Consider the following 72089-nt stretch of genomic DNA (forward strand, 5'->3'; position numbering starts at 1 on the left):
CCAGCTGAGTCCATCCCATAGAACCATGAGTTCACTCAGAACCCTTGACATTTGTGAGGATGAGAAGAAAATTCAGCATGATACTTTAGTGCTTTTAGTCCTTATTGAAAGATGAGCTAGGTTTAAACGGCTAAAATTGAAGAATGTTATTTAATGAGAAAATAAGCGTTGTAAATTCAGCGATTTTTTTCTACCCACTGGTACTGGTACCGGTACCCATTCAATTGGGAAAAATAGCGTCAAAATTGAACAAATTGGGAATTTTCTACCAATGTATCGGCAAATAATTTCAACTAAAAGAAAAGAAAAAAGAGAACAAAACAAGAAGTAGTCATCCCTTTATAAACCTTTTTACGGTAATATTTGCTGTTGTGATACATAAGGAATCGTCGTAGCTTCATTTTAGAATCGTCGTAGCTCTACAAAACATGCGCACTGCCATGATCTGTACTTTCGATTTAACTTGTACAACGTTTTAGACTAAGTAAATTACGATGTCGGCGATCTATTTTTCGGCAAGTAAATTGGGAATTTTAGTCTCAAAATTGGGAAAAATCAATGTTTTTTGGCATTGGGAATGGTACCGTTTATCGGTACCAGTTATGTAAGGAAAAAAATCGCTGAAATTATACTACCTTAAAATGAGGGGGGGGGGATGCACAAACTGCAACTGTACATCTGTTGTTGGAAATTGGAGTAGATCTAGATATATTTGAGAATTCATATACTGTATTCAGCTCAATAAGTCATTTTTTAAGCGCTAAGCGTAGCTTAGGCGCTTATTGTCGCCAGTTGGGTTTTGCTTTCGTCATCATGTTTCCGGTTTATCGCCACCTATAGGCGAATTTATGCATCGCTGTAGTCAAGTGTTTAAAGTAGTCGTAATTTTGCAACCGATCTAGCACAGGGATAACATTCATATCTGACATGTTCCATGAAAAATGCTTGTATTGACTCCCATTGGGAATGTCTTTTCAAAGTGCCAAACTGTGGTAATTTTTTGTGGTAACTAAAAATATTAACACTCAGGATCAAGAAAATGTAAAAAATAAAATTATAAAAGTATTCTTTCACTTTTAATTTCATTTTTTTAAAAACGGTTGCTAACATCACATTTTTATGACGGAACACTTGACGGAAAATGACATTAGCAATTAATAAATCTTCTGTTTACTAAACAAGTTATGAAATTATTTAACTACATGGCTCTCTTAATGAAAGGTTAAATGTAATCTATATACATTACATCGAGACCAATGTTTGTTGTGCTTTAATAATGACCCAGAATCTTTTATTTTCTGTCAATGCTAATGTCAGTTCTTGACGGAACTTTTTTATGCTAATGTTATTGTTTGACGGAACAAAACCTTGTGGAACTTTTTCACAGTGATGTAAATCATGATAAGACTATAAATAGTTTCCCATGATGAGTTTTTATTGCAATAAAATAGTCTTTGAATTCATAAACCGGTAGTTTGACGTACGATTTAGTACAAATAGAACGATTTCTTATGCTAACGTCACATGTTGCTAACGTCAGCAATTTTGACAGAAAGTCTATCGCTTGAAGTTTTACACAAGTCTAGATACTTCATTCACTCAACATGCCATGCAATTGGAAAATCCCATTACAACGCCCCTTGCAGGGAGAGTTGTAATAATAACAAAGAACCACAACTCTTGCAAGGGTTTGGTAAAGAAGTGTGCTAATGTCACATTGTGCCGAGTAGAATTTGACAGAATGATGTTAGACCAAATATCAATGTAATTTCTTAAGTCAGATATTTTGTTTAAAGAAGATAAAATCTGTTCCACAATTAGATTATGACTTTTAATACTTAATTCCAGAAAAATAATCAAAGCAAATTGTTTTGCAGTACATCTCTATGTACATATGTCCATTAGTGCTAACGTCAGTATGTTTGACAGAACGAAAGTTACAAAAACTGTTTACTTTGAATTTACTTTTGTATAATTTGTTTTCATAAATAGTTTGCAATTTTTTTTATAAAGATTAAGTAAAAGTACATACATTTTATGTTACATTTTTTTCACCCCTTGTTTTCTTATATAAGTTGAAATAAAGTATCCGAGAAGTTGGGTACCACTTCTCACGGGAGTTAATTCTGTCAATTTTTCTCATATTTTGAACATTCATATACCAAAATAATTTTAACAATTTATGTGTGGCAAAATATTTTTGATTTTATAATTAACTCTAGTCCATTCAAGTTTGTAATTAACAACATTCTTTACTTTTTAAGCATATTTATCTTTAAATACGGAGGGGAAAAAATTGACGGACATTTATGCTAATTTGGTGGAATTTGTCATCTGCAGTTGCATTTCCCCCCGGAAATATAGTTCGTTGAACAGTGAACAAAATATGTATAAAAAGGGTGATATTTTTGTCATCATTCTTGGGGAAAGTGAGACATAGATGCAGGTCATTCTTCAGTTAAAATTCCCATTTGAATCTGCGTCTGTAATAATTAAAGTGATTCAAAATCTAAAATTGAATAAGAATATGTATATGAAACTGTTTTAGCTAGGGTGCCTTTGCATTGTTACCTTCACATGGCGCTTAGAGGCCAGGAAAATCAATTTGCATGGTGCAATCTATAATTAGAAGCCACGTCATTAAGCTATACACGAAACAGGAGGGTTTTCCACGTGTGTTTTGGCTGCTGTTCCGACTCAGTAAAATTTTTGTCCGACGCAGCAAAAATGTGTTCAACACAGTAAAAAATTTACTGATCCGCGTCCATTGTGAACGAGAAAGAATTTGTGCACGATTATGCTTTGACAGCGAAGGACAGAGATCGGTGTCTCAGAAGGATGATATTGCGTAACTGCATACACCTTCCCCGATCATATATGTAAGTCGGTCATGCAGAAATTTAGAGGATGCAACGGTGTAACTTAAGCTTACTTTATTATTTCTAAACAACCAAGATATTCTTCAGAATCATCGTCAACACAATCAAATTTGATTTCGTGATTTATTTGTTTCAAAAATGGGACTAAAAATAATAGTCTTGGGGCAAGGAAAAGATAAAAGGTACAACATTATATTATATTATGGAAGACAATACCCCGGTTTCAAGTATTCAAAACACCGCGTGGAATTTTACGAGGGCTGTATACTGTTAGATGAACATTGCCATTGTGTCAAGCATGAATGTGAAATGGTTTGCGGTCCACAGCACGCTACATACAACGAAAAGTAATCGTGTTTTCAATGTCTTTGTACTTCAAACAAACAATTGACAATGACATGCATATGCTACATGTATTTCCGAACGTACAAATGGGGGGGGGGGATGGATGTACTGTCGTTGTTCCCTGTCCCCACATTTTGTTTTCGCTGAACGATCTTTTCGTATAAAAAGATGCATTTAGTTTTTTGGTGAGATGCCTCTTCATTATTTCTAACAGCGGTTTGAAAATTACTTTTGTAACTTTTCAGTGCCTAGTTCATGTAGTTTGGGATTCTCATTTAGCTACATTTACATGTTGTAAATTTTGCATATTTATTGCGAGTCACTTCTGTTACATTTTTTTTTTTTCATATTAGAACTCCTACACAAGCTTATTAGCATTTTCATATAAAGAACTGTTTTATAAAATTAAAACAATAGCAATGTGTATTATGTCTCATTCAGACTTAATATACCTGTGTACAAACTCTTGGTTTTTGTTTTTGTTTTTGTTTTTAGATTTACGTATAACAAACAATCACTACAATTGCTAAATGTAAATCCATGCTTATATGTTAATCTAATTCATCATCATATTTGAATTAGTATATCCTCTTGCACTAACTTTTATGTTAAAAATGAGCTATCTCCACTCTTGTTGATGACGCAGTATTCAGTTTCAAAGTAATATTGCACATGTATGATGAACATCTTTTCTAAATAACTTCCTAAATTTTGTTTTCAGTTATACATGTATTTATCGGACTTATTTGGATTCAGATTCTCTCCAACCTGATTTTGAATTGAAAATAACTTCATTATTGATTACAAAAAATAATCCACTTTCATGGTTTGATTGCTATTTACAGATAATTATGCACTGGATTCTGTAGTACAAGTCATACAGATGCATGTTTATGTGTGTATTTAAATGATTTCTGGTAAGGTAATGAAATGGATGTAAAGTGTTTCATAATCCTGCATTATTGGTGTGTTTTGACATGTGACATTTGTTAGTGTATGTGGTTATGTGTAATTTTCTTTTTTGTCCAGTTTGCTTGTTCCTTTCTATTATAAGTGACTTACATATATATATGTATCAAACTATTGATTTGTTTCATTTCAGTTGTATTCTAAAAATATTTCATACACTATTTAACTGGAACACAACAGTAAGTTAGTTGCGTAATAACAATTGAACACTTTATACCGAAAATTACCATTACAACTGTTTTTACATTTTCTACCAAAAATGTTCTTCTCTATAACATCACATCTGTAAGAGAAAAAAAATGCATAGTCATGTAGAGCATTTAATGATCCAGGGACCGGAGCAGAGTGGATCAGAAACCCTTGCCTTGGGAAGATGGGTGGGAGCTAAACAGGGTATAAAGTGTTCACTTGTCAAATATTTGAATAACATAGCCTTAAATGCTATTGATTGATAGCCTTAAATGCTATTGATTGATTGCATCTTGTTTAACGTTCTTCTCAATAATTTTTAATTCATATGGAGACGTCACCAAGACCGGTGAAGGACTTCAAATTTAGGCCTATGCTCGGCGCTTACGGCCATTGAGCAGTGAGGGTTCTTTAGCGTGCCACACGTACTGTGACACGGGACATCCGTTTTAAAGGTCATCTCTGAGGACCTGTGACATTCACACCTGATGCCGAGAGTTTGGTGATGGAACTGTCACTACCTGTTTAACGAACTAGGTCTGTCGCGGCCGGGATTCTAACCCCGACCGTCCGCATACAGGGCGAACACTTTACTTCTGGACCACCGCAGCGGTGGTAATGCTATTGATACTAAATTCTGATTATAGATATTTAAAAAGAACAGGTGTCCTTTACCAAAATTGTAAATTTCATGATCCAAGGACAAGGTTTTAGTTTAGTGTGGGATCAAAATTATCATAGTGACCATTGTTTTAACAACATCAAATAAAATTTATATTTACGTGTTGAAAAGTTTCAGGACATTGCTTCCAATCCATATTTGTTATTTTCTTACGGAAAATGTACTACTTATTTATGCGAAAATAAAGAATAATGCATAAACCTTTTTTTTAATGTTGTTCCTGCTCATTAACATTACATACAGAATTCATGAAGTCAGCTTAGCGCTTTTCAGTACTTTGATTTCCTGTTGGGTTTGAAAACTTTGTGTCTCCACCCCCAACACGATGATGGGCTCCATTCGAAGTGTGATATCAAACACAATATATATAAGTTGTTGGCAGTGCTCGAGCTGGGCTTCGCCATTTTCGCCAATGGAGAATTTTTTTCAAAAATGGCGGGGGGAAAATTGAAAGTGGCGAAAATCCCTTTTTGCAATAAATTGTATTTTAAATCCTTTGTCAGTGACACATTATCGCCTGTTTGTTTATGCAGTCAAAATCTCTTTATTCAGTCAATGCGTGCGACCGGAAATCTCGCGTCGCTCCAGTGCACACAGCTGGTCACAGCCTCAGGTAATTTATGGCTGCAAAAAAGTCGGTGATTATGTAATAAAGTACATCAGACAGCTGTTTACCCTGCTGTGGTCAATTGTTTAACATTTTCAAAAGGTCTTATTCATTATCGTGTTATCATCTCCACATTAATGTCAATTCTTAACCAGAGAACCGACCGGTAATTAAATTCCGTATTATTGTGTATAATGTATATCATGTATATTAGGGGTGTGTATTGCTCAAGATTTTCCGATATGATACGATACAATATTTTCTGATGCGATATCCGATATATTGGATATACAATGTAGTTAAGCATTTTCTGAAGTAAAATATCAAAATTAAAAAAAAAAAATGAAGTGGTTTTTAATATCTTTTATTTCATAACAAAACAATGACAATTAAAGTCTGAGGAAACTCCAATGTCACAATGTAAAAGCGGGGATTAAAGTCTGAGAAATCTCCGATGTGTCACAATGTAAAAGCGGGTATTAAAGTCTGAGGAATCTCTGATGTCACAATGTAAAAGCGGGTATTAAAGTCTGAGGAATCGTGTTCCTGTTAGAAACCATTTTTAAATTATGAACTTCGATCCCGACTATTAAAAGGGCTATTTTTAAACCCGACATTATATCGTATCGTCGAAACACCGTATCTTATATCGCTGGACAGGCGTATACTGGTACATTTCGATATATCGATATATTGATTCACCCCTAATGTATATGGGTCGTTCTTAGGCCAAAAATAAAAATTGATTTCTTTGATGTACTCCGACCGACCCGTAGGGGCACCCAATCATTTTTTTCAGTACTTTTAATTTTTAATTTTTTTTTTATTTGGATTCCAGGGAAATAGACATTGTTTCATTTTAAAGGTTTATATTCTCTGTTTCATTTTAAAGGTTTATATTCTCTAAGAAACTTTTTTGATGAATGTTTTATAGCAATAATTATTAAATCTGTCTTGTCCAATGTTTAATGAAAACATCAATAAATTTCTAAGTCTGCGTTTTTATGACAATAATCAATTTTTTCGATACTGCAAAAAAAAAAAAAATTAACATACCTACCTACCCACCTTAAAAAATGTGGGTCGGAGTACATCAAACAAAAATATTTTTAATGATGGCCTCAGATAGGAAACTTTATTTGGAATTTTAAATGGTCATGGAATTACTTCATTTTTAGCTCACCTGAGCCAAAGGCTCAAGTGAGCTTTTCTGATCACATTTTGTCCGGCGTCCATCTGTCTGTCCGTCTGTCTGTAAACTTTTCACATTTTCATCTTCTCATGAACCACCGGGTTAAATTTCAACCAAACTCGCCAAAAAGCATCCTTAGGTGTAGGGGATTCAAGTTTGTTCAAATGAAGGGCCACACTCTTTTCCAAGGGGGGATAATCAAGAATTAGTGAAAATTTGTTGGCATCTTTTAAAAATCTTCTTCTCAAGAACCACTGGGCCAGAAGAGCTGAAATTTACCTGAAAGCTTCCTGACATATTGCAGATTCAAGTTTGTTCAAATCATGGCCCCTGGTGGTAGGATGGGGCCACAAGGAGGGATCAAACTTTTGCACACAAATATATAGGAAAAATCTTTAAAAGTCTTCTCAAGAACCACTGAGCCAGAAAAGCTGATTTTTACATGAAAACTTTCTGACATAGTGCAGATTCAAGTTTGTTCAAATCATGGCCCCCGGGGCGTAGGATGGGGCCACAAGGGGGGGGGTCAAAGTTTTACATACAAATATAGGAAAAAACTTTAAAAATCTTCTTCTCAAGAACCATTAGGCCAAAAAAGTTGACATTTACATGAAGGCTTTCTGACATAGTGTAGATTCAAGTTTGCAAAGGGTAATATGGGTCATAATAGGGACTAAGGTTTTGCATGCAAATTTATATGGAAAGTCTTCAGATATGGGCCAAGGTGACACAGGTGAGCGATGTGGCCCATGGGCCTCTTGTTATTGTAAACACTTCAAGAAAGCCTAACTTTTCAGAGGATAAAAAGGAAAAGATAGTTGAAAGCATATTTTTTTTAATTATTCACATTTTAAATCAAGTGCCCAAAAAGTGATGCCTATTGCATTGACATACAATATATTCCATTTTTGTTTAATTGGTGAGTTTTTAACAGTCATAATTATGTTTTCACAAAACAAATTTCTTTCTCAAACAATAAACTAAAAATTCTAGAGTAAAGAAATGGCCAAATGGTTTCTATTGTTCGTTTAAAAAGGTGATGGATATTACTGATAAAGAGGACAATATTTTTTTTATCAAAAATGTTTCACATTTAATCATGATGATACAAAGATTCATAACAAAACTTAAGTAATATTTGCAGGGTCTTTAAAAAGATTCTGTTCTCTATACATAGTTGAAATAATAGATATTATGCATTAATCTTTACTTTGCGTGTTTGGATATTACTATTGACACTTTGACAATTATCATTTTTCGTGATGTCTATTACTTAAAACACTTTGACAACTACCATGTTGTGATACCTATCCCAGGGTTCCAACTTTGACTGAATATCTTAGGGGCCAAGTGGGCACCTAAATAAGAAATCATTTTAGCCCACATGAAATTTTAGTAGTCCACACTAGAGGTGCGTGGTATAACCGGTGTACCGGTATTTTTCTGGTAGCAGTATGTACCACTGTACACGAGGCGATATACCGGTATATTCAAGTCTGATAACTCCACAGGAACTCCACGTTTTAAATATCTATAATAAAAAAAAAATGTCTTCCTGTAAACATAATATTGACAAGGTATACCACGTCACCATCTTGGTTTTCGTTTTTCCCAGCTGCATTGATTGAAAATTTCGGTGAAAAGTTCAATATAATAGATATTCCTTGACAGATAAATTAACTCGAGATATCAGCTGATAGCTGCTTACCTGTTTCAACACTTTTATTTAAGAATTTACCTGTAAATCCGTGATATATGTAAGCTGGATTGAGATCAGAAAATATACTGATAAATTACTTTTTAATAAATAAAGAACACACAAACACAACGACTAAATAAAGTTGAAATGTAAATGAAATTAGAAAAATTGAACAAACGCGTGTTTACAATTGAAACTTCCGGTATTCGCAATGATCGGAATATCGAGCTCGATCGGAAATCGAAAATGACTGAAAGAAACCGAACACGATGAATTTAACGGGGAAAAAATCCGGAAACCTATCGATTTCGTGAAAACGAGAAAAGGGAATATAAATATGTAATGAGCAAATCTGAAATGAAATCAAATGATGATACTGAGATAGACTTCAGGGGATTTTAAATGTGCTACTTAATTAAAATAACAAATTAAACCAATGAAACAACCAAGAATAATTTTCTGGCCAACAACTTCAACCAACCAACTTTAAATACACACTAATACTGTAATATAAATCACTGTCTGGTCTGTCTTACTGTCCTGTATCAGTCAAAAGAGTTTAGTTACTATTCACAATGTTATATGTATTAGTATAATATATAAACCTGCAATAGGGACGGGTAGGGATATTGTGCAGAAAGGAACACTTTTACTCTGCGCTCTCTGACCACCTACTAGTAATACAGATTCTCTACTAATTACAATAACATTACGTTTCTAAAGTAAACAACTTTGCAACCTAATTAATCTAACAGCTAGCGTATGGGTACCCAAAAAACAGACAATTTTGATTCTGCAGATCTCCATCAAAATACACAATGGAAAAAGAAAAAAAAAAACTCACCGATCAGCTGATCTTTAGTTCTACTAATCCATATTGGATACTATGTACACATATAAAGCACAATAATCACAAATTAAATGATTAGTTTCACTTGAGCTCACTCAGGCCGCTCCGGGGTACCCCACTCCGGAACCGGTTGTCTGTAGATGGATCCAAATGTTTATAGAACGACAAGTCAAATTTGCACCTCTTCTTCAGAATCGTCTTGTCCCTACGTGGGCGCCAATTTGTAACAGGTTTCTCTTTCCCTTAAGTAATAACAGGAACACCTGTTTGGGTTCTCGACAAGACGTTTATTCATGAGTTACCATGCAATGCACGAATTGTCCAATGATGAAACCCTATAACAACAATGTTTAACAATTTTAAGTAATATGCTATATAAAACATGAATACTATAATTTCACATAATTACTGATGTACAACCAATATACGATTATAGCATTACATGGGTGATCTATATCAAGGGAGATAACTCTATACCTCTATACATCACATATTAAATCTCCCAAGTCCTATAGACTTTAACTTCATCATAAAACTTTACAATAATTATCATTATAATATGTATTAACATTATTAATTATTGAATTAAATAAAAACCATATGGTGAGCATACCATTCTATGGGTATAGGATCGAGTGAACAATATTTACAGATGACACCAAACTGGTCTGATCTATAAATTATGATATCTACAATATCTTGTAAGTCATAAAACATACTTTTACTTTAAAATAATATCACAGTGAGACGAATCATATACATTACTATCACAGATATTTACATTATATAAGTCTCACTCTCACTGATCATTTATTCCAGGAATGTGGCAACAAAAGGAATTTTATGCAAAATTACAGATTTAACATTTAGTAAAGGAATTATAGAATAGATTAGCATTAGTAATAAATTATTAACTTACCATTCAAGAGGAAAAATATCGGTCTATGTCTAATTGTCAAAATATGTCAGATCTACTGAAATCAACTCTCTTCTTCAAAAACTGAATAAAGACTGACCACAAAGAACAGAACTCTTGGAGGGAAAATATCCAAGACCAATCCAATGACATAAGACAAACTAAAACACCAATGAAATTAAAAGACACAAGGGACATTTGGCCAAAATATAATTATATACCCCAGGCCATTACACTGGGAAAGTGACCAAATTTATATGCTTGACTGCATGTTTAAATTACATTACCTTGCCTAAGCATTTTATTCAATGAACCGATTCTTCATACATATACCCATCATATTATACAATATACATGTATAATATGAGTCTGTCACATTACGAAACAACTAGAGATGTACTCTGGCGAGTGTCCAGTGTCTGTCATGTATTACGAAAGTAGTAGACATATATTCTGGCGAATGTCCAATGTTTGTGAGGTTGTTAGGGGGAACAATTGAGCTACATCTTGTCAGAGACGTCTGGTCAGTCTGTATAGATAATCATATAATTTTGATAACCAATTGAATCTGTCAACATAATAACCCCATACATTGTTGATTTAAACATACATTATAACCTTATAATAACCGTTAAAGCTCCTCAATCTAGGGACACAGACGGGTGTGTATTTCATAGTGTTACACGTTTGTGATACTTAAATCTGCTCTTTGTTCATGAGGTATAGGATCCGCCGCTCTCGTCTTCTCATCAACGTCTATTTATTAACGGAATATTTAATTCTCTCTAGAGATATGTTGTAGCATGTAGTTTGTATTTTATCTCATATCATATTTGATACAAGTGGGTTACAATCGTGTAGTGAAAAACAATACAGCGTAGATATGCAAATGTCATGTAGCTGGTGTGTTTAGCAATAGGACGATTTTTTTTTACCATTAATCAGTTTAATGTGATTTAAAGACATTTGATAAAACACAGAATATTTACCCCTTCCCCGACTGTATTCATGCACTCTAAAGTTAGAAAAGGCATGTGTGCTGTCAATATGATACGCTTTAGTGAATAACTATGCAGGTTGAAGTGCCCCGGTTTTCAACACCAGTTCATAGTAATGTAAAATCGAGTGTACTCCGTCAGGGCGAAGTAAACCACTTAATATTAACCGTGTGGTATATTTGTTATACATACCAATTGCAGATCTTGTTATACATACCAGTGGCGCGTCTAAAGGGGAATTACCGTCACTGCGTAATGCTAATCTATGTAGACATACAGGTATTTAGGAGATATATTCTCTTCCCTACATTTCTATCACGTGAAATGAGATGTCAAGTAATCAAGTTCATTTGAGAAAAAAGTGATTCATTATCATTATTTTCATTTTAACATTGATTTTTCTGTCTTTTCCTTTTTTTTTATACAAATCTTTCACCTTCATTTCACCCATCTATTCAAAAAACTTACAAAGATATTGTGGGTATGTCTTTAATTTTTTATGCAGGGCCTTAAGATATGGTAAAACTATTTTTAGCACTTCGAGAAAAATGATTGTAATGGATCGCCCTGTGGAATAGTGATCAGAGATAGGGATATATTTACTGAGATAAAGAGGATGTCACGTGATAATTAGTTCATTATTCAGGTCTTGCTTGTTCTAATCCTTTACTGCCCATCATGATCCTTCTGGAGAAAATTGTTAGTACTGTCAGTCAATGTCTTAAAATTTACAAATATAGTTCTGTCAGTCAATGTCTTAAAATTTACAAATATAGTACTGTCAGTCAATGTCTTAAAATTTACAAATATAGTACTGTCAATCAATGTAGTAAAATTTATAAATATAGTACTGTTAGTCAATGTCTTAAAATTTACAAATACAGTGCTGTCAATCAATGTCTTAAAATTTACAAATACAGTGCTATCAGTCAATGTATTAAAATTTGCAAATATAGTACTGTTAGTCGTTGTGTTAAAATCTACAAATATATTACTGTTAGTCATTGTGTTAAAATCTACAAATATAGTACTGTTAGTCGTTTTGTTAAAACGTAAAGTATATTATTGTGAGTCATTGCGTTAAAACCTACAAATATATTACTGTTAGTCATTGTGTTAAAATCTACAAATATAGCACTGTCAGTCATTGTGTTAAAATCTACAAATATAGTACTGTTAGTCATTGTGTTAAAATCTACAAATATATTACTGTTAGTCATTGTGTTAAAATCTACAAATATAGTACTGTTAGTCATTGTGTTAAAATCTACAAATATATTACTGGTAGTCATTGTGTTAAAATCTACACATATAGTACTGTTAGTCATTGTGTTAAAACACACAGGTATAGTATTGTTAGTCATTGTACAAATATAGTACTGTTACTCATTGTTATAAACGCAAACCGCCGACCCCAAACGAGACCATCAACCCGCCTGCCGACAGCCCGTAGAGATCCAAAGACCGATCATAAGCAGAACAAGCGCCCACATATCGAATCAACTGAGATACAAAACACCACAATGGAACTTTGTCACACAAACACAAGAAGCTGACGACGGAGAAGCTGAAACCACCATATAAATCATTGATATATATTTGCACCCACAATGTTGTACATTTTAAGTGTCACAATTTGAGTTTGTTTTACTATGCCTCTTATGGTGTTCCATAGTTTGTTCTCATCATATAGTCGTTACGAATAGCTGGTCACGGCTGTCAGACCGGTTTGTAAATGCTTACGTGTTAGTTCTGACCAGGCCGTGGAAGTAGGAAGGTGTGTCCGCCCAATGTGTGAAAATGATAGACCTGTGTGGTCTCGAGTTTTACCTGTGTCGTTTACTGGGCCTGCATTATATGTACATTTAGTACGAGTGTTCGAATGATGTTCCTGTGTGGAAAGTGAGAACACAATTTTGAGCATTTCGACAGCGGTGAGTGTGAACTGTTTATTTTTGTTTGCGTTAGGCAATTCTGTTACTTTTTTGAAATTTATGTAACCAGTTTATTTTTATTACACAATATACCCGACATATGCAAGTTTTCAGTATATAATGTATATGTAAAAACCCGACTGTTACTGTGTAATTATAGGTGACCAGCTGTGTGTGTTATTGTATGGCTCGAGCAGGTGCTCGCAACATGTATATCATGGCGTTCTAAGATATTTGATGAACAGCGTTGGAGAACGACCTATAGAAAAACGTTTATGGCTATAGAAACGTTGAGCGAGTGATGTACAAAGTGTCACCACGTGTCTGAAGACAACCAACTACTGATGTGTAAAGTGTGGTAACTCTTTAGTCAACGTATTTTGTTTCGCCATCCTGTGTAACCTATTTCGAATTCAAGAGACAAGTCTCCTGGTTTTCTTACATAAGGCAACATAACGTAACATTTAGCTTTAGTCGGGTACACGTGTAATCGTCTGTTAATTCATATTTTTTGTTTTGTTATATTTTTGTTTTGTTTTTGTTTGTATGAGTGTAGATGTTACTTGCTATATGTGAGCACGATAATAAACTTATTTGCACATACTCTTGATCTTCTTCAAAGAACGGTTTGCAGCGAGGGGTTATTTCCATGCCATTATCCCAAATTGTGACGTTAAGCACGATTTAAATCATTATTATCTGCATTCTTGTTTGTATAGATAAGCACTGTATAAAATATTAGTGATTGTTTGTTTGTTTACCTAAGCACTGTACAAAATATTGGTATTTGTTTGTGTATTTAAGCACTGTATAAAATATTAGTAATTGTTTGTGTATTTAAACACTGTATAAAATATTAGCAATTGTTTTTTGTGTATATAAGGACTGTATAAAATATTAGTTATTGATTGTTTTTGTATATAAGGACTGTATAAAATATTAGTTATTGATTGTTTGTGTATATAAACACCGTAAAAGGTTTGCTATCATTTTGCTGGTATATATAAGCACTATTCAAAACATTGATATTGAATTAACTGTTTGTGTATACACACATTCTGTACAATAGTGATAACTGTTCCCCTGTTTGTATATTGTTAGTTACGTTTCAAAATGTCCCCCTAATGTAGAGACGTCAGTCACAAGCTTCAAGTTGAATGCTTCAAAATGTGTTTTGTGAGTGGTATTTACAGTGGCAGGAAATCAGTCCTTGTCAACCCCTACAGTGACACTTCACTTGAGTTCTAGAGGGCGGGTTTCTGTACACACAACTGTTGATCTATACGTCGTGTTTACAGATTCTTTGTCTTGTCCAACCCCACTGTGACACTTCACTTGAGATTCAAAGACCGGATTTTTGTTGACACAGAATGATGACACGTGAGGTGTTATAAATGAGGACGGTATACATGGTGGGGTGTTCAGCTTCACTCACCAGATCTCCAAGCTTCACGGACGTAATCTTACACCTAGCCTGTCGAATTGTACATCAATGTAGTTCTTGAATAGCTACATTCAACTCTACAGAGGACAGAATGACAGTTCAGTGATAGTGAAGTGGGCAATTTAAGGTAAATATTTACATCTCTACACATTTCTAAATGGAAGTGTGATAGAGACGAACTAAAACTGTCAATTAAAATATCGGGCTCATTGGGGTGTTGCCATATCATTTGAGAAATGCTGACTTTGAACGAGACTGTTGCAACTCATGTACCATTCAATCTCTCATGACTGCCAATGACTATTGCTATAACCGTACACCTAGCCGGCGGAATGTACATCAATATAGTTATTGAATAGCTGAGCTTAACGTTGCAGAGCTGGAACTTTACTGATAGTGGAGTGGATATTTTAAAAATAGTGAGATGGACAGTTTAACGATAGTGGACAATGTGGGGTAAATCCACATTCCTACGAAGTTTTCAATCTCCATAACTACCGCTTCAATTTTGTAGCGAAGCACTCATCTTCATCTTATTCAATCACGTGACTCCATGTTAAAGACAACATTTAAGTCCGTGTTACTTTGTATTTGTGAACCAGATCGTCATAACAAACATAAAATGTTTGAAATAGACTTTTAAACCCGCGTATTTGTCGATGCTATGATTCAGTCTTTATTATATAATCTGAAAATAAGTAAAAAGATGAAAGTCTCTTTTGAGATATACCGTGTACTCAGTGACACTATTGAGACAAAATGCGTATCCAGCGACCCGATTCCGTCTTTATTTAGATAATCTGATTTGTCTATTTTGACATAAGTGTGAAAAAATATTCCGTAGCCTGCTCTTGGAAGATTTGACCCTTCAAATATTTCATTTTTCTTCTTTTGTGAGAAATTGGCAATATGCCAATTTGTAAAGTTGTCTGTCCTTTCATTTGTTGTATGTTTAATTGTGACTTCTAACAATTTTAGAAGGCTATTATCTGCTGTTAGTACGTAATTCATTCCATGATGTTTAGCTTAGGAATGTGTAACCTGATTTCGCCCCGGTGTTGTGTAGGTACAGTATGATGATACCCACGTGACGTTTGATGTAGTAGTCTGCTGTCGTCCCGGTGTTGTGTAGGTACAGAATGATGATACCCACGTGACGTTTGATGTAGTAGTCTGATGTCCCCCGATGTTGTGTAGGTACAGTATGACGATACCCACGTGACGTTTGATGTAGTAGTCTGATGTCGCCCGGTGTTGTGTAGGTACAGTATGATGATACTCACGTGACGTTTGATGTAGTAGTCTGTTGTCGCCCCGATGTTGTGTAGGTACAGTATGATGATATCCACGTGACGTTTAATGTAGTAGTCTGATGTCTCCCCGGTGTTGTGTAGGTACAGTATGATGATACCCACGTGACGTTTGATGTAGTAGCCTGATGTTGTTCCGGTGTTGTGAAGGTACAGTATGATGATACCCACGTGACGTTTGATGTAGTGTCTGATGTCGCCCCGATGTTGTGTAGGTACAGTATGATGATACCCACGTGACATTTGATATAATAGTCGGGTGGATTTAGTTTAGAATATCTTCTCATTAATATGTCGGTGATTATTTTTCTCTGGTTTCATGAACATTTTTAGAAGACTTCTTATGTCTAAAGTATTCATTTTAACTATTGTATTTTAAATCATTTATCAGTATGATGTGGACCTTTCCTACAAGCACAGTCTGAATCAGTTTTAATGATTTTAATATTACAATATCACCTGCATATGATTTTTTTTATCTTTCAACTGACTCATACGCAAAAGCATCTTGAGATCGAGACAGCCAACTGACAAACGAATTAATGTTACAGGGGTTTCAACAATCTCGTTTAAAGTCAGCATTTCGCAAATTCTAGTGTCGCTATAATAATCTAGTTTACCAATAAAACATATCATTTGGGTCAAATGTTGTCTACGTGTTTCATACTTATTGTTAACATTCGTTTTGACTACGAATGATTATGTTTACCTAATCAAGATGTGAGGCTCATGGCGGTTATCACGGGTTGACAGGGGATGCTTATTCCTCCTATGCTCATGATCTCACCTCTCGTGTATCCAGAGGTCCGTGTTTGTCCAAATCTCCAATTTGCAATGCTTTTAGAAGTTATAGGATTGATCACTTCGTTATCTTCACCTTTCAATCAACAAAATCACAGGCTATTGTTTCATTTCATTCCACAAAATCACGGGTTATTATTTCATTCCATTCTACGACATCACGTGTAATTGTTTCATTCTATTCCACAAATATTCCGGGGGTTATCCTGTCATGCAAAGTGAAGATAACGAACAGTGATCAATCTCATAACTCCTATAAACAAAATAAAATAGATAGTTGGGCAAACACGGACCCCTGGACACACCAGAGGTGGGATCAGGTGCCTAGGAGGAGTAAGCATCCCCTGTTGACCGGTCACACCCGCCGTGAGCCCCGTATCCTGATCAGGTAAACGGAGTTAGCCGCAGTCAAAATCAGTGTGCCACGAACGACTTAACAATCGGTATGAAACACGTCAGACAGTATTTGACCCAATGCGAGGTTGTATTGACGAACTAGATCGTTATAACGACCATAAAATTTGCAAAATGTTGACTCCAATCGAGACTGTTGAAATCCCTGTACCATCAACTTGTTTGTCAGTAGCTTACCTCGATTTAAACACTGACTATACGCAGAACAAACTCTTGCATATCGAATCAGTTGAGATATATAGACACCATATGCAGGTGATAATGTTCATCCCATTACATTTCCAACTATGTATATGCGGTTATTGTCACATTTTGAATTCAGATCACTGCAGAATACCCAACATCCATGTAAATACTTGAAATTAGGAAAATATATACATAGACATATATACTGCATTTATTATATAAATGCTGCCTTCACAGTGACTTGTTTAATCTTTGTCACCTTGTACTGAGCTGTATGCTCTTGACTGTTTCTACTTTCCTTATTTCTACTTTCAATCTTTCAACAGACATGTATACAACAGGGGATGCTTACTCCTCCTAGGTACCTGATCTCTGGTGTGTCCAGGGGTCTGTGTTTGCCGAATTATCTATTTTGTGTTGCTTATAGGAGTTATGAGATTGATCACTGTTTGTTATTTTCACCTTGCATTGGTCAAGTAATGGTCTGGTAACTGTTACTTATTACATAAAGTTATACGTCACGTGTTGATTGGTCTAACACTGGTCTGGTAAATGTTATTCATAGCATAAAGTTATACCTGACATGATGATTAGTCAAATATTATTTCTTACAAACAGTTATAGCTGATGTGCTGATTGGTTAAGTGCTGGTCTGGTAAATATTATTTCTTACAAACAGTTATAACTGATGTGCTGATTAGTTAAGTGTTGGTCTGGTAAATATTATTTCTTACAAACAGTTATAGCTGATGTGTTGCTTGGTTAAGTGCTGGTCTGGTACCGTGTATCTGATGTGCTGATTGGTTAAGTGCTGGTCTGGTATCGTGTATCTGATGTGTTGATTGGTTAAGTGCTGGTCTGGTATCGTGTATATGATGTGTTGATTGGTTAAGTGCTGGTCTGGTATCGTGTGCTGATTGGTTAAGTGCTGGTCTGGTACCGTGTATCTGATGTGCTGATTGGTTAAGTGCTGGTCTGGTATCGTGTATCTGATGTGTTGATTGGTTAAGTGCTGGTCTGGTATCGTGTATATGATGTGTTGATTGCTTAAGTGCTGGTCTGGTATCGTGTATCTGATGTGTTGATCGGTTAAGTGCTGGTCTGGTATCGTGTATCTGATGTGCTGATTGGTTAAGTGCTGGTCTGGTATCGTGTATCTGATGTGTTGATTGGTTAAGTGCTGGTCTGGTATCGTGTAAAGATATATGATTAGTTGTATACCTGTTTGTACAGTCTACATGCATGATGTCGTGAACTCATTATATGTATTAGTATTATTTTATTCATTTATAAAGCGCAAAACTATATATAGTTTCTATGTGCTGTACAATGTTTGTGATGATAATAAATGATAATATACCAATAAAAGACCTGCAAGAGCTATACAGAAAATGATAAAACAATAGAAAGAAATTAAATAAAACATGGTAGTGAGATGACAAAGTGGTTGACAAATTAGACAAGATACAATTGGCACACAGGTATTCGTATGCTGGATCATCATTCAGTGTGAAAGAGATTGCACATGGAATCCTTGATATCACACTGAATTTTACATTCACATGGCATATTCACGCTTGAACAAGTATGTTTTAGGTTCTAGAGGAATAATCCATGTTCTTCAAACTCTCAAAGTTCCAATGTCAGTTTATTCCACAAGTGTCCACCTAGTGTTTTAAGGATCATGCACCGTATTTGTTTCATGATTTCTTTACTACCAGTTTTTTCATTGGCCGGATCGTGATTCCAAAGTCACACGTGGCTGGTAAACAGAACATAGCTCTTTCATGTATGCTGGTGCCGAGAAAGAGTGTAGTGACTTATGTATGGTTGTCAGCACTTTAAACATAACACGTTGCTTTACAGACAGCGAGTGTAGTTGTTGAAGTACCGGAGAAATGTGTTGTCTGTAACATGTTCTTGTGAGAAAACGTGTAGCGTTGTTCTGAGCCACGTGTAGTCGGAGCATGGGGTGATCTGTCATGTCAAGCAGAAGGGCATTGTGATAATCAAGGATATAACTGATAGTTAAGGTGGGATATGACTGTTGCATTGATGACCTTCGCACACGTTTCTTGGGTGAGATGGTGTTTCACCTTGGAGATTCCCCTGATGTTGAAGTGCTAGTACTAGTAGTGGAGTTTTACGAAGATGCTTACTTTTACAATCAACGGCTGACTTTTACAATTTAAAGGGATCAACTCAAACTACAGAAATTGGACCAAAATAGATTTAGAGACTGCTTCAGTAAAACATAAAAAAACCGACAATTATGTTGAGTAATAGATTATTGTAAACTCTTTCGCAAATCGTATAATCACCGCGATGGCCGAGAGGTTAGAGCGTTCCCCGAATCCCGGCCGCGACAGACCTAAGTCGTTAAAACGTTAAAATGGGTAGTGACAGTTCCACTGGCAAAAGCTCGTCATCACGTGTGAATATCACGGGTCCTCGGAAATCACCCTCAAAACGGATGTCCCGTGTCACAGTAGGTGCGACACGTTAAAGAACCATCACTGCTCAATGGTCGTAAGCGCAGAGCAAAGGCCTAAATTGTAATCCCTGTACAGGTCTTGGTGACGTCTCCATATGAGTGAAAAATTCTCATTGACGTATTGTTTTTTTCTACATATATTACTGAAAATTTTATAAGGATCACTAGGTTATATGTGTGTAATTTACCATTAACATAACAAAAGACAAAATTGACTCAGAAACGTGTTAACTCAGGTTATGAATGAAAATTCATGAACGGCATGAACTTTTATCAATACGGAATGCTTGAAATCTGATAACAACACCAAAAGGCATTTCATTGCAAAAAGTTAACAGCAAACCAGAGAAAGAATTATACAGTTTTTAGGGATAGTCCATCATTACACTTAGTCGATGAAGTGTCAATACCGGGTATGGCCTCCTCTTGCATCAATGACGGCTTGACAACGTCGAGCCATGCTGTCAATAAGCACCCTGATGTTTCCAATGGGAAGGTTGTTCCACTCTTCCGTGAGGGCGTTTCCGAGCTCTGCCAAAGTCGTGGGTTGTGCTCTACGGCGTGAAAGGGCAACCTACAGCATGTTCCATACATGCTCAATCGGGTTCAAGTCCGGCGAGCGCGCTGGCCAGTGCATACGGACAATTGTCTCATGTTAAAGGTACTGCTCCACCACCCTGGCGCGATGAGGACGGGCGTTATCATCCATCAGGATGAACTCAGGGCCAACAGCACCAGCGTAGGGTCTGACGTAAACATCGAGGATCTCATCCCGGTACCGCACCCCCGTCATTGTTCCTCTCTCCAGGACATGAAGATCTGTTCTTCCATCCCTGCTGATTCCACCACAGACCACGAGGGAACCACCACCATAACGGTCATGTTCACTGATGTTGGCATCATGGAAACGTTCACGTTGTCGTCGCCACACTCAGTGCCTCCTGTCTGTAAAGTCCAAACAATACCTGGGCTCATCGGTGAACAGAACTTGAACCCAATCGTTCTGTGTCCAAGTGACATGATCTTCAGCCCAGTCCAATCGCTCCCGCCGGTGTCGAACAGTCAGAGGGACTCGAACACATGCCTTTCTCGGGTTGAGACCTGCATTGTGAAGCCGATTCCGTATCGTCTGAGTGGACACATTCACCCCTGAGGCGTTCAGGAGGTCGTTACGTAGGCTGGTTGCTGTCCAGAAGGGATGGCGTCGTGCCTGAAGAGCCACAAAATGGTCTTGTCGTTGGGTTGTCGACCTCTGATGACAACCCCCATGTCAGTGTGCTGTTGTACCAAAAGTTTGCTGTCGGTTTCAGGCCCTGTTTACAACGCTCTGGCTGACGTTTAGTGCATTTGCAACGTCACGTTGTGAATAGCCAGCGTCAAGCATTCCAATACATCTGCCCAGTTGTTCTGTCGTCAGGCGACGCCTTACACGTTGTGGGGGCATTGTGTTGATAAACGTAGTGTAAACAATCAAGTGAGTTTGAAATGTTAGAAAGAATCAGACACCGATGCCTGAGTGAAAATCGTGCAATGGTAGCAAAAGCATAAACTGTGATGAGAAACGCATTTCCCATGGCATGAAATGCACGTGCAAGTTTGTTGAAGACGTTTTTGATTTCACTTGGACACAATATTGCCAGTTATGCAGTTATCAATTTTTTAAACATAAAACTATCTATGATCCTTATCAAATTTTGAGTAGTATATATTTGATGCTTTCGCAATACACTACTCGTTTTTATGTTTGATTAAAATGACAAGCTGAGTAATGCATAAAGGGGCCCAGATAATTGCCATAAAAATGAAAGTGGCTTTAAGCTTTACTGTATGTCAAGAGTGTACTGTGCTCAGTGTAAGTAGACGAACTCAAGTTATACTGACATTTCTAGATAATGTGTCATTAACCCTGACAATTTAAAAGTTATCTATATATTACATCCCGCCCACATATGCATACCTTAGAACAGCAGCTATATATTAGGGGGTCGAGATATATTTTGTTATCGTTCTCCCAATGCTACGCCCTTCTACCTCTCCCTTTCGTGTTGAACCTCTGGGTCTAAATGTGAAAACAATCAATACGTGGTGTGTATACTGGATACATGTCTATCAGTGTACACAGTAAATCAACGGTATGTGTGGTGACACAGTTTTCCTTGCTTGATTATTTATTCCTCTTTTCCAATAAATTCATGACACTCCACGTTTGAATTACATATAATAATAATAATAATAATAATGTGCGGCATTTATATAACGCATTATATAATTTGTAATTACTCTAAGCGCTTTAACAATGTAAAATGTAAAACATGATAAGATTAATCAGAGGATAAAATATAACATCCAAATAAAATAAAACAATTTAAACATTACGAGTTCATGCGACAAACCAGTCTTTACTTTAAAAAAAGAATATATTACAAAATATGGTCATAAGATTTCCTAAAAAGATATGTTTTGAGGTTTGTCTTAAAACCTTTGACAGTGCCACACGAACGGATGTCTATCGGTAAACAGTTCCATAGTGTGGCAACTGTTACATCAAACATTCGATCTCCATAGGTCTTTGTACGAACGCGGGGTTTTTCTAGCAATCGTGAATTGCATGAACGCAGTGATCGTTTTGTTTCGTACATAGTGATGAGGTCGCTGATATAGGCCGGTGCCAATCCATTTAGTGCCTTTTATGTGTGTAGTAAATTCTTGTATTCAACACGGGAATCAACTGGAAGCCAGTGCAAGGACACAAGCACCGGTAATATATGGTCATGCTTCCTGACCCGGGCAACAAGTCGAGCTGCTGAGTTTTGAATTGTCTGTAACCTGCTCAGATCTGTTTGGGGTAGCCCTTTAAATAGTGCATTTCCATAGTCTAAGCGTGATAATACAAGAGAACATACAAGTGTCTTGCAGGCGTCATCATTGATGAAAGAACGAATCCGTGCAATATTCCGTTGATGATAAAAAGAACGAGAGATGGAACTAATATGGTTTTTAAAAGAAGGTACACTGTCGAAGAAAACGCCAAGGTTTCGAACACAGTCCGAGTTGGAAATAATGGTATTTCCAAAAGACAGTTGAAAAGATGGTGAAACCGTTCCTCTTCTAAAACGAGAATTTTTCGTAAGACCTATCAGAGGCAGGTCGATTGATCTGACAAAACACATCGTACGACTATTTAATATCTTGACCTACAGTGAACTTTATTGGAAGACCTATTTATACAGTTTGAGACAAAAGAAAGGCAAATCGTACGACACCTATGCATCTTTGGTGAGAAAAATTCTCAGGACGACATATCAATCCAATCTGAGACAGAAGAAAGTCAAATCGTACGATTAGAAGTCGCGGTAAAGTCACGTATCAGTGAACAAAGTCCATACAACTACTTTCTAAAATGTCCTTTTAAAACGCATGAAAGGTGGAGATAATGAACAATGATCAATCTTATCACTCACAAAAGGAATACAATATATATTTACTGTACATTACCAATATAAGCATTTGAAGCTACTAAATACCCTCCCTGCTTAAATGCCATAAGCGCCTAGCATAGGCATAAATTTTGCAGCCCTTCATTGGCAATGGCCCCCACGATGTGAGTGAGACATTCTCGAGTGGGATGTTAAACAATATACAACTGAATGTCGTAAAGGTTTTATTTGTATTTTAGTGGGGTGTTAAACAATATACACTTGAATGTCGCAAAGTCTTCACTTGTACTTTAGTCAGATTGAATTTTACAAATACCACTCCCAATGTTTCATATTGGAGTTAGCCCCTTTAGATTGTAAAAGTCGACCGTTGTTTGTAAAAGTCAGCATCTTCGTACAACTACACTATTAGTATGTATCTAATAACAAATATTGATAACCTGTGTAATTCATTATACTGATTGGTAATTTACATTTCAATCTACTAGTACTCAAATCGTCATGTGTATAGTAAAAGTTTTTTTTTTTTTCTACAACACTAAAAAAATTTTTTGTGATATCTACCAGGGTGATATTAGTAAAACAAACGTTTTGTAAAACTGTGTGAACAACACTGCCTGTGGATATAAAATGCATTGTGATATGATTTTAAGTAAATCTATAAATTCAAAACTATTGCACACGCATGCGCGATTCCAGATTTTTTCTCTCTGTTTATCCCTCCTTCTCTTTATGCGCACATATCTACAAATAATCAAAAATATATATCAAATTCATATAATCATTCCTTTGTAGCAATGGCATGTTTAAAAAGAGGAAACTAAAACAAAATGTATAATGTTGTACAGATCCAGCATTCACATTTCATTGCGACATATTTGAGCCCCATTTTCCTGGTCGCCTGGTTGTTTTAAGCTAGGATTGATTGATTGAATATTGTTTTACGTCCCTCGCAAGAATATTTCACTCATATGGATACATCACTACTGCCGGTGAAGGGCTGCAGAATTTAGGCCTATGTTCGGCGCTTATGGCCATTGAGCAGGGAGGGATCTTTATCGTGCCACACCTGCTGTGACACGGGACCTCGGTTTTTGCGGTCTCATCCGAAGGACCGCCCATTTAGTCACCTCTTACGACAGGCAAGGGGTACTGAAGACCTATTCTAACCCGGATCCCCACGCGATTTCAGTTAGGATGCACGGAAACTTATTCCCAAGCTTCGAATTAATTAATAAATTTTCAGTTTCGAATAGTTAGTGGCATCGTTGATTACCGTAGGGGGGGGGGGGGGCATCATCGTGGATTGCCTTATCAGACGTGCCATGGAATTGAAACTAGTCAGTAAATTTGAGCAGTTCTTTGGGGGGTTGTCGCGGAAACATGTGCTACTGAACAGTGTGTGAACCCTTTTACTATATTTTACGAGATTACATAATGTAAAGAGCTGTAAGGGGAAATCGTTTTTCTTCTATAAAATGCATAATACGGTTTAATCCCCTCCCCATTTTTGCTGACATATTTACAAATTTATATTTGACAGTTTAGAGGATGGGATGTAAAATTGGCATATGATGTTAAGGATGTAATCTACATCGTCAAAATTGCTGACTTCCTCTATAAAACAAGGATGAAAATATAAATATTAGCAATATTTATCTATTCATTTCAAATAGCACCATCTAGCTGAGTAACTCAGAAGGCTAGCACGCTGACTGCCCAAATATAGACCGTGTGTTTTATTTATTTATTTTTTTTTTTGGTTCAGATTCCTTTCTACTAAAACTGCATGTTTTACTAAGAAAAGTAATTTCGAAAGTTTTCGATTTAAAATATCGTTGCACATATCCTCCACTTTTCATCATTATAAAATCTCTCTGGTGAAGCATCCCTCCTTAAGATAAATGTCAGATATATACATCTAAATCAATAAGACCCGCTCATGACTTTATTCAACAGATAATCTTAGATATGTCAAAACATTTCAAGGCCATCGACAAAGGGGCAAATGGTTGCCGCCTTTATAATTTCGCCCTCTAGAATAATGAAAATGAAAACAAAATTAACTTTACATTTTTAAACTTTATATACACACTGCTGTATTAGCCTGTTATCAGCAACGTGATGCTAATTATTTTTGACCTTATTGACGTTATTGGCGTTAATGATATACATTTACTTTAAACCATCTGTCCATTCATTAAGATAGTTTAGTGATATTCTTAAAAAATACTTTATTCTCAAAGGAAATTCTCCCCCTTAAAATTGATGTCATTTACGCTGTAAACATCAGACGGTTTTCATGTTGTAATAAAATTCATTATGGAATTTCCCTAAAATATCAGACGGTTTTTAATATTGCAATCTAATTGATTACCAAATAAAGGTCACAATAATATGCTTTGTTTACACTTAATGTCATTTCTAAATTTGGTACGGAATACAGGTAATGACACTATAATTTCCGTAATCGATACACTTTATTCCTTAAAATATTTCCTAGTAACGATGAAAGTCATTAATTCCGTCGATGCCATCTATTCCATAAATTATCAAATGGTTTTTAATCTTTGTGGTATAATTCATTAAGGAATAAAGGTCAAAATACTATGCTTTGCGTGGATAATTTCTCTTAAAATCGATGTCATTTATTCCGTTATTGTGAACAAACACATGTACTGAAGAGACATACATGTAAATGTATTTCATCACGGACTCCGAATGTAATGTTGCTTTTATACCCGTGATATTTGCGAGTGATAGTCATACTGGTGAATAACTACGGTCTGTCTATACAGTACTACTATAGTACCACTCTCTGTATAACATGGTGAATAACTACAGTCTGTCTATACAGTACTACTATAATACCACTCTCTGTATAACATGGTGAATAACTACGGTCTGTCTATACAGTACTACTATAATACTACTCTCTGTATAACATGGTGAATAACTACGGTCTGTCTATACAGTACTACTATAATGTCACTCTCTGTATAACATGGTGAATAACTACGGTCTGTCTATACAGTACTACTATAATACTACTCTCTGTATAACATGGTGAATAACTACGGTCTGTCTATACAGTAATACTATAGTGCCACTCTCTGTATAACATGGTGAATAACTACAGTCTGTCTATTCAGTACTACTATAATACCACTCTCTGTATAACATGGTGAATAACTACGGTCTGTCTATACAGTACTACTATAGTGCCACTCTCTGTATAACATGGTGAATAACTACGGTCTGTCTATACAGTACTACTATAGTGCCACTCTCTGTATAACATGGTGAATAACTACGGTCTGTCTATACAGTACTACTATAGTGCCACTCTCTGTATAACATGGTGAATAACTACAGTCTGTCTATACAGTACTACTATAATACCACTCTCTGTATAACATATATGATATCTGAAACATCATCACTTTACCTATTCCCTGTGTCCCTGTTATTAGCATCACGATGTCCTGTGTCCCTGTTATTAACATCACGATGTCCTGTGTCCCTGTTATTAGCATCACGATGTCCTGTGTCCCTGTTATTAACATCACGATGTCCTGTGTCCCTGTTATTAGCATCACGATGTCCTGTGTCCCTGTTATTAACATCACGATGTCCTGTGTCCCTGTTATTAGCATCACGATGTCCTGTGTCCCTGTTATTAACATCACGATGTCCTGTGTCCCTGTTATTAGCATCACGATGTCCTGTGTCCCTGTTATTAACATCACGATGTCCTGTATCCCTGTTATTAGCATCATGATGTCCTGTATCCCTGTTATTAACATCACGATGTCCTGTGTCCCTGTTATTAACATCACGATGTCCTGTGTCCCTGTTATTAGCATCACGATGTCCTGTATCCCTGTTATTAGCATCACGATGTCCTGTATCCCTGTTATTAACATCACGATGTCCTGTATCCCTGTTATTAGCATCACGAGGCTAATTAGTTTTGGTCCTGCCTCTGTTTTACAAGTGACCCCTTTTAAATGGACGGTTTTTAATATTTGTAATAGAGTGTATTAAGGAATAACGGTAAATATACTATGCTTTAGGTAAATCATTTCTATTACAATCAGTCACTTATTCCGCAAAAGAACATCGATCGATTGATATCACTGTACAACAAATTCACAAAGAGCCATGGACTCCCTATGTCTTATGAATTCTGACGAATCAGTTCCCAGGTAGAGTTTAATGGGAATATTGTGAAGTTTGTTTAGTCGGTTTCAAACGCCGTCTCTTTCTATATACTCCTGTTATTGGCAACGCGATGCTAATTAGTTTCTGCAATTCCCCTGCTTTATAAATTGCTCTTTTAAAATAAATTATATTTGATATTTGTTATGCAATATATTACGGAATAAAGGTAAACATACATGTACTATGTTTTAGGTAATACAATATATTACAGAATAAAGGTAAACATACGTGTACTGTGCTTTAGGTAATACAATATATTACAGAATAAAGGTAAGCATACGTGTACTGTGCTTTAGGTAATACAATATATTACGGAATAAAGGTAAACATACATGTACTATGCTTTAGGTAAATAGTTTCTCTTGCAATCAATGTCATCTATTCCGTAAAAGAACATCGGTCGATGGATAGAACTTACAAATAATGTACAAAAAGGTGTTTCATGCACGGACGTCAAATGTATTACAAATACTGGAGAGTCAGCGTGAGTGGGTTTACAGGTAAACTCCCATCGTGGAAGTTTGTTTACTTGATTTCTATATATACTCCCGGGGGCCTCCTTGGCCGAGTGGTTAGAGCATCGCGCTCAAAATCAAACGACCTCTCACCTCTGTTGGTTTGGGTTCGAATCCCGCTCGCGCCGGTAAATGAGAAAGTTCCCCAGTTTAATTTCGGAAGGTCGGTGGTCTCTTCCCATTTACATTGTATCTGGGTTCTCTTTTCCACCAATAAAAACTGAGTGTGGCGGAAAACATCAATCAATCAATCATATATACACTCCTGTTAATGACATTGACATCCCAATGTTAATCATTTTTGACAATTCTGAATTGTTTTTAAAAATGATACTTTCATAATGACACCCCCCAAAATACAAGCACTATTTATTATCGATCCCCCAAAGAAACCCTTTTCCCGGGAATACTTCCTCTGTGGAGTTTATATACGCGCATTTTGAAACGTCGTGTCTAATGGACATTCCGGAAACTGACCGGCTGTACGTAAGTGTTCTATATGTTAGAGGAAATGGAAATCACAATAGTCTATTTTGACCGTGCAACACTGAACAGAAGTAACAGCTGTAACAATTCATATTAGAATATACCAAACACATAATCACGGTAAACATTACATTTAGTTGTCATATGATTGCATTTTTTTCTGCCACATACTTTAAATTAGTTTTTTAAAAAGTTGACTATTTGTATATTCACACGTTTGCTTATGTGTGCGTGCCGAAGTATGGAAACGAGTTCCGGTAAAAAAAAAATGCATCGGAGTATTAAACTTTCTCTACAGTAAATTATCCAATACACTGTCCATCACAATATTTTATCAAGTACTTATTATGCTTTATTTCTTTCTTTGTAGTCGATCTTTTCTAACCTATACAATTAAAAACGATGGGAATAAGTTGGCGTGTTTTGTCAGATATATATACAGATGCTACATATACTCATGTTATTGGCATCACGATACTAATAATTATTAGCATCGCAAGTCTAACAATAGGAGTATATATAGAGATACAAGGTTTTAAGCATTTTTATACTGACACCCACCTAACATAATCTATAAAACATGACCGCTATTCCATATACCCCCATTATTGACATTGTTATACTGTAGTAAAAATAAGAATATGATTATATAATAACAATATGAAAATTTGGCTTATATTTAGTTTTCAACACTAAGATAGTTAAATATTGAAATATTAATACATTTAAACGCTTCCGTCGTTTTACGTTAAATGACGTCAAATATTAATAGCATCACGATGCTAATAACAGGATTATGACTAACACTAGAAAATCTGTAATGGCGATGTCTGCTCATTTGAGTGGCGAGTATAAAGGTGAGCTGTGATAAATGGAGTGACAAAGTGTGAAATATGTTGTTTACACCGACGTAAAATGGGATGTTCAAGTATGTCTATATACATGTACCTGACACATGTGCAAACAATAAACAGATAGCCTATATATGTATTGGATATTTCAACAGATATCAACGACTTTTATTCACTTCAGATTGTTCAATACACATTCATTAACCTGTTTACTAATATATCCATGCATTGTCATCGCATTCGTGTTGTGTTCTTGTGTAGTGGTGTCACGTGATTGTTTTGTGAATAGTGCTTTGCTGGATTACGGATTCGTAGGTTGAGTGATTATTTTATTAGGAGTTGCAGAACAATTTTTGGGGAGTGGTAGTAGTGTACGCATGTGTGTGAACATGTATAAATGATGAGCATGGATTATTTCAAAGATTTACAAGATTGGATTAACCCAGTACGTCTGGATGAATATTGCACAGAGATACCCTATGCAAGGTGAAGATAACGAACAGTGATCAATCCCATAACTCCCACAAGCAATACAAAATAGACAGTTGGGCAAACACGGACCCCCGGACACACCAGGGCGGGATCAGGTGCCTAGGAGGAGCAAGCATCCCCTGTTGACTGGTCACACCCGCCGTGAGCCCTACATCCTGATCAGGTAAACGGAGTAATCCATCGTCAAAATCAGTGTGTCAAGAACGGCTTAACAATCGGTATGAAACATGTCAGACAGCATTTGACCCAATGCGAGGTTGTACTGACGGACTAGATCGTTATAACGACCATAGAACTTGCGAAATGCTGACTTCAATCGAGCCTGTTGAAACCCCTGTAACATCAACTTGTTTGTCGGTAGCTTACCTCGATTTAAAAACTGACTATACGCAGAACAAGCTCTTGCATATCGAATCAGTTGAGATATATAAACACCACATGCAGGTGATAATGGAATATTGCTACATAAATATGGGAAGTTGACGATGGAGAAGCTGAAATCATCCCGTTTGTCATACAGTTGAGTTGTCAGTTTGCCGTTAATGTCTACTTTCAATAAAATATCTAAGTATGAAGCAGAAGTGGACGACTCTGTGGTGTCCTTTATTTCGAGCTCACAGGGATATATCAAATCGACATATGAATGAAAGCTATATTGTTAATAGACAAAACGTCATCGATATATCTAAATGTCGAATTTAAGGCCACAGCGAGATATTTTTTTTCTTCTCGCGTAGAAGGTTTTGAATAAATTCTGCTTCATATGAATATAGAAACAAGTCAGCTAACAAAGGAGCACAATTCGTGCCCATGGGAATTCCAACAGATTGTTGGAAAACCTGATCACCAAAGACCACGAATATATTGTCAATGAGGAACTCTAGCATATTTTTTTTATTTCAACTTCAGAGTACTTGTGCGTAGAATCAGAGTGATGTTTAACAAAGTAAGTTTTTGAATGACAGATCACTGGATATGAATATTTCCGTTTTCCGTTTTTGTTGAAGAAGCAACTGTCTATATATAGACAGACATATAGATAGATAGATGGATAGATAGATAGATAGATAAATAGATAGATAGATAGATAATTAGATAGATAGAGAGATAGATAGAGAAATAAATAAATAAATAGATAGATAGATAAATAGATAAATAGATAGATAGATAGATAGATAGAACGATATATATAGATAGAGGGATATATATATAACTGGTAAGAACTAAATTCATTTAAATCGTTTGTAGCGTACATGTATAATACTATTTGGACTCAATTGACCTGGTTGGTTCTGGATAGACATCTTTACTTGTCATTGACACCTGTTACGGAGATTGTTATAGAAACATGCTGTATTGTGGTTTAGGGATTACATAATAGTTGCATCATTGTCTTTCACGATTGTACTACAAAATTCATTTCTATTATATATACACGGGTGTCCTGCTTTGTTATTAGATTTGCGACATTTTGATGTTTATTTGAATGTTACTGTACATCCATTTCTTGTTTTTACGGATCACAACCATCTCATCTTTTTGTATAAAATGTCAAACAATAATCAAAGACTCACAAACTAGAGTTTATTATTGCAAGAGTATGATATTGATATCAAACACACCGAAGACAGAGACAGTATTATAGCAGAGGTCTTGTAAAGAAAAGACAGAGACAGTATTATAGCAGAGGTCTTGTAAAGAGAAGACAGAGACAGTATTATAGCAGAGGTCTTGTAAAGAGTGCCTTGAGTATGTTTTCTTGCTTTGGTTGATGTGCATTGTGTATTGGAGTTTTCATTGTCATTCAAACTTTTAGGGGGGGGGGTGTTATGTACATGAATAATACATGCTGCATTCAGTTAACATGGATGCTTCTGGTAAGTTATGTTTACTTGCCATTGACAACTGTGACCGAGGTTGTTTTAGGTACATGTTAATTTTAATAAAGGGATTACGTAATAGTATCATTATCTTTCAACTAGAAAATTCATTTCTATTACGCATATACTGAAATTCTCCTGATTAAAAAATCACTGGTTAGACATTTTCTATACATTTTTGGATTTTATACTGGGAACTGCGATTTTCAATTTAGATTATTATTTCTGTGCGTTTGAATTTATTATTCAACTATCGTAAGTTAATATTTTTGCTATTGATACAATTGCGTAATACGTGCTATTTATATATCAATGAGCTGCTAGAATATCTGCAAGGTCTGGGCTTCAAAAGTCCGGCGGTATAAAACACACGTCAGTTTTGGAGGAAGTCAAGACAGCAACTGATTAATGTTTACAGCTAAATGGTTAAAAGTTACAGACGTCCAAACCCGATCTAAAATAGCATTGATTTCCACTTCATTCCTCCCCATTTTATTTAAACGTATTGCAACACTAGTACTTCTACAACTGTTTTGTGTTTTAAGAACATTGATAGAAGTAAGTAACGACACACAATAATTAAAACTGCTGCAAACAATCAGACAAGCCGACTGTGTACACCACCCTACAAGTGTGTACAACATATAACTTGAATCGATGGAAGTGAAACGTTTCCCTAAAGTAATATGTTTAATTTACACCCTGAATAAAACAACTCATCCCTGTATAGCTAGATATCAAAGATAGATCCCAAATAGATATTCGAAATATGTTATTGCCTCGAATGGAGTAATTGTTACCAAGATAATTTAATATATCATTTTAATAACCACCCCAATCTTCAAATTCAAAGTTTCTCAAATCAAAGAGATAAACTAAGCGAGAATAACATGCTGTGAAAACTAAATAAGTCTGCACAAAATATCTGAAAAAAAACAACATAAACAGTACTTCAAATAGAGGAATGATATTTACTAATGTCGCTTTGTACAAAATGATTGAATAATACAACGGTTAAAATGTATGTTCATGATTACATTAAAACAGATTGATTTAATGGTTATTCGGTTTTTATGCGCCTTAGTTAAGGCTTTCCCCATAAATACCAGTGCTGTAAAAATGTACTTTACCGCACTGGCACATTACATGAAAATGAAATTTACGTCACGATGAAGGTCATGACGTACATATCAACATTCCCTTTGCGGTTGGAAATATAAAAAAAATTGTTATTTACCACCGCTGTCAAACGATAAACTACAATCGTGTAAAAGTTTCTGTCAACTGGGTTATATTAATTCTCTTTGATATAGAAATATTTTCAATTGGTTCTTTATATAACATAGGAGTTATGAGATTTATCATTGTTCGTTATCTTCACCTTACATGCTAAAGTAATATTCATGCAAGGTGAAGATAACGAACAGTGATCAATCTCATAACTCCTACAAGCAATACAAAATAGATACTTGGGCAAACACGGGCCCCTGGTGATCTTGACATCGCCCCTAATCTTCACGTATAGTGACTTTCACAAAGAACTCATGTGCATAAACAGGGTTTCCGTATATACAAATTTCATCATTGGCAGGACACCCCTAGATTTTTTAGTGAAAGTTGTTTGATTTATGCGACATGTGAACTTCAGTGTAAAAGGAAAAGTTAGTGGACCAAGTTGTGACTTCAACAGAAAACAAGTTTTTCAGGCTAGATTCCTGCATAGCTTGGACGAATTTGGCTCCACTTTTTTGGCACGCTGATTTTGGCTATATTTAGCTCCAAAACTTCATAGTTATATCGGATTTCAAACATTTCGGTTGAGCATCACTGAAGAGACATTATTTGTCGAAATGCGCATCTGGTGCATCAAAATTGGTACCGTATAAGTTTTACATTATGACCCCTGGGTCGAGGCCTCTGCTGGTGGACTGTTAGTCCCCGAGGGTCTCTACAGCCCAGTAGCTAAGCACTTCGTTACTAGCTTGAAAACACAGATTCATATTTAATTGCTGTTATAGAATTTAGAAATTCATTTCAAAATTAAGGATTGTCTCCCTCATGCATAGCTCTTATCCTTGGACGAATTTGGTACCGTATAAGTTTTACATTCAACTTCGCATATGCAAAAATCGCCGCATCTTGCATATTCAATGCAAAAATTAGACATGTTACAAGTCACGATAAACTTGCTCTCATCACTTTTCAAATTAAGAAATTAATATGTTTTGAAGTTATATTAACTTCAACTTGCATTGAAATCTGGATATCGTGCCAATGGAACGATTTATACAAACACGGTACGATTTTATCTCGATATTTGATCATGTGATATACAGCTGATGTAGAGACTGTCGGTCTGGTAAAAAATGTATGGGAGGTCAATGTGCATATAATTGTATATGCATATCTTTTGTACAAAAGGGTTGTGTGTACAGAATTTGTCAAAAATTGATCTGTTTATTAATGCATTGTCCCTCTGACATATTTCTATGGCCCTACTTAACACAACTGGGTAATGTTATAGTTCAGGACAGTCTAAAATTTTCAATGATTTCCTGATATGCCATAAAGTATTTACTGTTCTTTTTTTCTGAGTGTTGAACCAAGCTATGTTTAGGTATGATGGCGTTGTCAGCTCAAATCGACGCTCTTAAAGCTTACAACTTAAAACAATTTAGCAATAAGTATCTTTTATTGTCATGTGTTATATGTACAATCAGGATAGGTGCAGCTACGGACTGTTTAATGTGATAACGCCTTTTGTATCATTGCTTTTTAATGTTTTATTTAGTTTCTATGTATTATGTGTATAACATTCTGTAGTAAGGTATATATGCATTCTAAAGCACCTTTGAGCGTATATAGTATGGGAAGGGTGCTATATAAATATGTTATTATCATTGTTTATTATTAATATTTGTCTTTATTGAAACAGACAGATACCGTGGGTGGTGAGTTATCTTTCTCATATAAAACTTATACGGTGCAAATTTTGATGCACCAGATGCGCATTTCGACAAATAATGTCTTTTCAGTGATGCTCAACCCCAAATTTTGGAAATTCGAGAAACTTGTAAGAGCTAAAAGGAAAACTAGAGTCCCGAGAAATGGAGCCAAATTCGTCCAAGGATAAGAGCTATGCATGAGGGAGATAATCCTTAATTTTGAAATGAATTTCTACATATTATCACAGCAATTAAATATACCTCCGTATTTTCAAGCTAGTAACGAAGTACTTAGCTACTGGGCTGTAGAGACCCTCGGGGATTAACAGTCCACCAGCACCACATTAGTTAGAAAACACATAAGCATATTAGCAAAATATAAACGTGATAAGAATGTACACGAAAAGACGAAGAATGATTTTAAAAGAATTTACATACAATAGAAATATTTGGGGAAACTATAGATTAACGGACGTATATAAAGTAAAACAAAACAAATGAATTAATGAGTCTGAAATAAGGATTAAAAGTTTGCTGACTAGCTTTCAGAATACAATGTATGGTTTTATATGTCTTTGGTTTAGTATACACCAGGGTATAAAACTGTTCTTGTAACGGTTTGTTTTAAATTTTGGTAAATAATACTTTGAGGAGTTTTTTTTTATTTTTTAGATTATATAGGTTTTCGCGAATGCAAGGAAGGAGGCAGTGGAATCGATGGGATGGGTCTTCTATATCCTTGGAAAGTTTTAAACATATTTTTTTGCGTCTATCAGATAGCTTTTCAAGTCGGTATATTCCAAAGCTTTTTGGTAGGAGTCCAATGGTCGTATGATCTTGAGAGCACGCTTTTGTATGGATTCGATTTGATATGATAGAGTAGATGTGAGTTAAACGCAGGTCGTGGGTTTGCTTACGTCATCGTTTTAGGGTACTCAAATCTTACGATTCAACGTCCTTTTACGTGCACATACAATTGTGACGTAACAGTTGTCTGAATAAACCTTATATGGGTCATTGAGTGAATATAAAGAACGTAATATTTACCTATATTATATAAATATTACCAACTGATATTATCAAAGTAAAACATCCTTTGTTTAATTTTGTTAAGTCTTTTCGTTTCCGGTGCAAAATTTCGGCTTGTAATATGTTTTATTCTGTTACTGTATAAAGTTTAGCAGCGGGCAACTTGGGGAGGTGAGACAGCTGGCGATGTTGGGAATGCCGGTATAAATGTTTTCAGAACAACCCGGGAACAAATTGACGTGGGTTCCCCAGTTCATGAAAGTTTTATTCAGAGATTTGACGCGTTTATAGCAGACATTGGAAAATGGCGATTTCACAATTTTATTCCTATCCCATCATACAAATTTTATGAAGATCGGACAACTTTGAATAATTGAAAGCGTTGGGCAGGAAGATCATATAAAGAAAAGTTTCAATGTGTCCTGCTTCCAGAACCCCCTGGGGAAAATGAGTGAGAGTTGCCTACACTTTAAGGGTTACCCCCTCCAAATTTGGTGGAGAGAGAGAGAGAGGGGGGGGGAGATAATCGATAATATTTACAAATAAATGCGAGTATTGGGGAACAGTTAGTAAATAATGCATATATTCTAGTAAAGTTGCAACTTACAACTGCCCTCTTCAAGGAGTGTTTGAAATTCGGTGTAAAATTACTAAGACATGCAGGACTGACTGCTTGCAAAAGTTGTTAGCCCTGGCAAAGACCTATTAGTCCTGAGAAAATAACTGCATATTTAAACGTTACTTTTACATGTATTACTAGATTATCTATCTTCTAATGAAGTACGATCGACCTAATTCGTTTCTAGTACTTTATATTTGATTGAATTACGGTAGAATGTGCAGTAAAATGTCCTAAATTGACAAGATCTGTCCACTACAGGTACAATATTTAATTAATTTGATTTATCTATATTTTATTCAGCGGAACTTTTATGACGTCCCTTCCGACAGAATTAACGTATCGGGCGGGCGGGCGGGCGGGGGGGGGGGGGGGGGGGGCACGGTTATTTCAAACACTGCAACGGGCTCAAGACTCTAAATCTAAAAAGAACAAAAGAGTGAAGTTGATCGAAAATTAGAAAAAGTAGATGTTTCAAGTGAATCTGCATTACAAGATAAAAATAATTATAGATTAAACCGATATGGTGTTTTGAGGGGGTTATTTGGCTTGGGAACGTGAGTGTTACTAGGTTATTGTGAGGGGATGTTCAATAAACATAAATATATTGTAAAGTGCTGAAATAGAAACAACATAAGTTGTATTTCTGGTTAGAAAATTAAGACATGATTAAACTATATAAATTAAAAATTTAAACTAAATGATATTCAGAAATACAATCATACTATTTTATTAGTTTATTCATTGTTACTGCGATAATGCGATCGCAAAAGAAGAAAAGAATCTCAATTATTAGCCGTGCAACATAATTAAGATATATAGCGCAATAAATGTACACGTTTGTGTATATTAAGAATTTTTGCGATATACCGATGCATCTTTTAAACAAATTGATTATTATGTCCATACATATTTGATTTCCCCTTCAAAACCAGGAGTCAATAACGTTGTTTGAGTTTTTTTTAAAGCGATGCATGAAAAGTAAATTAATAACGTTGTTGAATGACGTCTCGAACATTTGTAACGTTATCTGTTAAAAAAACTGCTTTGGTGGATTTTATTAAACTTTGACATCTTTTTCTTCAAAAAAAAAAATAACGAACTCGAATGTCCCATACTTTTTTGTTTGATAATTATTTTTCAAAATAATTTTGTTTCGCTTTGATATCAATATTATCAAGATGAACAGCATCAACATCTGTATATTTTTAGTTGAAATTATACAATGAATAATATTAATAACAATTATTTTGTATATAATTTAACGGAAAACAGTGTCCCCACTGTTAAAAAAATGCTGTGTTGAAGACGTTATTACTTAAAAACTGTGCTGTTGAATGAAAAACAGTTTTCGCAGAGTAGTATATACATAAATCGGTCAAATTTTCAAGTGGGGTTTTTCGAGTGAGACAAAAGGTCGGTAAACCCGCGATCTACGTTAAAGCGTGATTTTTTAATGTAGTTGAGTGTAGGAATTGTGCTCTTGACTGAGAACAGTTCCTTGAGCAATGTCCATCTTTCCGCAGTGATAACATTCGCTTTGCTTCTGGGAATTTGAAGGTAATGGGACTGTATGTCTTTGTCTTTTGATCTATAGCGATCTGTCTCTGTGTTGTCTATCTTCAGATAATTTATGAAACATTTCTTTGAGTGACCTTCTATGCTTTTTCCTTTCATCCTCTAAAGTTGTCAGTTTATTCTGAATTTGATGGTAGTGTCCAGTTTTCTTCTGGTACATTTAGTCCCTCTGTTACGAATTTGAAAGGCGAAGATAACGAACAGTGATTAATTTCATAACTCCTATAAGCAATACAAAATAGATAGTTGGGCAAACATGGACCCCTGGACACACCAGAGGTGGGATGGATCAGACAAACATGGACCCCTGGACACACCAGAGGTGGGATCAGACAAACATGGACCCCTGGACACACCAGAGGTGGGATCAGATAAACATGGACCCCTGGACACACCAGAGGTGGGATCAGGTACCGTAGTCAGAATCAATGTGTTAACAATTATTGGGTCAAATGCTGTCTGACTTGTTTCATACCCAATGTTAGGTTGTTCTTGGCACACTGATTTTGACTGCGGATAACTCCGTTTACCTGATCAAGATATAGGACTCAGGGTGGATGTGGCCGGTCGACAGGGGATGCTTATTCCTCCTAGGAACCTGATCCCACGTCTGGTGTGTGCAGGGGTTCGTGTTTGCCAAACTATGCATTTTGTATTGATGTCAGGAGTTATGAAATTGATCACTGTTCGTTATCCTTACCTTTCTTTTAAAATTTTCTCAAGAACCACAAAAGTTTAAGAAAATCTAAATGCATAGTGATGTAGAACAGGAAGGTATCTACCACAAATGTACATTTCATGACCCCCGGGGTAGGGATTTTGACCCCAGGGTGAGGCCAAACTTACTATATGGTGTTTATGTGTAAACCACTTAAATAACATATCCCTTAGTAATATTGATACTAAATTGTAACTAAATAAATATTTAGAAAGAGCAATCATTGCTTGGTTTCTACTAATACGAACACCTCTAAATTATACCCCTACCCTTGATTTTATTGACATGGTTCGTCTTCTCCAAGAAGTTTTTTGGGGAAATGGAGATGACTATGGTAATGATATAGTATATGAGTTAATAATATCAAAACATATTCAACAACTATCTATCATAAAAAATGAGACCCTTGTTTACAGTATGTCAAAATATCTGCAATTTGAATAAAAATTGTTATCAGAGTTCAGAACATGACCTTATCTTGAAATTTAACATCATGTCAATTTCTTATCTAGTTCATCAGATTCGCCGCTTCTCTTTGTAATAAATCTAAAATATAATATCATTAAAAATGATCTCCACCAGTGTGTTTAAAAATATCCGCGTACATCAAGCGCACAGAATTCTTTGATACACATGGCTTACGAATGATAGAAGTGCAAACATTTACGATGCCCAACGTTATATGTACGATGCTTCAAAATAATTGTCTTGAAGGTTTTCCTTATAATGCAGACAAAATCGAAGTCGATGAGACTTTTGAAGAGCTACAGTGTAATATTAAGTTCATGTGCTGAACAAATGATATAACTAATGATTTTAGATCTTTATTTTTAACCGCTCTCTTTTTGAAATCATACTTAGTTCAATTAAGAAAATCCACATTTCCTGTTATTCGCTCGCCACATCATTTTTATTTCCTAAATGAAAAATAACACTTATAGAAAAGTTTGCCCTCTCGTTTCTCTTTTTTCTTAGCAAATGCAAAGAAGTATTTTCCAAATTGGAATGGCCTAAGAAGAAATATATTGTTTACTTCAGAACAAATTACCCTAGTGTTGACTTGGATATTAGTGGAAACACAATAATTTTTATTTTTGGCCTTAGCATTCAAGAAATGTACAAGTCAAAAACAGGTTAATTGCTATCAGTGTGTGAAATATGTAGATCACTTGAATGTGTGAAATAAATGTATATTGAGAATAGGTTGATATTTACATGTCAGTTTAATTATTGTAGATTGTGTTCCTAAAGACCCAGACCCTCCACATCATGGACACACTAGGACTCAGCACTCAGCTAAAAGTACGACAATGTTCTCAATGTCAGGGGAACACTGAGTTTTACTGTAACACATGTAAACGTGACCTGTGTTTACAGTGTAAAAAGAAACATGTTACAGAAAACAGCACCAGATATCACAATGTAGTGTTCTATGTAACTCGTTATACTGAGAAGAGTTTTACCACACAGTGTAAACTACGACAATGTTCTCAATGTCAGGGGGACACTGAGTTTTACTGTAACACATGTAAACGTGATCTGTGTTTACAGTGTAAAGAGAAACATGTTATTGATCTACATACCAAACACCATGGTGTTGTGATTTACCGTGAGAACTTTAAATGTGTCCCTTTACGAGAGACCTGCGTCCGACATCCAAACAGAAAATACAGAATGTTTTGTGATCACTGTTACTATTCCGTATGTAAGCGCTGTACAGGTCATAGCACACACGCGCTGGTGGACCTTAGAACAGCCTATCAAACAAAGCGACAACAACACCGAGAAATCATAGACAACATCAGAAGTGAGATTCTCTATAACTGTCGTGTTTTCCTGGCAGGAATCCAAACTGATATCCAAACTTGTCCCCCACAAATCTGTCACCGTCAATCACAGATGTCAACAAAAGCCAAGAGACTGAAAAGTCTTATCGACACTGCGGTATGTGATGTTAAAATAAGATACAGAGGTTTATTGATTGATAGAATACAACAACAGAAGAGAAAAATGAACAGACACCTCACCCACATACAGAACTATGAAAACAGAAATGAACAATCAGCAAACAGAGCGGTACAATTCCTCTTGTTTATAAAGACCAGTCGTGTCCCCCAGATAAAGGACACCCCTAATCTTCCACAACACCTGCTGTTGTCCCTGACTGAGGGATTCAACATAGATGATGTCAGTCAGTTATTGAGGGGAATCCCAGAAATCCAAATGACAACAGGAAAACGACAAGTAGGAATAGACGAGTGTGTGAAACTGATGTCCACACCTGTATTACACACGTCTGTCTGTGTGACAGGTAGTAGTTGTGTGTTACACATATCTCGCGTGATCTCAGACAAGGTCTGGGTCTCTGATTATAACACTCTCATCTTAACCGACACAACAGGAAACACTATACACCGTGTGACAGATATACCAACATCGTATAGAGTAGGACTACACACAGTGAACTGTTTTGGTGAACTGATTTATATAGACAGGAAACATAACGTCAAGAAACTCTCTGTAAACAATAAAATATTTACCGCACTGTTAGAAAGACCATCACCATGGTATCCACGGTGTGTGTACTGCTCCCCGTCCACTGGAGATCTGATGGTCGGGATGTGTAACTATAAAACAAAGACAGGCAAGGTAACCCGGTACAACAGTGGTGGTCAACACATCCTGACCATTCAACACAACAACAACAGTCACACACTGTATAGTGGCCCTTATTATATCACAGAGAATAAGAACGGTGATATTATTGTGTCTGACTGGATTAATTATCTTCGTGGTGCTGTAGTGGTAACAGAGGGCGGGGGGAGACATCGATTCTCCTACACAGGACATCCATCAGGGTCATCGCTAGCACCACGAGGAATTTGTACAGATGCACTGTCACACATCCTGGTGTGTGATGATAACACCCGCTCAGTACAAATGATTGACAAGGACGGCCACTTCCTGTCTCTGCTATTGACACAACTCAGTTTAAACAGACCATTTAGCCTGAATTATGATGATCAAACTCACCTTCTCTGGGTCGGACCATTCAACACCAACACAGTGTCTGTATATAGATATCTACTGAGGAGGTACTCTCTGACTGGTAAGTACCAGTAGTACTGTAGTTTATTGCACTGTGTCAGATATATACAGAGGAGGTACTACAGTAGTTTTCTAGACATGATGACGAACTTGAAATTGACACTGATTACGATCTGTCCACTTTGGAAACTTTGGCAAAACTAATCTCATCTGGACATCACCAATTCATTATCAACAAAGTGATTGTTATAACAACATGTCGCTACTCGTAATTGCATGTACAACTACATGATCAAGATACTCCTAATTACAATTGCAAAGCAAGAGGCAAAAATAACGATGTCGCCTTTTTCAAACATTGACCGTTTGTTTAATTGAGAGCTGGTTTATACAATTGATAATTTTATTTTATTGAAAACCGCCGCAGATTTGAGAGTTTAATTGCGTTAAATTGATAACTTGATTTGGGGTTTCAGTTCCCATTTCAACTGTTTGAAAAAGAATATTTCTATGTAAATGACATTCAGCTCATAAAATGATAAACATGACGATATATTAATAATGGCGGAAATGCGGCAGTCTATAGATCTGTTACAGAAGAAGATGGATGTAGCAATTCGCCGAGCGTCAGCTTGCGAATCGATGCTGGGGACTGTTCTTCGAAACACGAACGTCATTGTCGACATTGCCAGGAATATCAAAAACAAAAAAAAAAAAAAAAACCAGCACGTTGCCAGCAGCGATCACAATATCGTGTGTGATGTATTTGCAGATGTTCCAGATGAGTTCAGATAACAGCATCGCGACTCAGAGAAATACAACGGGATTCAAAAAATGCCGGCAAGTTTGTTGTAAACCTTGCACGAAAACTCTTGATTGAACTATTCGGGGAGGGAAATATACGCTGGACATACAACTGGTATGGCGGAGGGAAACATAACAAGCAGGAACTGGACCAAATAAGGAAGACTGCACTCAAAACTACGTTTGCTATTTTTATCCGGAGTTCAAACCTGAGGACGTTTGAAGAGAGAGGATTGTGACGAGGGTCAACGAGTCACTCCGAAGAAATGACAAAGGAAGCAGGAAGGAGAGTGCAAATACAAGTCTGTTGGATTTATCCATCCCGAGAGCCGAACCAGCTTGTCCTGACGACGTGTACGATTTCACAGACTAAGACATCATGCTGTAAAGTTTGAATATCGTTGACCACAGGTGCATGTATGTAAATACACACCTTTTGTAGAACAGTAGAGAAAAATGCACATACATGTATACTCAGCTTTATTATTATTATTAAATTATGGAAAATGAAAATAATGTATACAATGTATTGTTATTATTACTACAATGGGCTAAGTAATATTTATCTTCTAGAATCCGAGTAATATTCACATTATCTAATAGATGGGTGGTCCTTCTGTCACGAATTTTAAAGGAATTCAATTATATACATGTATTTGTACACATATTTGAAGAAAACATGTATAACACACATATAAAGGTAGGAAAAGGATTAAAGATTTGTATTAGCAAAAATTCTTTATAAAATGAGAGAGAGAGAGAGAGAGAGAGAGAGAGAGAGAGAGAGAGAGAGAGAGAGAGAGAGAGAGAGAGCTTTTTAACATTACTGACTGGGGGAAAGCGGTCACAGGTATGTGTATATTTGTTACATAACAATTCCTGTATGCTTCAACGCCCACCATCAATCGGCGCACGCGTTACCCGTAAAACAGCAAAACTTAATTATCCCTGGCAGTATCTATCACATATTGGTGGCTGTATAAAAGCAAATGTTAAAACAGGAAAAGGATTAGAGATCTGATTAGCAAACTCTTTATAAAATGAGAGAGAGAGAGAGAGAGAGAGAGAGAGAGAGAGAGAGAGAGAGAGAGAGTATTTAACATTATTGACTTTATCAAATCAAGTCTGTGTATTTGAAAACTCGGGTGCGCGCCTTAATAGGAAGCATTACGCAACCATAAAGGAACAAGGGTGATCTTCACATTGACTTGAAATACATTGATAACCAAAATCTGCGTTTGTCAACGGAAAGAATGAATTATACAACTAAAATGTATTAATACAAATACGAAATCAATGTTTGGACAAGTTCTTTTTAAGTTTTATGAGTTGCACCCACTCTCTGCACAATTTTAAAATATCACTTGTGCTTGTCAATAATCTTAGACAATTGTAAAATGAAGTAATCTCCCCCAACCCGCTCCCTTACCACACTTTACAGCTGTAAAATCCGGAGGTTCGCATGAAGTTGTCCACAACCCCCCTTCAATTCCTGGATCCGGAGAGATATATTATCTTATCTGTGCTGGCCATGTTTCTGGGACAGAATTTACAAAGAGTCGAAGGGACAACTGTGTCAAATGGTCAAACCTGTGTATCACAGTACAACACAACGTTTAAAACTACCAGAGAAACCTGCGTCTTACAAAGCAGGCAACGAAGTACATGTAGATCATGAACGTATCCAAATAGATACGGGTGGATTAAATGAATTTTTCTTTTTAAATCAGGATTTTATTCTTTTCTTATTGGTGAAATCGTTCATTTGATTTCATCCCCCGTAGAACTCATACAATTAATTATTTTATTCAATTTTGAAATTCATGAAATGTATGTACATGTGAAGGAAAGACAGGTGTCCATACACGTGGAACTTGCATGTTTGATCCCTGCAGCATGCTAACTTGAAAACTCGTCACTGTAAATAATGATTGGCATAAATAAAAAGTACAAAATTTCTGATCAATTTCTTATGGAAAAAATGGTTCCAGAAATGTTAACTTTTAACTTAAACTGCTGATTCCCGATTTATTAAATTTCAGCACACGCAATTCGTGATCATCGCAGGAAAAAAAGTTTTCTTAAGTTGTCAATTATTCGGTTAACTACCGTACATATATGTTCTAAAAAATTTTGAAAATTAATTTGCAAACATATACGATTTAAATTCTACTATTTAATTCATTCTACATATATTAATAAGAAGTAAGCGTCATCAACTATCAACAGTGTAAATACAGGTACATTTGTAACTCACACCCGCCGCGGTATAAACGTGGTCCCGCGAAGCCCCACTATGAAAGACCACGACGGTGTAATGCGGAAAGGATTAACTTCTCGTCGCGGTGACGCGGGTAAATAGGAGAACCGCGATAGCTGTACTGACTGGTAAGTACTAGTAGTACTGTAGTTTATTGTACTATGTCAGATATATAAAGATGAGGTACTCTCTTTCTGTAGCTTATTGTACTGTATCAGACACATATAAAGGCGGTACTATATGACAGGTAAGTATTATGTAAAACTTATACGGTATAAATTTTGATGCACCAGATGCGCATTTCGACAAATATTGTCTCTTCAGCTCAACCAAAATGTTTAAAATCCGAAATAACAATAAAGTTTTAGATTTATTATAGGGAAAAACAGTGTGCCAAAAAAGTGTATGAGATATATATACAAAGGAGATATTGTCTGACTGGTAATTACTAGTAGTACTGTAGTTTATTGTACTATATCAGATCTATACAGAGGAGGAACTCACTAACTGATAAGTACTAGTAGTACTGTAGTTTATTGTACTATACCAGATCTATACAGACGAGGTACTCTCTGACTGGTAGGTACAAGTAGTACTGTAGTTTATTGTACTATATCAGATCTATACAGAGGGGGTACTCTCTGACTGGTAAGTACTAGTAGTACTGTAGTTTATTGTACTATATCAGATATATACAGAGGAGGTACTCTCTGACTGGTAAGTACTAGTAGTACTGTAGTTTATTGTACTATATCAGATCTATACAGAGGAGGTACTCTATGACTGGTAAGTACTAATAGTACTGTAGTTTATTGTACTATATCAGATCTATACAGAGGATGTACTCTATGACTGGTAAGTACAAGTAGTACTGTAGTTATTTTACTATATCAGATCTATACAGAGGAGGTACTCTCTGACTGGTAAGTACTAATAGTACTGTAGTTTATTGTACTATATCAGATCTATACAGAGGATGTACTCTCTGACTGGTAAGTACTAGTAGTACTGTAGTTTATTGTACTATATCAGATCTATACAGAGGAGGTACTCTCTGACTGGTAAGTACTAGTAGTACTGTAGTTTATTGTACTATACCAGATCTATACAGACGAGGTACTCTCTGACTGGTAGGTACAAGTAGTACTGTAGTTTATTGTACTATATCAGATCTATACAGAGGGGGTACTCTCTGACTGGTAAGTACTAGTAGTACTGTAGTTTATTGTACTATATCAGATATATACAGAGGAGGTACTCTCTGACTGGTAAGTACTAGTAGTACTGTAGTTTATTGTACTATATCAGATCTATACAGAGGAGGTACTCTATGACTGGTAAGTACTAATAGTACTGTAGTTTATTGTACTATATCAGATCTATACAGAGGATGTACTCTATGACTGGTAAGTACAAGTAGTACTGTAGTTATTTTACTATATCAGATCTATACAGAGGAGGAACTCTCTGACTGGTAAGTACTAGTAGTACTGTAGTTTTTTGTACTATATCAGATCTATACAGAGGAGGTACTCTCTGACTGGTAAGTACTAATAGTACTGTAGTTTATTGTACTATATCAGATCTATACAGAGGATGTACTCTCTGACTGGTAAGTAATAGTAGTACTGTAGTTTATTGTACTATATCAGATCTATACAGAGGAGGTACTCTCTGACTGGTAAGTACTAGTAGCACTGTAGTTTATTGTACTATATCAGATCTATACAGAGGAGGTACTCTCTGACTGGTAAGTACTAATAGTACTGTAGTTTATTGTACTATATCAGATCTATACAGAGGGGGTACTCTCTGACTGGTAAGTACAAGTAGTACTGTAGTTTATTGTACTATATCAGATATCTACAGACGAGGTGCTCTCTGACTGGTAAGTACAAGTAGTACTGCAGTTTATTGTACTATATCAGATCTATACAGAGGGGGTACTCTCTGACTGGTAAGTACAAGTAGTACTGTAGTTTATTGTACTATATCAGATATCTACAGAGGAGGTGCTCTCTGACTGGTAAGTACAAGTAGTACTGTAGTTTATTGTACTATATCAGATCTATACAGAGGGGGTACTCTCTGACTGGTAAGTACAAGTAGTACTGTAGTTTATTGTACTATATCAGATATATACAGAGGAGGTACTCTCTGACTGGTAAGTACTAGTAGCACTGTAGTTTATTGTACTATATTGGATGTATACATAGGGGGTACTCTCTGACTGGTAAGTACTAGTAGTACTGTAGTTTATTGTACTATATCAGATCTATACAAGGGAAGTACACTCTAATCCTAACTCTGACCCTCCATTTAGTACTTTAGTAGGGGCAGAGGGGAACAATCGAGTGGTTCAGGGCATAAAACATCAGTGTGCGAGCTTTGCTTCTTGATAGCCCCCCCCCCCCCCCCCCCGCCCCTTTATGATGTGTGATATTCTTTTGGCTCTTTTATATTTTTTGTTTTGTTTTTGATGTTTTCTGCCACACTCACCAATTTTTCAGATATATGGTGGCGCCCAGTTTTTTATTGGTGGAAGAGAGAACCCAGATACAATGTACCTGGGAAGAGACCACTGACTTTCCGAAAGTAAAGTGAGAAACTATTAAAACAGAACTGAAAAACTGGACAGTTATCATTCGACCACCTAAATAAAAATATGTTTTCTTCATTTTGAAATACTTTTTGGGTGGATGTGTTTTCTTTATACGACGGATATTAAACGTATCTAAGCTGTTAGATACTTCATTCTCGTTATTAAGCGTATTTAAGCTGTTAGATACTTCGTTTTCCTTATTAAACGTATTTAAGCTGTTAGATACTTCGTTCTCGTTATTAAGCGTATTTAAGGTGCTAGATACTCCGTTCTCGTTATTAAGCGTATATAAGCTGTTAGATACTTCATTCTCGTTATTAAGCATATTTAAGCTGTTAGATACTTCATTCTCGTTATTAAGCATATTTAAGCTGTTAGATACTTCATTCTCGTTATTAAGCGTATTTAAGCTGTTAGATACTTCGTTTTCGTTATTAAACGTATTTAAGCTGTTAGAGACTTCTTTCTCGTTATTAAGCGTATTTAAGCGGTTAGATACTTCATTCTCGTTATTAAGCATATATAAGCTGCTAGATACTCCGTTCTCGTTATTAAGCATATATAATATGTTAGATACTTCACTCTCGTTATCAAGCGTATTTAAGCTATTAGATACTCCGTTCTCTTTATCAAGCGTATATAAGCTGTTCGATACTTTGTTCTCGTTATTAAGCGCATTTAAGCTGTTAGATAATCCGTTCTCGTTATTAAGCGTATATAAGCTGTTCGATACTTCGTTCTCCATATTAAGCGTATTTAAGCTGTTAGATACTTTGCTCTCGTCATTAAGCGTATTTAAGCTGTTAGATACTTCGTTCTCGTTATTAAGTGTATTTAAGCTGCTAGATACTTCATTCTCGATATTAAGTGATTTTAAGCTGATAGATACTCCGTTCTCTTTATCAAGCATATATAAGCTGTTAGATACTCCGTTCTCTTTATCAAGCGTATATAAACTGTTAGATACTTTGTTCTCGTTATTAAGCGTATTTAAGCTGTTAGATACTTCGTTCTCGTTATTAAGCGTATTTAAGCTATTAGGTACTTCATTCTCGTTATTAAGCGTATATAAGCTGTTAGATACTTCATTCTCGTTATTAAGCGTATTTAAGCTGTTAGATACTTCGTTCTCGTTATTAAGAGTATTTAAGCTGTTAGATACTTAATTCTCGTTATTAAGCGTATATAAGCTATTAGATACTCCGTTCTCGTTATTAAGCGTATATAAGCTGTTAGATACTTCGTTCTCTTTATTAAGCGTATTTAAGCTGTTAGATACTTCGTTCTCGTTATTAAGCGTATTTAAGCTATTAGATACTTCATTCTCGTTATTAAGCGTATTTAAGCTGTTAGATACTTCGTTCTCGTTATTAAGCGTATTTAAGCTGTTAGATACTTCGTTCTCGTTATTAAGCGTATATAAGCTGTTAGATACTCCGTTCTCGTTATTAAGCGTATTTAAGCTGTTAGATACTTAATTCTCGTTATTAAGCGTATATAAGCTATTAGATACTCCGTTCTCGTTATTAAGCGTATTTAAGCTGTTAGATACTTCGTTCTCTTTATTAAACGTATTTAAGCTGATAGATACTTCGTTCTCGTTCTCGTTAGATATTGATCGAGAACATGCAAGATTCTCAACATTGAAATTTCCGTACGGAAGATCAACACTGAAAAACGTCAAAAGTTTAATTGAAATTGTGCAATGTTTGAGGAATTTCTCTGCCCTGTTTTGAAATATTGCAAATGTTTAATTGACACTGGAATCATGGTTAATTGGTATGGATTAAGTTATATTTTACCCGTATATATTTAAATTTCATTTTTTTTACGGTAAACTAGTCTTGTCGCATGATCTCTGCGTAACTGAGGTGTCTCCCTTGTTTATCTGATTTGCATATCGCTAATTATAGACAACAGGACAACTGTTGACGTAACAGAAGAAATTTAACAATCTTTCAGATAATATTAAGATGATATTTCCATCGATGAATGCTTCGTGTTCATTTTTTAAAATAGAATTTCAAGCATTTTGACGTGCCAAATGGTCAGGGAATTAATAAAACGAATTGATGATAAAACTGACATCTTTCTTGTGATAGCAGCGAAGAAATGGTCTACCACGAAATGACATGGGTTCAAATTGTTTTTTCTCAAACTGTTCATAAGTACCCCTCATACTTCTTGGGATGAACAAGAGATAGCACCAAACCGCGCATGTTTGTTTGAATATCTAGCTAGCTAGGTTCACTTCAGTGCACCCTTAGGGTCATAGGGGTTAAGCAAAATTTAAGAAACTGCCATATATTGACCCATATGGAAAATCCCTCTCAACAACTGCACATTTGCAAGGTAAACTAAATGCATAATCGTGTAGAGCAGGGTGGCCTCTAGTAAAATTGTAAATTGTGTTATCCCTGGAGTAGGGGTTCGGACTCCATGATAGTGCTAAGCTTGATGTATATAACGTATATGTGTAAAACATCTAGAAAACAAATTTACTGCTAATGATATTAAACTGAAACAAAACAGATTGGTAGTCCTTATATATTGTCTTTTTGAACAAAATTGTTTCGAAACCAACTCCTGGGTTTTTACTCTAGGACAGGCAAACATTAGTCTTATTGTGATAATCTTACATATTATAATATGTAAAGCATTTTATCAGCATAGATACTTTGGGGGATCTTTCAAGTTTTAAGACCACATCTTTGATATTGTCGCTGAATATTTTAATTTAGCTTGTATTTTTTGTAGATTGCATAGCCCTTATGCCTAGTGCTACTTTTAAGTAATACTAAGGTGACTGATAAAGCATCTTGTCTTTGGAAATATTGTTTATCATTATTTTTATGCCCCCGGGATCAATGATTTTGGGGCGTATAGTTTTTTGCATGTCCGTCTGTCTGTATGCCTGCCAGTCTGAAATATAACTTTAAATTTGGTCATACATTTTTCACCAGTAGAAGTAGACATTTCATATTTAGTATATTGGTTTATTCCTTGTGGAAAGACCTTTCCATTGGTACCAAAGAATTTTACCTGGTGACCGTTACATTGACCTTTGACCTGCATTCAGAAAACAAATTTGATTTAAGTCATATCTACCGAATCCTTAAATGTGCTGCTTTCATATTTAGCACGTGTATTTCCTGTGAGAAGACCTTTTTATTAGTTTCAGATTTTTCGACCTTGTGACCTTAAAACTTACCATTGACCTAGTTTTTAGAAATTAGAAAAAAACCTTTAATTTTGGTCATATTCTTATAAACTGCAAAAGAGCTCCAATTTAATATTGTATTCCTTGCAGCCAACATTTACATTGGTTCCAAAATATTTGACCTGCTGACTTTTACAATAACATTTGACCTACATTTAGAAAATGTTAATGTAAGCAATAACTATCAAATCGTTGGAGGCACTGATTTAATGTTTAGCATGTGTATTTCTTGCACGGAAATATCTTTTCATTGGAACCAAACATGCTGACTTTGTGACCTTGAAATTAACCTTGACATAAAATGTGAACTGTATGAAAGTTACCTCACATTCCCAGTATTGCTATAAAAGTTTCAGCTACAATGTCTTACAGTTCCAGTTTGTTGTAATCTGAGGACATCAGTGTTTCACAAACACATCTTGTTCATTCAATTTTAAGTCTCACTAAATTGTCACTATTTGTACCAGATGCAATACGACACAACCCTCAGCATAAAACATATTGTTACCTAATTAATTAACACAGTCTTATTTAAAGGAATCGTGTGTAAGATGCAAGGCGAAGATAACGAACAGTGATCAATCTCATAACTCCTACAAGCAACACAAAATAGATAGTTGGGCAAACACGGACCCCTGGACACACCAGATTTATTACTTTTATCTAACTGTTTATTTGACCGCATTTAGGGGCACTTCCTTACTTTGATCATGTGAGTTTCTGTCATTATGATGCTGACAGATGTAATGAGTTTCTGTAATAGAGCTAAGTAAATGAAATCTAGTGCATTATGTAAGAGTAGTGTTTAATTTGTTTTGTGCTTAATTGTTGGAGTGAGGTACAGGATTGACGTTTTTAAGTCATATCCTGAAGACCGGTGACTCACGTTTAAATGTTGAGTGTTTGAAGGAGCAATTAAATTTCCCTGTAGACATGCCATGAGTGGGGCTCGCAACCTTCTGGTCATAAACGCTCTACTACTGAGAGATTGTGACTGTCTATCCACGGATATAAGAAGCGGGAGTGAATATTGTGTACTTAGAAAAATAAGACTCAATAATAAACTTGGCATGCTGATTAAACACTTTTATAACACTAGTATTTAGCAATAGGTGGGAAACAGAAAATATGAGACAAACAATATGGTCCATGGATCTCTGACCTTACAAATCGCACAATGTATGTCATTTACAACGAATGCCACAACATATAGAACTCAGTCTGGTAGACTAGGCCCACTTGTAGAGAATCTAAATAATGTACAACTGATTCAAACTTCAACATACACTAGACAAAATGTTTGCATTGTTTAGAATCTACGATTGATTGACCCCTTTTCCTGTTTTATTAAACCTTAAGATAATCCAGTCACAGATGAGCGGATCATGGAAGCGTCAGGTTATGACGGGATTCAGAATTAGGATCAGAGCTGGAAATGAGTGAAGAGTCCGAGTCTGAAGAAAACAGCGAGGATCTGAAGTCTGATGATAGCAGCAAGGAATCTGATCCTGATGACGAGGACACTGCTGAATCAGGGACCAGTGAAGAAAATGGTGTAGAGCAAAACGGTCATGATAAGAATTTAGAGGAGACCAACGAGGATAAAGATGAATAAGAAATGTCCGGGTAATGATAGTGAGATAATAAAGATCTGTCCGAAGGAACGGACTAGGTTAAATAAGTGTCATTTCTGGCCCTGAAATTCTAGCATAATTTGCTTTCTATGAGATACAGTCATTTCCAATTTGAAATAATCAAAAACTAAAATTAAGTGTTTTCTCTTTTAGAATTTTGTATAATGAAGTTCGTGACCTTTCTTCAATGTGTTTTAGAATTTTGTATAATGACGTTCGTGACCTTTGTTCAATGTGTTTTAGATTTTTGTAGAATGAAGTTCGTGACTTTTCTTCAATGTGTTTTAGAATTTTGTATAATGAAGTGCGTGACTTTTCTTCAATGTGTCCTATAAGAAATACAAAATAGATAGTTGGGCAAACACGGAACCCTGGACACACCAGAGGTGGAATCAGGTGCCTAGGAAAAGTAAGCATCCCCGGTGGACCGGTCACACCCGCCGTGAGCCCTATATCCTGACCAGGTAAACGGAATTATCCGCAGTCAAAATCAGTGTGCCAAGAACGGCTGAACAATCGGTATAAAACACGTCAGACAGCATTTGACCCGATGATAGGGTGTATTGACAAACTAGATCGTATTTTCCACCATAGAATTAGCGAAATGCTGACTTCATTCGAGACTGTTGAAACACCTCTACCTCTGGTATGTCCAGGGGTCTGTGTTTGCCCAACTATCTGTTTTGTATTGCTTATAGGAGTTATGAGATTGATCACTGTTTGTTGTGTTCACCTTTCACACTGTAGATTCAAGGCGATTTTAAGTCACGCCTTCCGGGGCTGTGGAGGAGCAACAATAGGTCATACAATATCTATATGGATATTAATTGGAAAGTCATTTTATAATCATTTTTTTTTCAAGAAAAAAAGGATGATGAATAACTATATTAATTTGCAAGGACACCAAAGCGATGCACATTCAAGTTTGTTCAGATTATGGCCTTCTGAAGTAGGATGGGGCCACCATAGGGGATCAAATTGTGTAGGAAATGTCTTTAAATTCTTTATTTAAACAACAACAGGGTCATGTTTGTTAATTCCAAGACCCTTGGTTAGGGTGATGCCACAATGGGAGATTGAAATTTTATTTCGAAATATAATGGGAATATGCCAGTTTCGAGATAAGAGCTCTTCTGTGTAGGAAGTATATTTAGTAGAACGTGGAGGGCCTAAATGGGACGGAGTGAACTTATCGTCAGTGAGAAAGACGACAAAATGTATTAAAAGCGGCGTCTCTTTAAATACGTAAACGTTGAAAATACAAAATACTATCGAAAGGAATGTTTTACTGAAGCCGAAACATAACAACACTGTCATATTTGAAAGTAATATCCTGGATACCATACCAACTACCAACGAAATTACATGGTATGATAAAATGACATGGTCTATGGTGATCAGGTCTTCCAAAAGTCTGTTGGAATTCCTATGGGCACAAATTGTGCTCTTTTGTTAGCCGGCCTATTTTTATAGTCATATGATGCAACATTTATTCAAAAACGTCTACGTAAGAAGAAAAAAATCTCTTGCTGCAGCCTTCAGTTCAACTTCTAGCTATATCGACGAAATATTATCGATCAACAATGATAATTTCCAGTCATAACTCGATTCAATATATCCTAGTGAACTCGAAATAAAAGAAACCACGGAGTCGTCAACTTCTGCTTCATACATTCAAATTTATGACAAACGGGATGATTTCAGCTTCTCCATCGTCATCTTCCTATAATCATGCAGCGATATTCCATTATCACCTGTATATTGTGTTTACATCCCTCCCTTGATCCGATACGAAGATATTGTCCTTTGTATGGTAAGATTTTAAATCAAAGCAGTTTACTGACAAACAAGTTAATGGTGCAGGGGTTCCAGTAGGGCTGGGACGATTCAGGGTTAGCTCGATTCGGTTCGGTTTCGATTCAGAACAGCACGGTTCGGTTATTTTCGATTCGGTTCATGTTAGGTCCAATTTATCTAATGACACCACAGAAATTAACAATTTTAATGAGTAGCATATTTGATTTTATTTTATTCAAGTTATATAACTATATGTCGTCATTTGTAAACATCATGTCTATTTATAATGGCATTTTATAACTTTGATAGAAAAAAGAAAACACTGACAGTCTATCAAAATTTGTTATATTAATGTGCTACATATAAGTATTGGATTATTAAACAAATCTATAATGAATCTAAAATGTATATGATATTGTTTTCATTGATATGCAAAAATTCAATAATTCTATCAATTGAGAGTCTTTGAAAATCTCTCCTTTGTTGATTTACTTCTCTCATATTAACTGTCAAATCTGTTTCATTACCTACGATGTTGATTTCATTCCACCACTGACAGAAATACTATATGTCATGTAAAGATAAACTGCAATGATCTTACGGACCATATTCTGTTGGTATATGAGTGGTGAAAATGCTAACTCTCAACACAGTAGTGATTTAAATCTCTGTTGCATAAATCTCCACATGTTTTCAACATCACTCGGACGCCATATTTGTTGTTTTGGTGTAAGTAAAATCTAAACCGAACCGAACCGAAATCCGGAATTTGTAATCGGTGCATCGAATCGAATGGTATGAATCGCGGTGCACCGAAATTTTCGGTGCACCGCACAGCCCTAGGTTCCAGCAGTCTCGTTTAAAGTCAGCATTTGCTAATTCTATGGTCGTTAAAACGATCAAGTTAGCCAATACAACCTACCATTTGGTCAAATGCTATCTGACGTGGTTCATGACGATTGTTCGGCCGTTCTTAGCACATTGATTTTGACTTCAAAACGAATAACCCCGTTTATCTGATCAAGATATGAGGCTCACGGCGGGAGTGATCGGTCGAAAGGAGATGCATACTCCTCCTTTCCACCTACTTCCACCTCTGATGTATCCAGGGGTCCATGTTTGCCCAACTATCTATTTTGTATTGCTTATAGGGGTCATGAGATTGATAGCTGTTTGTTATTTTCACCTTTCATGAAGCAAAAACAACAAAATAAGTAAGGAGATATTACTTGAGAGTATACTTACAGTGAGCGTTTTGTAGTTACCGCGATAGCGTCAAACAGAATCGTCATACAAATACTCTGACACGGTAACGATGATTGCCGAACAAAATGTCGGGTTGCTGAGACAAAGGTTATGGAAAGATGGAAATTGACGTGATTAACCAAACAATTTGCATGGTTGGTTTTTTTGTTTTTGTTTTTTTTTTAAATATTATATCGTTTCATGAATGACTTGTAGTACTATAAGTGTAAAAAAAAAAAAAAAAAAAGTAATAGTTACGCAAATGTGCCCTGAAATGAGATTTTGATATTGATTTTTCTTACGAATTGGCATGTTAAATATTGTTTACAAATCCGACTCGTTCACAGTGCCTCTCTTCCGCATTATTCCGAACTGGTAACTTCCGAAGTCAACGTAAACTTGGGACCACGAACAGGAATTGCTGTCAGAAAGACAACAATTCATGAATAGATACTTTCTCTCATCTAACGGGTCCATTGGTACAGATTCACTCTGATTCAATTAAATTATGTTTAACCAAACTCACATATGTCTTTCTAGTACAGCATGTATTGCTGTAAGGTAATGCCGTCATGTTTTAACTATATCTTTACCGCAAGGTCGATTGTTTCATACCATGTTATTTGACCTTTTGACCTTCACCTTGGAGTTTGGCTTATTTTTTCGGAAACTTAACCTGTTCAGTGGCTAATAACATATTTAAGGTAGAGCGTTAATATTTTGGACACGAATATCTTATGGTAAGCCCTTTTCATTCATAAATAAGCACCATATCAAGCATTGGTATTTGTTTGTACTCGCAATGTTGTACATTGTAAGCACGATTTATATTATTACCACCTGCCTTCTTGTTCGTATAGATGAACACTGTACAAAATATTATTGTTTGTTTGTATAGATAAGCACTGTACAAAATATTATTGTTTGTTTGTATATATAAGCACTGTACAAAATATTATTGTTTGTTTGTGTATATAAGCACTGTATAAAATATTATTGTTTGTTTGTATAGATAAGCACTGTATAAAGCATTAGTATTGTTTGTGTATATAATCACTGTATTAAATATTAGTAATTGTTTGTTTGTGTACATAAGCACCGTATACAATATTCATAATTGTTTGGGGTTTTTTTTCGGGGGGGGGGGGGTGTGCATATAAGCACTGTACGATATTAGTAATTGTTTGTTTGTGTATATAAGCACTGTAAAATATTAGTAATTGTTTGTTTGTGTATATAAGCACTGTAAAATATTAGTAATTGTTTGTTTGTGTATATACGTACTGTAAAATATTAGTAATTGTTTGTGTGTGTATATAAGCACTGTAAAATATTAGTAATTGTTTGTTTGTGTATATAAGGTATGTATAATCTATTAGTAATCGGTTGTTTGTATGAAATGTGTATATATTAGCACGATATAAAATATTAGTAATTGTTTGTTTGTGTATGTAAGCACTGTATGAAATATTAGTAATTGTTTGTTCGTATTAACTATTGTTTGTTTGTTTATAAGCACTATATAAGAAAAAAATGCATTGACCTTGAAGACTAGTATATCATTAATATATCATCTTGAGACCTCTAAACTATGTTAAAACATTATTCTAAATTAACATAAGTTCGGATTCGCATAGCTCTCTATGTTGCGATATCAGAATTTCTAGAATGCGGCTTCAATTTGTCTGACCTTGAAAAATATATTCGCAAATTCTATGGTCGTTATAGCGATCTAGTTCGTCAATACAACCTATCATTGGGTCAAATGCTGTCTGACGTGTTTCATGCCGATTGTTAAGCCGTTCTTGGCACACTGGTTTTGACTGCGGATGACTCCGTTCACCTGAACAGGATATAGGGCTCACGGCGGGTGACAGGGGATGCTTACTCCTCCTAGGCACCTGATCCCACCTCTGGTGTGTCCAGGGGTCCGTGTTTGCCCAACTATCTATTTTGTATTGCTTGTAGGAGTTATGAGATTGATCACTGTTCGTTATCTTCACCTTGCATATACAATATCAGTAATTGTTTGTTTGTGTATGTAAGCACCTTATACATCATTAGTAATTGTTTGTTTGTGTATATAATCACTGTATAAAATATTAGTAATTGTTTGTGTATATAAGCAATGTATAAATATTAGTAATTGTTTGTGTATATGGGCACCGTATAAAATATTAGTAATTGTTTGTGTATATGGGCACCGTATAAAATATTAGTAATTGTTTGTGTATATGGGCAATGTATAAAATATTAATAATTGTTTGTGTATATGGGCACCGTATAACATATTAGTAATTGTTTGTGTATATGAGCACCGTATAAAGTTTTGCTGTTCTTTTGCTGATATATAAAAGCATTATTCCAAACATTCATATTTATTTATTTGTTTGTATATATAAACATTATGTAAAATAGTGATAACTGTTTCCTTGTTTGTATATTGTCGTACATGACCGTTCTAAATTTTCAAAATTTCCCCCTAATGTAGATACGTTAGTCGCAAACTTCAAGTTGAATGCTTCTAAATGTGTTTTCTGGGTGGTGCTTACTGTAGCCGCAGAAACTTCCGCTATCTTGGCATCCCCAGACACTTCACTCGAGAATTAAAGGCCTGATTTGTGTACACCCAGGATGATAACATTCACGTGACGTGCTTAAATGGGGACGGCATACAGGGAAGTGATTGCGTTTTGATAGCGGCTTTACTCACCAGATATCCAAACTTCACGGACGTAACCGTACACCTAGCCGGCCGAATTGTATATAAATGTAAATCTAGATTAACTACATTTAACTCTACAGAGGACAGAGCAACAGTTCAATGATAGTGGAGTGGACAATTTAAGGTAAATATTTATATCTATACACAGTTTCAAATAAAACGGTGAAAATAACGAACTAAAACTGCCCATCAAGATCCGGGTTCACAGCGCATGTGACCGGTTTCACTAGAAAAGAATGTGAATATAATGAACAATGCTCAATCTCATAACTCGAATGCGAAATATGAAATTAGACAAATACTAACCCCTGGATACACCAGAGGTGGGATCATGTGTCGAAGAGCAGTAAGCATCCCCTCTCCATCGGTCACACCCACCATGAGCTCTATATCTTCATCAGGTAAACGGAGTAATCTGTAGTCAAAATCAGTGTGCCAATAACGGCCTCACAATTGGTATGAAAAGTCATACAGCATTTGACCCAATGACAGGTTGTATTTGCAAACTACATCATTATATCTACCATGGAATTGGGGAAATGTTGACTTTGAACGTGACTGTTGGAACTGAAATTGCTTACCCCAATCATGTAAAAACAAAAACCAGTATTCCACCTAGTGTTACGTTTAATTTGTAAATTATATAGTTATAATGATCCTAGACTGTGTGAAATGGAATGGTTTAAACTTGCCTATTTGTCAATGGCCCGATTTGATATTCGTTTATATAATGTGTATACATTATGATGTTTTTACAAACAGTGTGGAGGGTGGAAAGAGTACAAACAGTCGTCACAACCTACCCGTTTCTTTACAATGTTTGCATATTACTCATTGAAAACAAAGTCTTAGCTAAATATAAAGTGACTTACGTCCACATTTATTGATATTTCATTTAGTATTACTAGATGAATACCTGCGTAAATATGGGGAACACCATGTTGTATGCGTTTATACATTATTGCAATTCATGAAGATACAACGCCGCCACCTTATTTCTTTTCTTTTTTCAATATACATGTAATCCATCGCATTCGTGTAGATCCGCCAAAGCACAATCGCTAATCTACCCCTCCTTATCACAATGTAATTTATCTAAAAGGAAAATAGGTATTCAATAACTTGCACGTTAATTGCAAATAAAATAAAATGAATTATAACTTACAGACTACAACTCATACATCAAATTCGTATGATTTAATCTATCTTTCATTTCGCGTAAATTATATTTCACGGGTAAATGATGTCAGTTATTTAACGTTAATTATGCGGCAATCGCTGTTCACGTCCAATCTACGAAAATCCATAAAATTCATGTAGAATGCAAACTTTAATTTCTGGGGCGATACCACTATCTGTGTTCGTGACAATTTTGTTATTTAGTTTAGGTAGAAACCACACTGAACCATCTTATCAAATCAGTGTGCACGTGCGGATCTTGTCAAATTTAAATTTCGCCACACGTTGACCTCTTCCAAGGGTCCTTATGCAGACGTCGTTTTGGAAAATTATTTGAAAACATTCTTATTTTTATATCCAATGTGTCAGTTGTACTTTTAGTATTGAAACAATATCTCGTGGGTAACACATGGACCTGGTATACACAAACAATTAAGATTTCAGATTGTTGTCAGTCTTTTACACGACTTCGATGACGTCTATATTTGTAGATAAATAGATAAAACAGCGTAGTGATGGTACAGAGTACTCATTGAAAAGTTCTTATACTGAAGATTAAGCGATACTGTATGCCAAATTTATCAATCGTACATCTTATATTGAAATAGAAGGTACACGGCTATATATGTTATTGGTATGCAACAATTGTTCAGAGATTTCAGATTGCTGTCAGATTTTTATAATATCTTTATAAACAAATCATTTGTACATGTTTAGAGAAAACTGTAAACATCTTGAATATGTAGCAGGAGTAATCCATAGTCAAAATCAGCATACAAAGAACGGCCTAACAATGGGTACGTATCACATCAGTTAGAATGAGACACAACGACCAGGGAAATTCCATATAAAATCATTACAGCACCTAACGTTTTTGTGATATCAAAATATGATTATCTGCTTATTTGTCATTCCCCTGATTCAGGTTTTATCTATTTAGTACGTGTATAGATTGTGTCATCTTGTACAAACAATGTCAAACACAATTCTGAAGTGCACAGTAACACATCATACATTTGTGGAGATTGTACTCTGAATTAGTCACAGGTTTGTGTAACCATGATATGATAACATTCACGTGACCTGTCATAAATTGGAGAGGGTAGACAGGGAGGTGATTACGAGTTAAACTGACTTCATTCATTTTAGATCTCTACACGTCACGATCAGCATCCTACATTAAACTGGCCAAACCACGCAGAGATGTAGTTCTGCATTAACTAATCGCCACAGGAACATTACAGCTTTTAGAGAGGACACGTTTCAGGTAAATGTGATTTTTAGCAATAAAGTTGGTCATCTTTCAGACACCCTGACACGTAAACTGCAAGACTGTTCGAGAATTTCCATAGCGAACTGTTGAAAATATATATAATGTTAGTCAGAAACGTCTAAAAAAGCAATAAGATGAGTAATTTCCAATCTATTCCTTTTATTTCAATATAGTTTATTGTAGAGGAAAGTGGATTTTTAATTCATTTCACGTTAATTACAAATCAAGTAAACTTTGAGTTATAGCTTGCAGACTTCAACTCATATATGGAATTCGTGTGATCATTTTATCGTCAATTTCGTTGCAATTGTTATTCACAAGTAATTGATGTCAATTATTTAACGTTGGTTATGTGGCAACCGCTATTCACGCCAAATCCAGGAAAATACATGACATTGATATAAAATGTTCACTTGAATTTCCCGTGAGTCGCCTTTGTAGTTGTGTTATCTGGTTGAGGTTTGAAATCACATTATTTCATTTTTATCAAATTAGTGTGCATGTTCGCATCTTGTCGCACATTACAATTTAAATTTCTTCACACGTTAACCCTGATCAATGTGTCGTTGTGCATATGTATTTTGGAAAATTATTTTGAACACATTATTGATAGATGAAATCAAAGATAACAAGAGTAACCCATAGTGAAAGTTAGTATGGTAAGAAAGACCTAACAATGGGTACGTATCATATCAGTTAGAATTAGATATAACGATTAGAGGAATTCCACATTAAATCATCACAGCAGCTAATGTTTTTGTGAACTGCAGACATTAAAACGTGATTATCTGCTTATTTGTCATTCACCTGAATAAGGTTTTATCTATTTAGTACGTGAATAGATTGTGTCATCTTGTACAAACAATATCAAACACAATTCTGAAGTGCACAGTAACACATCATACATTTGTGGAGATTGTACTCTGAATTTGTCACGGGTTTGTGTAACCATGATATGATAACATTCACGTGACCTGTCATAAATTGGGGAGGGTAGACAGGGAGGTGATTACGAGTTATACTGACTTCATTCACTCTAGATCTCTACACGTCACGATCAGCATCCTACATTAAACCGGCCAAACTACTCAGGGATGTAGTTCTGCATTAACTAATCGCCCCAGGAACATTGCAGCTTTTAGAGAGGACAGCTTCAGGTAAATGTGATTTTTAGCAACAAAGTTGGTCATCTTTCAGACACCCTGACACGTAATCAAACTGCAAGACTGTTCGCGAATTTCCATAGCGGACTGTTGAAAGTATATAATGTTAGTCAGAAACGTCTAAACAAGCAACGAAATGAGAAATCTCCTATTTACCTCTTTTATTTTAGTGTAGTTTATTGTACAGAAAAGTGGATTTTTAATTCATTTCACGTTAATTACAAATCAAGTAAACTTTGAGTTATAGCTTGCAGACTTCAACTCATATATGGAATTTGTGTGATCATTTTATCACGCATTTCATTGCAAATGTTATTCACAGGTACTTGATGTCTATTGTTTAACGTTGGTTATGTGGCAACCGCTATTCACGCCAAATCCAGGAAAATGCATGGAATTGATATAAAATGTTGACTTGAATTTCCCGTGAGTCACCTTTGTAGTTGTTAGTGTGCATATTCGCATCTTGTCGGATATTATAATTTAAATTTCTTCACACATTAACCCTTTTCAATGGGTTGTTATGCATATGTCGTCTGAAGAATTATTTTGAACACATTCTTCATAAATAAAGTCTTCTAAGGTTATAACAGTAACCCATAGTCACAATTAGTATGTAAAGAATTATCTAACAATTAGTACGTACCACATCAGTTAGATAAAACGATTAGTGGAATTTCCATATAAAATCATTAAATTAGCCAATGTTTTTGTGATATCAAAATATGATTATCTGCTTATTTGTCATTCACCTGATTCAGGTTTTATCTATTTAGAACGTGTATAGATTGTGTCATCTTGTACAAACAATGTCAAACACTATTCTGAAGTACACAGTCACAGATCATACATTTGTGGAGATTGTACTCTGAATTTGTCACGGGTTTGTGTACACATGATATGATAACACTCACGTGACCTGTCATAAATTGGGGAGGGTAGATAGGGAGGTGATTACGAGTTATACTGACTTCATTCACTCTAGATCTCTACACGTCACGATCAGCATCCTACATTAAACCGGCCAAACTATACGCAGGGATAGACACCAGTAACTCTACAGCGATTAGAGAGGACAAGTGTCAGGTAAATGTGATTTTAGCAACAAATTTTGTTATCTTTCAGACATTGAGACACGTAATCAAATTGTAAGGCTGCTCGTTAATTTGTAAAGTTAGCTGGTTGATATACATGTCTAAAACGTCTCAAAAAATAAATAACGAAAGAATAGCCTTGGTAACACTTATTGGTTAGCTCATTAAAAGGACTCAGTGATTTTTAATCATAATGTAGTAATTGTTCATCGTCCTCTGTTGTGAATTGTTGTTGACTTCAGTAATTGTTCATCGTCCTCTGTTGTAAATTGTTGTTGATTTCAGTAATTGTTCACCGTCCTCTGTTGTAAATTGTTGTTGATTTCAGTAATTGTTCACCCTCCTCTGTTGTAAATTGTTCACCGTCCTCAGTTTCAAATTGTTGTTGACGTCTAATCATGATGTGATAATTTCTCACCGTCCTCTGTTGTAAATTGTTGTTGAATTCTAATCATAATGTGGTAATTGTTCACCGTCCTATGTTTTACATTTTTGTTGACTTCAGTAATTGTTCACCCTCCTCTTTTATAAATTGTTGTTGACTTCTTATTATAATGCGGTAATTGTTCACCCTCCTCTGTTGTAAATTATTGTTGATTTCAGTAATTGTTCACCGTCCCCTGTGGTAAATTGTTGTTGATTTCAGTAATTATTCACCGTCCTCCTTTGTAAATTGTTGTTGATTTCAATAATTGTTAACCGTCCTCTGTTGTAAATTATTGTTGATTTCAGTAATTGTTCACCGCCCTCTGTTGTAAATTATTGTTGATTTCAGTAATTGTTCACCGTCCTCTGTTGTAAATTGTTGTTGATTTCAGTAATTGTTCACCCTCCTCTGTTGTAAATTGTTCACAGTCCTTAGTTTTAAATTGTTGTTGACTTCTAATCATAATATGGTAATTGTTAACCGTCCTCTATTGTGAATTGTTGTTGACTTCAGTAATTGTTCACCGTCCCCTGTTGTAAATTGTTGTTGACTTCAGTAATTGTTCATCGTCCTCTGTTGTAAATTGTTGTTGATTTCAGTAATTGTTCACCCTCCTCTGTTGTAAATTGTTGTTGACTTCAGTAATTGTTCACCGTCCTCTGTTGTAAATTGTTGCTCACTTCAGTAATTGTTCACCGTCCTCTCTTGAGAATTGTTCACCGTCCTCTTTTGTAAATTGTTGTTGACTTCAGTAATTGTTCACCGTTCTCTCTTGTAAATTGTTGTTGATTTCAATAATTGTTCACCGTCCTCTGTTGTAAATTGTTGTTGACTTCAGTAAGTGTTCACCGTCCTCTATTGTAATTTGTTGTTGATTCAGTAATTGTTAATCGTCTCCTGTTGTAAATTGTTGTGACTTTAGTAATTGTTCACCGTCCTCTGTTGTAAATTGTTGTTGACTTCAGTAATTGTTCACCGTCCTCTGCTGTAAATTGTGTTTGTAACACTGTTTGGCTAGCTCATTAAAAGAACTAAGTGATTTTTTAATCATAATGTGGTAATTGTTCACCGTTCTCGGTTGTAAATTGCTGTTAACTTCAGTAATTGTTCACCGTCCTCTTTTGTAAATTGTATATGTAACCCTGTTTGGCTAGCTCATTAAAAGGACTAAGTGATTTTCTAATCATAATGTGGTAATTGTTCACCGTCCTCTGTTGTAAATTGTTGTTGACTTCAGTCATACTTGCCATAAAACTCTCATGGGTATAGGATATTCAATCAGGGCCCTGGATAAAAAAATTAGGGGATACAATCAGAGCCCTGAGATTGATACAATTAGGACCCTGGGCAATAAGATTGATACAATCAGTGCCCTGGACAATACGATTGATACAATCAGGACTCTGGATAATAAGATTGATACAATTAGGACCCTGGACAATAAGATTGATACAATTAGGGCCCTGGACAATAAGATTGATACAATCAGGACCCTGGACAATAAGATTGATACAATTAGGGCCCTGGACAATAAGATTGATACAATCAGGACCCTGGACAATAAGATTGATACAATTAGGGCCCTGGATAATAAGATTAATACAATTAGGGCCCTGGATAAAAAGATTAGGGGATACAATGAGGGCCCTGGACAATAACATTGACACAATCAGGACCCTGGACAATACGATTGATACAATCAGTGCCCTAGACAATAAGATTGGTGTAACCAGGACCCTGGACAATAGCAATCAGGGCCCTAGACAATAAGATTGATACAATCAGGGCTCTGGACAATAAGATTGATACAATCAGGGCTCTGGACAATAACAATCAGGGCCCTGGACAATGATATTGATACAAATATATTAAACTTGAAAATAAGTTTCTAATCTCCTAGTATCTACATCTACATCGAGGCATTTGCTGGTGGACTGTTAGTCCCCGTGGGTCTCTACAGCCCAATAGCTAAATACTTCGTTACTAGCTTGAAAATACTATTTAATTGCTGTTAAAAAATTTAGAAATTCATTTCAAAAGTAAGGATTATATACCTCACGCATAGCTCTTATCCTTGGACGAATTTGACTCCACTTTTTTGGCACACTGTTTTTCCCTATAAAAGCTCAAAACTTTATTGTTATTTCGGATTTCAAACAATTCGGTTGAGCATCACTGAAGAGACATTATTTGTCCCAATGCGCATCTGGTGCATCAAAATTGGCACCGTATAAGTTTTACATCTGAGACAATACTGTGGGAGAGAAGATAACAAACACCGGTCTTGGTCAGGTTAATGCAGCAATCAAGATCAGCATTTATCAGGCTTTATTTACTTAATGAAGTGGTGAAGATAACGAACAGTGATCTCATAATGCTGTGTATGCATAATGTTATCTTGTACAAACAGTATAAAGCAAACCACTACATACCACGTGATTTCATACACTTATCGATGTAGTAGTCTGATGTCGCCCGGTGTTGTGTAGGTACAGTATGATGATACCCACGTGACGTTTGATGTAGTAGTCTGCTGTCGTCCCGGTGTTGTGTAGGTACGGTATGATGATACCCACGTGACGTTTGATGTAGTAGTCTGATGTCGCCCACGTGTGGTTTAGATACAGTATGATGATACCCACGTGACGTTTGATGTAGTAGCCTGATGTCGCCCACGTGTGGTTTAGATACAGTATGATGATACCCACGTGACGTTTGATGTAGTAGTCTGATGTCGCCCACGTGTGGTTTAGATACAGTATGATGATACCCACGTGATGCTTGGTCAATGAGGAGAGTAGACAGTGGTGATTACACTTTGATAGTGCGTTCATTATCTCCATGTCTCCGAACTTCATGAACGTAATTTTAACACTGCTGTATTGTGCATCAATGTATTTCTCCAGTGCCTACATTAACTTTATAGTGGTCAGAGTGGACAGTTTGAAATAGATCTGTAATTTTTCTACCAAGATGCTAATCTCTTATAAATTCATTTTTTTATAGCGCGCTGTTCATTCTAACTTTTGTCAATGTTAACTCATGTTATAAAGTTATTATGACGTCATCGTGTTATAAAGTCATCTTGACGTCATCATGTTATAGTCATTCTGACGTCATTATGCTATAAGGTAAATCTGACGTCATCATGTTATAAAGTAAATATGACGTCTTCATGTTCTAAAGTCAATCTGAAGTCACCATGTTATAAAATCAATATGACGTCATCATGTTATCAAATCAGTTTGACGGCATTGAAAGGAATACTTAATCTCTATGTTGACATTTCACAATGTATGCGTTTCAGATACCACTTTCCAATTTTAAATAGGGCACATATCGAAGAATGCGATTTTCGAAAGTTCCCAATCAATAGTTTTTGAAAGCTGATGTAGATCTGATCATACTGAAAACTCTAACAACTTACTTAATGGTTGAGTAGATCCAAGATCATTGAAAGATACAGTCATGCCTGACGAACTCTTTAGTTCATGTCAGAGATGCATAGTCAGTCACTTCTTTCTGTATCATACCTATTTGTAAAAACGCACATTACATTTTTCTGTTACGGAAAAGAACGATCACTCACGGAAAAGAACGAACTTTAGAAGGAACACACAATAACATTCACTAAGATCTGAAAATTCGCTGACATTTAGAAACACGTCTTTTTACACTCGCTTATCATTAATAATTATTATGTCTGTGGTTATATTTTTATTATTTCATGAATAACTCTTATATTGTTTATGCAAAAATATTTATTTTAACTGTGTATTTTAATCCGTTTATCAGTATAATGTGGACCTTTCCTACACGCACATACTGAATCAATATCAACATTAAAATATCACCTGCATAAGATTTCATACATATCAACTGACTCGATACGATAAAGCTTGTTCTGAATATGATCACGTGTTAGATCGAGGCAGCCTACTGACAAACGAGTTCATGTTACAGGGGTTTCAACAATCTCGTTTAATTCAGAATTTTGCAATTTCTAGTTCGATATAATGATCTAGTTTGCAAAGTACAATATCATTGGGTCAAATGTTGTCTACGTGCTTCATACTGATTGTTAGGTAATTCTTTGTAAACTCATTTTAACTAGGAATAATCCCATTTATTTAATCAAGATATCGGGCTCATGGTGGGGGTGACGGGTTGACAGGGGATGCTTACTCCTCCTAGGCACCTGATCCCACCTCTGGTATATCCAGGCGTCCGTGTTTGCCCACCTTCATATCTTATTCCACAAAATCACGGGTTGGTGTTTTATTCCATTCCACAAAATCACGGGTTGGTGTTTTATTCCATTCCATAAAATCACGGGTTGGTGTTTTATTCCATTCCACAAAATCATGGGTTGGTGTTTTATTCCATTCCATCTGCGACGATGTGTATGCAGCTCTTCCTCCATTTAATACTCGGATCACTGTAGAATACCCAGCATCCACGTAAATATTTAGAATTAAAAAAATATACACACAAATTTACTGTATATATTGTTTTTCTGCTGCCTCCACAGTGACTTGTTTAATCTCTGACGTCTGAACTGCATGCTCTCGACTGCCTCTACTTTCCTTATTTCTATTCCCAATCTTTCCACAGACGTGTTCATTGGTCAAGTACTGGTCTGGTAAATACTATTTCTTACATAAAGTTATATCTGACGTGTTCATTGGTCAAGTACTGGTCTGGTAAATACTATTTCTTACATAAAGTTATATCTGACGTGTTCATTGGTCAAGTACTGGTCTGGTAAATACTATTTCTTACATAAAGTTATACCTGATGTGTTCATTGGTCAAGTACTGCTTTGGTAAATACTATTTCTTACATAAAGTTATATCTGACGTGTTCATTGGTCAAGTACTGGTCTGGTAAATACTATTTCTTACATAAAGTTATACCTGATGTGTTCATTGGTCAATTACTGCTTTGGTAAATACTATTTCTTACATAAAGTTATATCTGACGTGTTCATTGGTCCGGTACTGACGTGTTGATTGGTCTAGTACTGGTCTGGTCAAGTACTGGTCTGGTGAATATTACTTACTACATAAAGTTATACCTGACGTTTTGATTGGTGAAGTACTGGTGTGGTATATATCACTTATCACATAAATGTATACCTGACGTGTCGATTAGTGAAACATTTGTATACACGTGTGTATAATGTATATATAATTAGTTATATAAACGTGTGTATAGTCTACATAAGATTAGTTGTATACACATGTGTATAGCATATGATGAGCTGTATGTATAGTTCATCTATGATTAGTTGTATACACGTGGGTATAGTCTATATATTATTAGTTATATACACGTGTGTATAGTGTATATATGACTAGTTGTATACACGTGTGTATAGTCTATATATGATTAGTTGTATACACGTGTGTATAGTCCATATGTCATTAGTTGTATACACGTGTGTATAGTATATGATTATCTGTTTACACGTGTGTATAGTCTATATATGATTAGTTGTATACACGTGTATATAGTTTATATATGATTAGTTGTATACACGTGTGTATTGTCTATATATGATTATTTGTGTACACGTGTATATAGCCTATAGATGATTAGTTTTATACACGTGTGAATAATTTATATATGATTAGTTGTATACACGTGTGTATAGTTTATATATAATTAGTTGTATACACGTGTGTATAGTCTATGATTAGTTGTATACACGTGTGTATAGTCTATATATGATTAGTTGTATACACGTGTGTATAGTCTATATATGATTAGTTGTATACACGTGTGTATAATCTATATATGATTAGTTGTATACACGTGTGTATAATCTATATATGATTAGTTCTATACACATGTGTATAGTCTATATATGATTAGTTGTATACACGTGTGTATAGTCTATATATGATTAGTTATATACACGTGTGTATAGTCTATATATGATTAGTTATATACACGTGTGTATAATCTATATATGATTAGTTGTATACACGTGTGTATAGTCTATATATGATTAGCTGTATACACGTGTGTATAGTCTATATATGATTAGTTGTATACACGTGTGTATAGCATATGATGAGCTGAATACACGTGTGTACAGTCTATATGTGATTAGTTGTATACACGTCTGTATAGTCTATATATGATTAGCTTTATACACGTGTGTATAGCATATGATTAGCTGAATACACGTGTGTACAGTCTATATGTGATTAGTTGTAAACGCGTGTGTATAGTCTATATATGATTAGTTTTATACACGTGTGTATATTTTATATATGATTAGTTAAATACCTGTGTGTATAGTGTATATATGATTAGCTGTATACACGTGTGTATAGCCTATATATGATTAGTTGTATACACGTGTATATAGTCTATATATGATTAGTTGTATACACGTGTGTATAGTATATATATGATTAGTTGTATACACGTGTATATAGTCTATGTATGATTAGTTGTATACACGTGTGTATAGTCTATATATGATTAGTTGTATACACGTGTGTATTGTGTATATATGATTAGTTATATACACGTGTGTATAGTCTATATATGATTAGTTGTATACACGTGTGTATAGTCTATATATGATTAGTTATATACACGTGTGTATAGTCTATATATGATTAGTTGTATACACGTGTGTATAGTCTATATATGGTTAGTTGTATACACGTGTGTATAGTCTATATATGATTAGTTGTATACACGTGTGTATAGTCTATATATGATTAGTTGTATACACGTGTGTATAGTCTATATATGATTAGTTGTATACACGTGTGTATAGTGTATATATGATTAGTTGTATACACGTGTGTATAGTCTATATATGGTTAGTTGTATACACGTGTATATAGTGTATATATGATTAGTTATATACACGTGTGTATAGTCTATATATGATTAGTTGTATACACGTGTGTATAGTGTATATATGATTAGTTGTATACACGTGTGTATAGTCTATATATGGTTAGTTGTATACACGTGTATATAGTGTATATATGATTAGTTATATACACGTGTATATAGTCTATATATGATTAGTTGTATACACGTGTGTATAGTCTATATATGATTAGTTGTATACACGTGTGTATTGTGTATATATGATTAGTTGTATACACGTGTGTATAGTCTATATATGATTAGTTCTATACACGTGTGTATAGTCTATATATGATTAGTTGTATACACGTGTGTATAGTCTATATATGGTTAGTTGTATACACGTGTATATAGTGTATATATGATTAGTTATATACACGTGTGTATAGTCTATATATGATTAGTTGTATACACGTGTATATAGTGTATATATGATTAGTTATATACACGTGTGTATAGTCTATATATGATTAGTTGTATACACGTGTATATAGCCTATATATGATTAGTTATATACACGTCTGTATAGTCTATATATGATTATTTATATACACGTGTATATAGTGTATATATGATTAGTTGTATACACGTGTGTATAGTGTATATATGATTAGCTGTATACACGTGTGTATAGTCTATATATGATTAGTTATATACATGTGTGTATTGTCTATACATGATTAGCTGTATACACGTGTGTATAGTCTATATATGATTAGTTATATACACGTGTGTATAGTCTATATATGATTAGTTGTATACACGTGTGTATAGTCTATATATGATTAGTTGTATACACGTGTGTATAGTGTATATATGTTTAGCTGTATACACGTGTGTATAGGCTATACAGTGAAACTTCTCTAAACCGGCAAGCTGTCGGACCGAAAAAAAAACGGCCGGTTTAGAGGGGTGGCCGGTATACCGAGAATTTAGCATTTAGAGACGTTTCAGCTATTTTTTTTTTTTAGATATTTCATTGACATAACACAAACCATATAATATGGTGTTCAAGGACTATTATTTCACTATTGGAAATAAAACAAAATAATTTACTAACATGTTTATTTTCAATTTATAGCACTAAAACTATTTATACATGAATAAACATTTTTACATTGACATGCATAAATAATGGAAAACATTCTGTTTAAATAAAACTGCATTTGATATATGTATAGAAATCTGTAGACTAGCAGCATTTATATAGAATTTCGGCTTATGTTTTCATAAACAAAACAAACACATATCCATTTGATTGCTGCAATTAATACACAGAGTAGGTACTGCTCGCTTTGATATGGGGATCTCTGATCAATTATCGGTGGAGATCAAACTAGTCCGCTCGTACCTACAGGTAATTATTACGAGAAATAGTCTTGCTGCAATCATCTAATTTTAACTAAAAATTTATAACGGGATACATAAAGAAAACACAGAGGTCTATTAATGGCCTATTATTGGAATTCCTCTTACCTATACAAACTCTGTTTACGTCCATTGCTTATATCGTTAACAAATTTGTTTTAACGTTTTTGAAAAGTACAGTAGTAAATATATAATTTTAATTTTGATGTTTCTTAGGAATTTTAAGTCTATGGAAACCCCCAAAAAATCATTTGTCTATTGAAAATTATCATTAACAGTCATGGATTTGTTGTTTATTAACTGCCGCTTATATCCATGGTGCAACAATATGGCGGATTGATTGTATTCATTCAATATGTGCGTATCTGTTTATAACATTTCGTACAGAAATTCGAAAGGGTCACTTGGATTAGCCAAGCACCAATTAACACCCTGGACAATAGGTAAACTATAGAACTTATAGAGGCCACTTGTGTTTTTCACACCTCCGGTAGATAATTTCCCACCTGGCCAGTAGGTCAGTCATTTTTCACACCTGGCCGATCTTAATCATCCATCTGGCCAAAATTTTCTAGTCTTCAAATAGTGGCCGGTATTATAAGGGTAAATTACACATGTTTGTTAACAATTGTACTTTAAATAGTGGCCGATGTCCGGTTTTCAGGGG

At 35.4% G+C, this 72089-nt stretch overlaps 1 protein-coding gene across 3 annotated transcripts; it reads left to right on the plus strand.

The window, feature by feature from the left end:
* Nucleotides 1-38700: 38700 nt before the first annotated feature.
* LOC130049806 (uncharacterized) lies at nt 38701-54356 on the plus strand. Of its 3 annotated transcripts, XM_056147849.1 has the most exons (3): nt 38701-41792; nt 47306-47395; nt 51977-54356. In XM_056147849.1, exons 1-2 carry the CDS (start codon nt 39953-39955, stop codon nt 47392-47394), a joined length of 1929 nt encoding a protein of 642 aa, XP_056003824.1. In that variant the 5' UTR covers nt 38701-39952; the 3' UTR covers nt 47395; nt 51977-54356. The 3 variants fall into 3 exon arrangements, with proteins under 3 accessions (XP_056003824.1, XP_056003825.1, XP_056003826.1); XM_056147850.1 differs by lacking the exon at nt 51977-54356 and having other exon boundaries at nt 47306-47805; XM_056147851.1 differs by lacking the exon at nt 47306-47395 and having other exon boundaries at nt 38703-41792.
* Nucleotides 54357-72089: the final 17733 nt, after the last annotated feature.

The sequence above is a fragment of the Ostrea edulis genome, chromosome 8 (genome assembly GCF_947568905.1).
Source record: "Ostrea edulis chromosome 8, xbOstEdul1.1, whole genome shotgun sequence".
Lineage (NCBI taxonomy): Eukaryota > Metazoa > Mollusca > Bivalvia > Ostreida > Ostreidae > Ostrea > Ostrea edulis.

What these genes read in the sequence shown, in the direction of transcription:
- LOC130049806 (XM_056147849.1), top strand. Translation starts at nt 39,953, where the DNA reads ATGGACACACTAGGACTCAGCACTCAGCTAAAAGTACGACAATGTTCT. An exon ending in GAGGAGGTACTCTCTGACTG is followed by an intron (nt 41,793 to 47,305) that starts GTAAGTACCAGT and finishes CCAATTTTTCAG; the next exon opens with ATATATGGTGGCGCCCAGTT.